The 72089-nt window shown below is 44.0% G+C and overlaps 1 protein-coding gene across 2 annotated transcripts; it reads right to left on the reverse strand.

The window, feature by feature from the left end:
- Positions 1-3913: 3913 nt before the first annotated feature.
- On the reverse strand, positions 3914-58545 carry rab11fip5a (RAB11 family interacting protein 5a (class I)). 2 transcript variants are annotated; one of them, XM_088911916.1, is made up of 6 exons: positions 57861-58544; positions 25694-26205; positions 23768-24413; positions 13649-17689; positions 8375-8531; positions 3914-6386 (listed from the first exon to the last, which is right to left on the reverse strand). In XM_088911916.1, exons 1-6 carry the CDS (start codon positions 58238-58240, stop codon positions 6168-6170), a joined length of 5955 nt encoding a protein of 1984 aa, XP_088768042.1. In that variant the 5' UTR covers positions 58241-58544; the 3' UTR covers positions 3914-6167. The 2 variants fall into 2 exon arrangements, with proteins under 2 accessions (XP_088768042.1, XP_088768050.1); XM_088911924.1 differs by lacking the exon at positions 13649-17689 and having other exon boundaries at positions 57861-58545.
- Between the last annotated feature and the right edge of the window lie 13544 nt (positions 58546-72089).

The raw sequence follows: 72089 nt of genomic DNA on the forward strand, positions 1-72089 counted from the left end.
GACTGAAATATGTAACAGCTGTAGCTTGGTGTATTTTTAGCAGGTTTATGAAGCAGGCTGTAGCTACAGAGCTTCCTTTATACAGGACTGATCACTAATTGGACTGAAATGCTTGCAAACACCTGCTGAATCCAACTGTAATAAGCAGGTATCACATATGGGCTTATTAAGCAGGTATCACATAAGAAACATTTACTTTTATACTTAATTAGTATGTTTTCAGCTGGTACATTATGGCAGCTGAAGAATGTTTTATGAAGTTTAAATTTCACTTCTAAATAAGGAAACTATTATAATAAAAATAGTAATAATAATAACAACAGCAGCAACAACAATAATAATGATTATCATCATCATCCTAGCAATGTATAGTGATATGATACAGTATATGATAATGTATGGTCATCCTAAAAGCTCTACACCTAAAGTGCTTTATAAAAGCACCACATACTGTGGGATTCACTTTCTCACTCCTTCACCTGATCCTTTGTGCTTTGGGGCTGCTGGTGCAGACTGGGGTGTGTGTGTCGCCCAGCCCTCTCTCATGACTTATATACAAATACATTTCACAGCCCTGATATTCTGTAGCCTGAGCTCAAAGACAGGTCTGGCCATGTGCTTGCAACAGGTTTGGAGAGATAGATGACAGCCCCGTGTTAGAAAGTTTACAGCTGTGTGCAGCAAACATACAGATTCCATCATCTGATCCAGACTGAGGCCTCATTTTCAACCTGATCTCTGCGAGTTTCTAATGCAGACGTTCTTATTTTTTAGAAGATAACAGAGCCCTCTAGTGGCAGTAGCATAGTACTGTACTGATTCCTTCTGGAAAATTATTGCATCTTTGCTAAATGTTCTGGGATATAAACTGGGTTTAGATGTCTTTTGATTTACCATGAAACCCCGGCTGACATAACCAGAGCAGACAAAGCTTCTCAGTAATCAATATATAGTACTTGCATGTACTGTATATTAATTTACTGTACACATACTGTACCTTACATGAGGCATTTCTTGCTTGTGATCAATATGCGTTTAAACTGCTAAGAACATTCAAAAGTTTGCAAATAGGAGTTGTCCATTCTACGCATCTTACTCATTAAGATAATGAATTAGTGTCTCCCCCCCATAAACCCAAAGAATTAATGTAGAAAGGGAGAGTTAGGTTCTTTGTCCCAAACATGTAGGTACATGAACTACATGTGTACAGATTTCCACTATTTTTAATTTGAGAAATAACCTATTATAAGGATTAATCATTAAACCTTAGATTAACTTTCTGGAAATCTATACTTAGTTTTAAAAGAAACAATCACTCTATTTATGCACAACTTAATGTTTCCTTTCATTAGCTGTTTTGGCATCATTTTGATTAATTGATCATGCATGACAATCCTTTCCTCAGTGATGTTGCTTTGTAAGCACTGAATCACCTCATTTTGCTGACCTGGGCTGACTGGTCCAGACTAGTGAAAATCAAGAAATTAACCAACATGCCTCAGTTTCCAAGAGAATGTTGTCCTCCTGCAATGGGAATGTTGGTTATCATCTCAAGTGGACTCTCCAGCAGTGGAACCGAGTCCTCTGTGGCAGTTAATCAAGGACTTGTATTAACCAACCTGATGGACATCTGTGTGTATGGTGCAGACAGGCAGATTTCCACACTAACTCTTGTACAACAGACCAATCAATGGAAAGGTCCAAGTGAGATGGTTTGGGTTATTGTTCTTGTAATTTTGTTACAGTTATAATTACAACTATATTTCCTTTAAGGCTCAGTATATACTGTAATGTAGGTGCGTCACCATGCGTAGGCTGCAAAAGAACAAGTAAAGGTTTATTTCATGCTGAAAAGAGAAGAAAAGAAACTATTTCGGCCGTTGAGCCTTCTTCAGGTGATTAGCTGTTTTGACACCCAAAGAAGGCTCCATAGCCGAAATGTTGTTTATTTCCTTTTTTCAGCATGGAATAAACCTTTACTTGTTCCTTTGCTTGCTTGAAGAAGTCTAACAAGTTATGACCTTCCATTTCTAAAACCATGTGGGCAAGCTCTTTAATAACTGACTTTATTTTGCAGGTCTTCTAATTTCTCTCTCCATTTTTTCCTGTAACTTTAGCAGTAACAGCAGACTGGTTTATTGTGTCCTGGTTTGGGTTTGTTCCCCCTTTTCCACTCAATGGTATTTACAGCTTCCAGCCTTAGTCAGGCCTGAGACGCCCCAGCTGGGAGTCAGATCTATATGCCTTGTATCCTTAGTTCATAGTCTCTGCAGAACCTCTGTCATTTAATACTGAAAGTACCCACTAAGGTTGCTTTCTGTGCAGGTGAGAGCCACTTAGCCTCAGAATCTTTAAAAGGGACATTTTCAGTTGAAGTCAGATTTCATAGCCTGAGAACAACAGCTGACTAGCACTGTTTTCACTGGCCTGTACTCTTTTGATAGACATGTATCACACCATTGTGAATGAGGCCCAATGTTGTCAGATCTCAGTTAAGCAAAGGTGGTCCCGATCAGCACTGGAATGGGTGAATTCCAAGGAAGGCAGTCTCGAAAGAGCAGTAGGTAGTGCTCTTTACTCTGAAAGGGAGTGTAAAGCCAAAGCTACAGAATGGCAGCTGGGAGGTGCCATCGTCCTGGTGAAGCGTTAAACCAGCAAATCCGAAACGGGGAGGCACCACCACCACCCCAAGGTGCTCCTAGGGGAGGCATGGGGCCATGAAAAAAATCATTTTAATGTCAAATCAAAGTGAAAACGTTTGTGGTTTGAATCATCTCTTTTATTAGCAAAATTCATCAAAACTGATGAGGATTCTTTGTAAGTACTGGTCATTGATCTCAAGTGTGACTCGGGCGCAAAGGATCAATTTGAAACCACGACGCAGGAAGAGTTTGGGGTAAAATTCCTTCCTGTTCACAGAAAAGGGTGAAGAAGAAGCACTGCGTTCCACTCCCATTTACTCTACCGCATCCGTGACAAAGCAGCCTGATTGTCTGGAGGTTGAAAGGGAATTCTGTTGTGTTCTTCCAGCCTTCAAACCCACAACTTCTGAGCATGCGAGAATAAAACAGCACCATCCGGCTCAATAAATTCAACTGATTCAAGTCACTTTTAGGTGCTTAAATTCTTCAGACGTAAATGACTGTAAAAAGTAATTCTGTTAACTGCAGTTGTTTAAGTTCAGTTTGAATTTGAAGTGGTTTTGCACTTACTACCAATTCATTATACCGTTTAATAGATAAACTCTATGCTGACATTTTTTGGCCATTTGGAATAGTCATTTTCAAAATTCATGCACATACTTCAAAACATTTGTGTGCCAGATATGAGAATAAAATAATTACAAGTTAGTTATTAACAATGATACAAATCTGTAACCAAACAAAATAAAATATTAGAAAATATGTAATAAATCAGGAAGTATGTTGTTTGCAGTTTAAATCTTAATTGCACTATGCAAGATCCTACTCAGCCAAAAAATACGTTATCTTTTTGAAATGCTTGCCTAGCTGCGGGTTTCCTTAGGCAGATAAATACAGATGACAAAAGGGATACTTTGTATAGCAAAAACACACAGTAAAGGAGGACCAGGAGAGAAAATAGAACACACAAAGAGAATGGGCACCACCCTCTTTTTCTTCCAAAATTGTGCCATCTGAGAGGACCTTGTTCTGATCAGTCCTAGAGACCAGATTTTGGCAATCTCAACATTACTATAGACAACATGCAATCTTATTTTAGGAAATTCTGATTTCTTGTATTGTGGAATCCTCAGACTAATAACGTTCTCTCCTAGTTGGCGATCCGTTTTAGGATAGGGAGCTTGATTTCCATTCACCACCCAACATCACACCCTCACACCTCATTCACAACCCAACAGCATTTGTGTCCCTAAATAAGAAAACCCAGAGAGTTTTTGTGAGTTTTTATTTGCAAAGTGCTTAACATCAATTTTTATTAACACAACAGTAAGATAACAGCAATTATACACGAACAAGAAGCAAACTTTCTATTATTAAATATATAAAAGAGTATAACAGAAACATCATTAATAGAACTGTAAACTTTTTTTTCTTATTTCAAAAGTGGCACTATGTGTATTTTACTGGAAACTCTGCTGAGTCTTCGTCTCTTGCTTGAACCCACAAAAACATACTGTGGCCCTCTGCTGGAGGAAGCGAAATTTTGCAACTTCATTTCCTCGAAGCCCAGCCATCAGCCATCCTCAATAACTACCCCTGCCAACCAGGAAATGCAGTCTTGCAGCTATGTACCATGTGTTAGCCAATCCCCTGCAGGAATGTGGGAATACAACCGATTACGCTCATCAAGAGGCTCGGTCTATTCTCACATCAGAGCAGATGTGAATCCAGGACACAGACAGCAATGTAATGAGCGACTGCTGTCAAGTAAACCGCAAGGTAGTTATTGGGGAGGGAGGGGGCATGTGAGACGATAATATAGACGCACTCTATGTCACTGGGCATGAAGAGATCGTTAGCTCCTGCATTAGCTGGAGGAAAGTCACTTTGATTAAGAGGCATAACTCCCATCACATAGTGTTTGATGACATTTAAATACATCTGTCAATAAAAGACACCATGCAGCTCAGTGTGCCCTGGGACAGTCAAGGGAGCATCCCCTCGGGGATGTGTCTCCCGAAAAGGGGAACATTAAAAGGCAGGATTAACAGTTTGACTCCCAGCTGTCTATTGCTATTTGTTTGAGCAGTGCTGGATTCGAGGACAGCGCAGTGCGTAGTATGACACAATGACTTTCACAGCATGTTTGTGAGCAAGCTACAAACCGCAGAATGGCACCTACTGTAATATGGGGGCATGTGTTTGCTCAGTTTAATTAGCAAGCTGTTGTCATTATGGGAGGAAGCTTGACTTGACATGAGAATCAGCGATCGCTCTGTACACCAAACGCTGAGAAGTCACAGGCCGGTTGGTATAACCTGAGGATGTGATCTTTCACAGGGAAGGAAGAGACCTCAATGATCCACTCTCCAGCTCCTTGGTTTTTACAGTTCCCTGAGCAGACCTCAGATTAAGTGGAATGCACATTGGAACCAGTCAAGCAATACAGGAAACAGTCCAATACAAGACTCAGTTTAAGTATACAAGCCATCTTTGAAACATCCTGGAAAGACTGATATTTTTCAGGCATTCCATATATATTTTGTACACCTTTTACATATTTACACCATGGCTTACATGTTGTTGTTCGTTTTTCTCATTCACTTTGAAAATGGAAGACTAAGCGCAACATTCTGAAAATAAAGTGTTGGAAGAAAGGAAAAAATAAAATAAGGCAGCATTTGGCATTGTCAAACGGTGTTAAAACACTTCCCTTCCATTTGAAATACTTAGCAGCAGCATAGCTATGTGAACTTTTGCCGAAGCGAGGAGGATCTGGTCAGGCAAAGAGCAACAGTAAGATTTGGATACAATACATTCCGAGAAGAATTACTGGAGAAGAAGAGAAGGTGGTTTTGGACCAAGTAAATGACTCAACACTTGACCTGCGGGGGTAGGTAAAGATGAACTGTCCCTCTGTCTTGGCTATGTTGCTAAATATTTAAGTAGTGCAACATGTCACAGTGCCAAGTGCCTGTTCTAAGACTGCGAAACCTGTTTTTTTTCCCCAATACTGTCAAAAAGCAAAGGAATTCTTGTCAGAAGTCACAGGCAATTCACCGGCTTCCCAGAACTCCAAATGCTCTAGAAGCTCAGATGAAACTGACTTAATACCTGTGTTTAGGTGTTTACACATTGGTTGATTTCATGTACCGATTTGACATGTAGCTCGTTATCGGAGGAAACCAGGTACAGCCCCATGCCAAGTATGGACACAGGCTCACAGAGGACACGGGAGGAGAGCCAGCATCCCTAACAGACACTCTTCACAACACTCTCTCAGGGCTGGGACTGGAGATTCTTACATAAGTGCTAACCTGTTTCAGTTTGGAAATGAAGTGCAAATCCAAGAGCCTGCCCACCCCCGGGAACATCGAAGGAGCAAGCATGCAAAGTCAGAGCACCAGCAGGCTTTCGGGTGTTGCTGCTGCCTTGCTTTGGAGAAGTCTGTGTTGGCATGTCGGTGTAGTGCTGAGCTGGGGAGGGAGACGCAGTGGGGAAGAATCGATCTCTGGATGCCCCCATCTATTTGCCCGCAGGTTTGACCTGCAGGAGAGTGGGCGTCTGCTCCATGATGCGCACCAGCAGGGAGTCAATGTAATCCTCCAGGTCGTGCACCTGCCCTGCCATCTTCTTGAGCTCCGCCCCCTTCTTCTCGAGCTCCGCCTCCTTCTCCAGCACCAGGGTGATGAGCTCGTCGTGGGTCAAGTGGTAATAACGGGCGGCGCCATCTGAGGGCAGCGACTGTGGAGAGCACAGGCGACAGAGGAGAAAACCATTGAAGGCTCAGGTCACTCAGTTTGGTTTTAATTGCAGTTCCTCCATATATTTGGTCTGGTTTTACAAAATACAGCTTACAACAGTGGATTCAAACCAAATAAAAGAGCAGGATAGAGAAGCAACGGTGCTGCTAAAAAAAAAAGTCAACGGTATCTTAGAAAAAGTGAGCCCAGTCACAATCCTGCAAAATATAGTCTAATTAAAACGGTGACTTATTCACCTCCATACATCCTCTCTGCCTATAAAGCTTTAATCTATATAATGCGCACCAGGAAACACAACTCTAAACCTGAGAAAAGGAAAACACTACAAAGTTACAGTGCATCCACAAGTTCTGACTTAAAAACAAGTGCCAAAACCTGGCAGGTTTTGAACTAAAAGGATCTTTATTAGGCAGCTACTGGTGGAGAAAAAAGGAAAAAAGCAGGTTTATATGATTTTCGCACGACTCAAGTGTTAAGGAATCAGCTGCAAATTGAGAAGGCTAGAACTGTTCTTTATAATCTGCTGCCCTGATGTGTGCAACTTGTCTGTGAACTGAGAGGGGAACACACTGCCACGTCCTGCACTGCTGCCCAACCCGCTAGAGTGACACAATCTGCACAATCTGATTAACACACAAGGGAGTTGTCTGCCTGAATGATAACTTTTTGCAAACTGGTCAGAGGCCTGGTGCTGCAGACAGGACTCCTGGCTTGAAAGTATCAAATGACCAACAGCAAGACATAGAACATCTCAGGACAGGGTTGCAATATTTTCATTTTGTTTCCAGTAAAGAGTCCCTAATAAAGAAAACGGTTTCCCCTCAAATTGTACTGTGTACTACTTCAAACACATACAAGAAACAAATATAATTGATTAATCCTGTTCTGTCTGCAGAAGAGCCAGTCTGAGATTGAGACTCCTTTTTCAGTCACCTGCATGAATTAGCTGCTGTAGAAGTGTCAGTAGCAGCCATCTGTGAAGTGCTGATGCAATACCTGGATATCTCAAGTGAGCAGGAAAAAAAATCCACCCGATTCCTTCTGCAGTCTTAGTACCTCTACAGCTCACGAACTGTGACGAGTTAGCGGGTATCGAGACGATGCAGAGACACTGCGGGGCGGCTGGGAATAAGCAGGTCACCAGTTTGTAATTAATGAGCTCCAGTCTGTGCTCACAGGAGAAGCTCTGCACCCCAGTTCACATGTCTACAGGCTACTTCCTCCCTACTGTCCATGATGTAATGAGATTCTCGCAGCACTCAGCTCCAAACTGAGGCCATCTGTAAAGACGTGCCATGCCCACTGAAGGGAAGCTCTTCAACCTTTAACCGCAATGTGACTAAAAATGAATTTTCCCTGGAAGATATTTGGACAACCTAAACATCAACTACCATCCCACCCACCCCCAATTCATCCTTACAACTAAGGTGGCATCCTGACATCTTTACATTAAGAAATCACTCAGCCATTACATATGTACTAACACACACTGTAATTATAAGCAACACCCACAATTTCAGTATGATTAATGGGCACTTGCTTTTGCTCATGCATGCAACTACACAATTGTCCCAGTTATTTTAAACCAAAAGCAGAGAAGCTACATATACCACTAGAAAGTTGACATGAATTGCAGTCTACATGTAGCACCACTGTGTAATTCCAAATTATTTACACTAAAAACATAGGCTGTTGTAAGCTCTGTGAGTTGCTTTAAAATGCAAATGTCAGCCCAAAGAAGCACGCACAAAAATTAAGAAAAGGCAACTGCATTTCCCCTGCACACCCTGAGAGCAGACGATGTCAATGCAGTTTATAGCAAGCAGCTCTCCAAGGCTAATTTACACAGCCAGAGGGCATCCAAACTCAAACTCAGAAGGAGAGCTGCTGTGCTCCAAGCAGGGGAGGCTCAAGACCACTGGGTTACCCTCCTGGAACCCGGCTTGTCGACAGAACTCGCCAGCCTACCTTGATCCTCTCAGCTTCAGGCTCGCTGTGGGGGGTGGTCCGCCCTGGGGCGATGGTGGACTTGAGCTTCTCCAGCCCGCTGGCCAGCACCGAGCGGCCCTCTGCCTTCTTCTCCTCGTGGTGGGCGGAGGTGCTGAGGGGCTTCACTGGGTGGGGGCTGCAGTGGAGGAGGGTGGGGGAGACAGCGCAGTTACCCCGGACATACAGACTGGCACCTGCATGGGCCGGATACCACACGCGCTCCCAAGCGTGAAGATTGGTCTTCAGCTCTAAATGCAGGTAGTAATTGGACCAGGAAACCAGGAATTAACCTGATCACATAATCGATTAACTGAATCAGCAAGGTAAAGCTTATTAAAGAGTACAATCTTCTTGAAAACATACTGATGTAGTGAAACAGAGACCTTTTGTAATGTGGTTTACTGAACTATTTCTTTGCGTCATCACGAGCATGGCTTCACTGGAAAGACCTGTAAAACATCTCGAGCACTGCACTGTGATCTCTCTGCTGTCCTTTGATACCGCTCGTGTGACTGTCAGAAAAAGTCTCGCTCACTTATTACATTAAATCTGACATCAAATGCTGAATGTATTCACTTTAGAGCTTTAGAGTATGATGCTGAAGTAGAAAATATCAGACACAATGCACAATGAGCTATTAACGATTAACAGAAAAATTAGCTAGAAAAGCTAGAAAAGAGAAAATAAAATTTTGTTAAGACTATTTAAAAAAAAATGTCTGTTTACAATTTGTGCAGCCTTGCTTAAGCTCTTTTGTCTCGAAGAGAGGACTCTCTACCTCTGGGACAGAGAGGGAGGTCTGAAGTAAAAGCACATCAACTTCGCCCACTGGTCTCTGCCTGGTCCGATTGGGCTCTCCACATGTAAAGTTATCTGGTTTGGGAGCCTGGGTCTTTTTTCTTCTCTGTCCATATATGGCAGCTCTAGTTATTGAAGGTGGGCCAGGGCTTTATGGAGAAGACACTCCACAAATGGGCAGGGGCTGTCGACACCCCCTGATAATCCCAAGTACCCTAAGGCACAGGAGCTAAAGAGGCCATTTACAGAGAAAGCACAGTATATTTGGAAAAAAGTTTTTTATAGTTCAAAAAGGAATACAGTTCTAGCCATTTGTCTGCACTGCCAATACTCCTGGACTCCCCTGAAGGTCACTGGGTACATGCCTTTCTAACCAAACCCCAGGACATGTAAGTTTGATAAAATCAAACATATCATTGTTTAATGGTGCTTATTAATGACAATGGATTTTCTGGAAATGTCCCTAGAACAGGTGACCCTGCAGAACTGACCCCCAGGCATTCAGCCCAGAAACCAACAGGCCTGTTGTGAGCCCTGCTGGAACATGTTCCCTTTGCACTGCAAACCTAAAACCAAGAAGGCGGCGATTTTTGCCACAGGCTGGCTGTTCAGGAACCACTTTAAAAAAACCAATTAAGCATCACTGTTAAATATGCCACAATACCTCAAGAGCCACTGTATTGGAAATTTGTTTCCCTGTCAGGCAACAGAAGAGTATCAAGATGTCACTTTGACTTACTGAACTGTAAGCTCAATGGAATGGCAGAGTCCTAATGACAGGGACAGATTTAAAATTATACACAGAAAAATGTTTACACCTCCTAAATGGCCTCTTCTTGTTTGTAACCTCTCGCGACAGGCCCTGATGGGGGGCTGAGCTCCAGAGGGTTTGCAACACGGCCCTGTTTTCCTCCGGCTGTTAACGGATCAGGAAATCTGGAGAGAACTGGCCGGGCAGGATCACTTCGGGATCACACACGTTCGTCAGATGTGCGGAGTGGACATGTCATGTGGAGAGCACGCAGCAGGCCACTATTACTCCAGGGTGTCTTGGGTTCTTTCAACTTGTCACCCTTCCTCTTCTCACCGATTTCAAAACGAGCTCACCGTCACTTATTTGCAAGGAACATGATGGTAAGAAGTGGAGCCATAGGCTGTCCTCACTGTCCTCAAACTTGTTTTTCCTTTATCTTCTCCAACATCCAGGATAACCTGTGCTGTCGTGGTGAATGCTTGACATCACTTCGCCATTAGTGACACAATAAGGGCATCAGAATGGTTATGAAAGAGGGGCAGCTATTCAACCCATATAGGCAGTTAGAAGCTAATTGATTCTTGAAAGATGTCAGGGTGTTGGCCACGACACTATGACAGGGTATCTTCTTCTAGACTCCCTCCAGCAATCATGTTCAGAGGTTTGTGTTCTTTTTATCTGGACCAATTTCACAGAAATCCTCAGAAGCAAGGAATACTGCACTGCTGTCCTGTGAAACAAGCACTTGCAAAAAACTCACAGCGTGAATGTGAGATCACAGGTGTGAGGCCACATGGGTCACTGCAGTACAGAAGGCCAAGGATGGATGGGCTGACCGAACCCCCAGGACTGCTGGATCGCTCAAGGATTCCTGGTCACGTGAGAATGATGCATCTAGACTCAACACAGTGATGGCTAGATTCCACACAGGTACCTCCACTGATCACACAGGATTCCTAAGAAGGCTTTTGTACTGCAAAATGTATTTTTGACGCTCACACTTCCAATGCTTGTATGTCATGTCCTCACAGAAGGTATGCTTAGAAAACCATGATGTTTGCAGTTTCCTTCTCATCCAGGCCAAACAAAGCCTGGGGTCTTATTTCAGAGCAGGCTGACTGGGGATCTCGTCCTCCCTGACTGGCCCCCTTGGGCCAGGCTGTCAGCCACCCTCTCAACGCCAACAAGGTGTTGACAGGTACAGCCTGGAGGAAAGGCCCAGCTGCACCCTGGGCCCCACAGCCCGGCAGGAACCTCTCTGGAAAAATAATTATTCTGTCAGCAAGCTCTCGCCTACTAATTGGGCTGTGCTTTGCCTCCCCCGGTCACTCAGGCACAAAGCAAGGGTACCAGTGAGGTGTCTTCTAGGAAAGCTGCTTGTTTGCACTGGAACACAGCAGAGTGCCCACTGAGAAATTAACCAGCCTCATGTCCACGGAGAAATCGAGGACAGCCAGCAGCCCAGGGGAAACAGACTCGAAGAGAGAAAGGAATGAAGCTGCAAGCAGAAGATTAAACTGCTCACAAACGAGGAGAAAAAAAAAGAGAACAAGCTTTATTTCCTAAATTGCTATTCCTTAAGGCCTGTTACGATTCCAAACTGGCCATAGGATCTCAGAGTGACAAATGTGAATGGAAAAGGACCAATCGCATGCTGTAAATGCAATTACAGGACCCGTGTGCTCTTCCACACCTCTCACACTGCACAGCATTACTCTACAATATAGGAAACAACAGTGCATGACAAAACAACCTGAGAATCTAATCCTGGGCAAGGTGAAATGTCATGTTCACAAACCTCTTTTATGCACATCACGCCTCTTTAACTGTTAACTTCATGTTCATTCCATTTTCCCAGGCAACTGTTCTTGTAAACACAAAAGTCCTGATGTTTCAATGCAGACGTGCCTTGAAAAGCACATCTCAGTTTTGCAGTTAGGGATTGGGCCTACTACTTCCCACCTGTTCAACAGAATTCCTCACCTGCTGCCCTTTACTGCTGTTCGCGTCCGAATCAGCACACATTGGGGGTCAAACCCTCAGATCTCTATACGATCTGGTCCTCATGCTGATGGTTTTATGACAATTTTGTGGATTAAAAAAAAATCACTTGAATCACTTATGTTTCACTAGATACTTTAAGAAATAAATAAATCTGACTTTCAGCACACATTAAACCAGAAGGAACAAACCCTGTGTCAGGAGGAATTCCAGAGAGACTCAATTAAAATATCTTCACCGCTTCTCTAGAATCTTAAAACCCGTACGTGTTCCACAAGACCTGCGCCTAGATGCACAAGGGAGAGACTATCTTCACCATGGTGAACTTCCTATCATATGTATTCTATATTCTATATCACATTTACAAAAGGCCTGTGCACCGATGGGAGATATGAAATCCCATTTCAATGAATTTAGCAGCTGTACACACCTTTAACTGTGCACCCCACAGCCCCATTACCCTGTGCAACTTGGCTAGCGCAGCCCAATAACAATAACGCATTACCCTGTGTAACTGGGCCAGAACTTCCCCAGTAACGCATTACCCTGTGGAACCGGGCCAGCGCCACCCAATAACCCCTTACCCTGTGTAACTGCGCCAGAGCTTCCCTGATAACCCATTACCCTATGGAAGTGGGCCAGCGCTCTCCCGTAACCCATTACCTTGTGGAACTGGGCCGGTGTTACCCATTATCCTCTAACATTTCCTGGCACAAAGCTTTGGTAGATAAATCATTTAGTATGAAAAATAAAAAAAAGCTCTTAAGTCAAAGTGAGATTATGGAATGAACTGATGGCTACAAACATTTCTCCTTTAGTCATTAAATCTGCATAAAAAGCCCCGTCTCACTTATTGAGCTTTACTTCCGTTAAGGAGCTCTTTTCCATTATGTTGTGAACACTTTGTCGCTGCAACCTTGTGTCACCACCAGAGGACGTTTCTTAAAGAGCCACAAAGCTTAACTGCACAGCCTCACTACTCACCTTCAGCCTTCTCTCTTTGTTCAGCTCATGGAGAGCAACAGGACTTCGACTAGCATACTGTCAAAAACACTGCAGAATGAGCTTTGCACATCCTTACTTACATACCTGATACTTTCGCCTGAGGGAAAAATGCCACCTTTCCATACATAACATTTAGAAACCTGGAAGTTCATAGAAGATTCAAAGACCAATGAAGAAATTTGAGTGTCTGGGGGACTGTTTAAGTTAACTCAGTATTATCATAGTTAAAAAAGGCATCTTATAAACAATATCTAAAAATGTGGACACTTAGGAGCTACAGGGGCATCTATTATGGGAAGGAGGCCTATTTAATTCTACAGCCTTGGAATCTCAAATGTTCAAAATTATACTCCTTCCTATATGTATTCGATACCCTGGCTTTTTTCTAGAAGTGGCTAGATCAGATTCACGATTAATTAACTACTAACTCTACCAAATATGTTAAATGGGCCTCCTCTCATTTGTAACCATTGTGTTCTTATGTGACCTTGCAAGGTAGTCATCCCTCTCTCCCTAGATCATCCCAGCCCACCGCCTCAACTGTAAAGAGACGCACAGACATTATACAAGTATGCTAACGGAGAAGGAATGTAACATCCAGCACTTGCCTTTCAGCACCTGAGGCACTGGGATGGAAGGACTCTAAACAGAGGAGGGATGAGCGGCCACTTCTACCCGGTTCCGTTCGGTCTCACCTGCTCCTGGGATTCGGCAGGAAGCCTTCAGCCGGCTGTGTCTCCTCTGGCAAAACCGCGAACGCTGAAGCAATCGGTGGTGGAGGGCAGAAGGAGGAGGGGGCGGCGGCCTGGGCGGTCCCTGTTGCTGGCCTCAAAGTCGAAGAGCACAGGACGGGGGAGGGGAGGTGGGTTAACTCGGAGTTAGCTGCAGCCACTAAGGAAGGGGTGGAGGAAGCCAGGGGGGTGCCATCATGCAGAAAGTGCCTGGACTGGTCTTCAGGAAAGTTAATGCTGCCCGGTACTTCCTCTTTCTTCCGACAGGGCTGTGCAGATAAGGCAAGGGGGTCTGCTGCCGCAAAGGACCGGGAAAAGGGGTTGTTTTTTCCAAACATGGTGTCCTGAAAAGGATTTTCATCAGAGAGTCTCGTCTTAAGAGGTCTGCAAATGTCCTCTGGCTTCAGATCTATCACTAGGTCCTGGGACATGCCGGAGGAAAAATCCCCGGGAGATGTCAGCTGGGTGCCGTGAGTCCTGCTTTGCTCCCCAAATGGTTGGTGCTCAGAACAATTTAATGTCGTGGAAAGACAGTCATTGTCCTTAGACTCTAGAGGCTGTTTCCCTTCATTCCTTTTTGTATTCTCAGGAGCAGTTACATGGTAAGAGCTTGACAATGCAGTAGCAGCTGTGAAGCTCTCGGATTGTGTGGGTTGGCTCTTCAATCTGCTGACATCACTAAATTTCTCAGAGAGACTGACACCTTCCTTCTCCTGGAAAGGAGAGGGCTCTTCCAAGTTTTCAGCTGACCAGATCATCAAATCAGAAGTGTTAAGTTCATCCTTCACTTTGAAACCACCTTCGTTAGTCAACCAGCTTTTATCCAGTTTACTCTGGAGGGCCACGGAAGAGTCCTCTTTGACCTGTGAACCAGGGGAGCTAGGCTGCAATTTCCATGATTCTATGGTCTGCTCTTCGTTAATGATTTCAAAAGGTGAAGATAGGTCTAGCACACCTGCACTTACCCCTTTGTCTTGAATGCTCATCATGTTGTCCAACCCCTCCGGAGGAAACTGGAATTGACTAGTTCCATAGTGGTCCGAAGCAATCTTTTCACTTGAGCTGAGAACAGTACTCATTTTCAGCAGACACTCCACAGACTGCACTTCATTTGCTCTGTTGTCCTTCATCTTCAGCGCATCTTCAACTTCCACACGCTCAGCTACTTTAATTATGGAACGGTCCTCCGATTTGTCTGGGAAATGCTTATCATGAAGCCTAGGAGGTTTACACGGGGGCACAATAGTTTCCTGCTTGACTGCCGTTAACACTGCAGGCTTTTCACTTGTACTTGCACTGTTAGAAGACTGGGAAACACGATCTGAAGTAGTTTCATCCACTACTTCTGATGGGAGGCCTCTACGGTGAGTGTCCGGGGCATCTCTCAGCACTCCGAAAGATTCCCCCAGCTTCACTGCAGTAGGAAGGTCCAGAACCTCTGGCGTGCTGGATTCTTCACGAACCAGCTCATCACGATCACAGACTGCTCTGCTTCTTTGTACACAACCACCCATCAAAGGGCCATCAGCTGCCTTGCCAGCAGATACACTCGATTCCACCTGCATAACGGGTAAGCCTTTGTTATATTTTTCGTCATCTCCTCTCATAGCATTGGCAGTATCTGAAGGTAAAGCTAAGTCTTTTTGTTTCAAAAGTGGGCTCATGCACTTTAGGTTTGTGGTAGACTGAGTTGACAGTACTAATGTTTCTTCCAAATTCTGCTCTGTAGCAGGAGAGAACACTTCAAATGACTTGGAAGAGGCACTCGACTGTCCAGCTGCAGGTCCACTGCCATGGCTGACACGTGAGCTTTCAGGAAGTCCAGCTGTGAAAGTATTTATTAGTGCAGGGGGAGCATCATTCATAATGACACTTCTAGATGATGCTACAGGCAAAACCACCTGGTTCACTTCATCCGCTTCTTCCTCAGGCAAAGCAGCCAATGATTTAACATCAACATCTACCGCTGCTGGAAGTACAGACACCGCCATCTCTGTTTCTGGGTAGGAACTGGTTGTACCATCTGACCTGATGTAATCTTCAGCAGGAGATGCCTCAAGATGCTCAATGGCAAGAGAATGCACTGCCGTTGTGACTATTTTAGCAGGGGGGTCCACATCCTTCAAGACATCCTGAAACAGTGCATCATAAACAACTTTGTTGGTTGAACTCACAGGCTCAACAGACAAGCTCTGACAGGCATCTCTATCGATGTCAGCAAACAAATCAAATGATTTTTGTTTGCTTATGTCCAGCTCATGCATAATGGTTTTAGGAGACTGAAAATCACAGGTAACCACATCTTCTATCTCGCCACTGCGGTTAGGTTCAAGATCAGTAGTGAATACTTCAAGTGTGGAGCCCACCAGCACAGTATCTGTAGACTGCAGACTCACACATGGTGCACTAGTTCCAACTGCAGGATAGTCAACTGCCTCAATTTCACAAATGTCCAGGGGTGGATCAGAAGTCTTAGTGGCAGAGGTCTTTGACACTTGCCCCAAGAATTCAGGAGATGAGTGCACTGAGCTATCAGCAATGGCCTGTGGCACAGATGGGGAAATCCCACTGAATGGACTGATTGAGTTGTTAGAACAGATTTCAGGTTTGACCATCACACTCTCTTGATTAGAATCTGGCTTACTGTCTAAGTTCCATCTGCCAAAAACAGCTGGGCTTTTAGTCCCACTATCTGTTTCGCTTCCTGCGCTATCAGTGGCTTCCTGGGTAAAGGCCAGTGAGGTACTTACATTCCTGTCTAGTTCACACTCAGACAACTCAGAACCACCTTCTTGATCAGATAAGCTTCTTGTTCCACTATCCACTTCACTTCCTGAGGTTCCGACAGTTCCTTCAGGGCTCAAGGCAAAAGACTCCTTGGCTTTGCCTAGTTCAAAGCTTACTTCATGGCTTTGTGGGTGAGACTGATGACTAATCCGGCCCAAGTGTGCATCTGGGCCTTGTGTACCTTCTAGACCTTGTGACTTTTTCATGAATGTTACTGAACACGTGCTCACAAACTTTGGTGTCAAACTCAGCCCCAGAGGCTTAGCATTGCCTTCAGGGGTTTGCACCTTCATCTCCGCTTCTTCCTCCATTTCCTTCAAAGGGGAAGCTGCAGCTTCCTTTGGTTCGAGTGCTGGTTCCTGCAGCGGAGTTGGCTCGCCTTTGCCCTGATCTCCTTGCCTGCGGAGCTGCATGGAAGGAGCGTCTGCCTGAGACAGAACTCTGGCTTCTTTCTTGACTGCAAATTCCTGTGCCCGGTCCAGCCAGCTCGCTCCGTCACCGTCTTGAACTACAGCCCGCACAGACTTACGCGGAGGCACTGGTGGCAGATCTCCACATTGGACAGAAAATGATGAGCTCTTCTCAGGCGTAGGTGACGAATACCCTTTTAGAGATGAGTGGAACGTTGATTCTTTTGGCAATGTTGGCAAGCTCATATCTTTTTGCCCAGATCTCAGTCTGCTGGCAGCAAAAATGTCAAATGACTCATCCCATTCCCCTGTACTCTCGGACATGGAGCGGGGAGGAAACAGCTTGGTTCTCCTAGTATCCCCTGACATACCCGACCCTGAAAGAGATGCAGGTACCGAGCTTTGCCTGGAAATCAAACCACTGGTTTGCTTCTCGTTGTTGGCAGACGCACTCTTCCAAGCACCATCTTGGGCAGAACCAGGATCAGCGGGCCAGGAGGAGGGAGCTGAAGAGGCCCAGAGGGGAGAACTGGAGAAATAGGGAGCAGGTGTGGCAGATTTTAGTGCCTGGTCAGCTAAGAGCTCTTCAAAGAAGGGGTTACACTGGAGACTAATGAAAAAGGGGTTGGATGGAGACATGGGCGTGGTGGCCAGTGAGGGAGTGAATGGGTTAACATGGGGTGTGCTGCCCAGCAAGGAGGGATCAACAGCGGAAGCAGGAGAAGGAGCAAAGAGGTGATCAGGGGACCAAGATGAAAGGTGAAAGGGTGCGTCTGAGCTGGTTTCTACCTTAGGAGACACTTCCAGGCTGTGGAGGGAAGGCACAAACAGTCCTCTTGGTTAGTGCTGTGCCTAGGTGAGCCCACCAGCTTAGTTAAAGAGAAGGCATTGTCCAGCAGAGAAGAATGTACCACAAGTATGAGGTATCCATGTTACACCAGTATAAAGGGGAGAGGCCAGACCTGTTTTCCCATCTGTCTGGCAGATTACTGTACATATGCACGTGGTTTAACAGGACTTCATCAGTGAGCAAGCCAAGTAAATAAGATGAATTGCCAAGATTTGGACCACTTCTGTGTATTTTAGGGGGAAGAAAACTCTAAAAATATAGGGATGTTCTCTGCTGAGCAAGGTGCCCCTCCAACAGAAGAAAAGATACCAGTTTGTTTCCGGGCAACAGGCACTGTTGTGCCAGCCTCTGTTCTCCATTTTCAGACTTGCCAGGTGAGGTCTACAATTATACTGACTGAAATATGAGGCACTGTTCTCAAGGGTCTGCCTTACAGATCGCGACAACAGCAGACACTGATGTTTTTACTGAATCTCATCTAATCTTCCTAAACAAAAAAGCATATGGATGTGTTATACCTGAAGAACGTGGAACACACTTGTGAAGACTGCAGTCACTCATCGGTCTAATTCCAACTTATTTGACACACTGAACAAAATCCCAGAATTACGCTAAGGACTGAAAACCCCGGAAACAAACTTTACCATTCTCACTTTCATTGTCATTAAGGTGCCTGGAGCTCCTTGACTGGTCTTCTGAACGAAATGGAGAAGAACAGTTCATGTCACTTATTTTACATGTTGTTGCTGTTGTAAGTAGTTCACGCAATGAGGGACTCTCTCAACACTTCACCTTGAAGTGCTACTTAAATATCCAAAAAGAGAGAGACTGATCAGGCACCTCAAACATGATTAATAGGAAGTGTCAAGGGGAAGAATATCAGTGTGACTCAGTGGCTTCTTCAGTGGACCGCACACTATAGTACAGCACTTGTGCTCCTCCTTGAACTTCCTGGGGAATACCTAGATGTAGCTAATTAGTGGAGCAAATAGAAATGTAAGTGCAGAATGCAGAAAGCAGGAATCTGGATAATAAGTAATTGTAATAACTAGCAAACAAGGGAGCAGAATGGCCTCTTCTCATGTGCAACCCTTCTTGTGTTCAATGGCACAGAGCCCCACTGTATTCAAATGAAACCCATACCCCTCCAAAATAATAAACAGGGAATTTATTAAGTGGAAAAATTCAGTCTCCTCCAAGCCCTTCCTCACCTATAGCTGAAACATCAGTCTTTAGAATGTCTGTGCTTGTGTCTGCTCCTCACTGTGCTTGGTATTATGCTGTATGCACATCAGCAGATCAAGCCTGCCCTTTTTAATGTGGCAAGATCCTGCAGGAACCAGCCCATTCCACAAACAGCAGATTTCCTGATGCCTATAGGAGAGTAGCAGTGATATTAATCACAGCAGTGTGAGAGCTTTCAAACACTGCTGCACAGAGCATCTTAGGAACTACTGCTGAACTGGAGGAGACGTTGCATTAGGAAAAGACCGAGCCTGCAAACTGAATGACGCCAACACCACAAGCCAAGGATCCACAGCAAGACACACCCTGATTTCTTCTGTACACTTTCTCAGGCAGGATGTAGCAAAGCTCTATTATTAAATATTTGTGTCAAATTTATTAATGCACAATTAAAATGATACAAAGGAGTATCAGTATTAAACTAAATTAAATTGTACAGTATTTTCTAATTTTCCCATCAAATAAAGGTATTGTAAATAGTTACGCAGAAAATTTGAGAACAGTGAGGCATTTTTTAATACGTTCAAAGAACTTTTTTTACCTGCTAGAAGTCTAGATTTGTTTTTTTCTGACAGAGAAACCATGTGAGTGCTTTCATACTGCTTCATCCCACACTGGCTCCCAGCTTCTGGGTGTCCTGGCTGCAGGAGCTACCCCCACTTTCATGTGCAAGCTAACAGAGAGAAACCTTCCTTATTTCTGAAGAGGATTAATCGTTCATTTGATTTAAAATCATTTTCACCAACATCGTTCTTAAACACCAGATCCTTTGTATGTATAATATAAAAAGCTCTTAATCTTGCGGAAGGTGCCATAAAATGTCTTAACTATTCAATCGGAATTTCAAATAAAGATGCTTCATAAACTATAATTATCAGATTTCTGCAGATTAAGTCTGTTTCCATACTTGTTTCTGCTTAATAAGCTTTTTACATTTGAGGCAAATCGTCAGTTTAGGTATTAATCAAGAAAGTGTCACAATAAAAAAAACAATAAAAGCTATTTCAGGTTTATTATTGAAATGTCTTCACTGTGCCGCTGTCAGGCCATATAAGGATTTCTACAATTGCCATCTTGCAAACACCTGCTCTGTCCAGTAGGAGCCGAAGTGGGAGTCTGTGGTCTGCTGAGATCCCCTCAGGACAATCGGCCCTGCACTGGAGATCAGTCTGCCGTGTGTTTTCACTTGGGCAGGTTTAACAGAGAATTTACATGCGCAGCAAGCTGATGTTCAGGTCACAGTGGAAGAATTTATCAATGCTTATAGGCCCTTTGTGCTTAGTAACCCTGCTTATATTACACAGGCACTGCAGGGTCTTCAGCGTTTATGATGTAAGAGTCTGCTGGCAGGTGGTCTTACAGAACCTATCCGAACTATTTCACTTGGCTCCTTAATACCACAATGGAAGGCTGTGCCTGCAGAGCCGAGTTAACCTGGCCAGTACCACACCAGATGGAACTTATGACTAGATAAACAATGCCAAGATGCAATATGACAAATGGGACTGAGGACAGGGCACTCCTTTCCTCCCGTGTTCTGCTACCTGCCTGAGAAAGCTGAGCTGTGAATCCTAGGACACCCATTTCAGACTAGAAACCATCCATCTGCTCCACCTGACTGTGTGAGTGTGTGTTATAAAGAGACTGCATCACACACTTTGGCTGAGATCTTCAATTGGTCTCATTTACTTTTTCAGACTCAACACCCCTGAAAAAAGAGCCCAGTGCATGCAAACTGAAAACAAAGAACGGTATACCACTCGTTCAGCAGGGGACTCTACATACCTGGAACAGGAAGAATACAAAGACATCTTTAGTCACACAGTAAATCAGTTTCACACTCACATGAAATCCCTTCAACCCTATAGTTCACCTCTTCCATCATTACTGTATGCTTAGATAAGGAAGGTATTACCTTTAAGTGTTTTAAAACCAATTAACATCTGATTCCATTGAGATCAATGCGAGATTTCTGTACTATATTAAGCATACCAGCTGGTCACCAGGAATCCTCATAACCTGTTGCCGTTTCCGATGCTGTTAAAGTTGTTCTCTTGTGGACGACTGTTTGTACACTGACACTACTGATCAGTCCTGCAGTTTATTTTGCACTTAGGAGATTTAATCAGAGATATACTGTAGTCTCGACATTCACAAATGGTCAGTGCAGAGAACGGTCATTAACAGCCAAATTCACATATGATGTAAGTCCACCCCTTTACCGTCTCCTAATGTACTACAGTATATAGTACCTATGGTTCAAAGACATAAGTAACCCTCCCTTATATGATCATTAAAGTACTAATGCACGGGCTTTATGTTAATTAAAATTAAATTATTAAATAACAAATTAAAATAATATTTTAATTAAGTCAAATAACAGTAATCACATACTGTATATATAGCAATCAGCTAACCAGGAGCACCAGACGGAACTGGGAATGTCAAGACCAGACAGATGGTGAAATAGAGTGTTTCTCATCATAAACTCCAGGAAATGTTTACCATGGCCTTCATAATAGTGCATACTATTAGACCAGAGCTGTTGCATCGCCTACAAGGTTTAAAAACATTAGGTCTTTGTGCAGGAGAGTATGTACTGTCTCATACTGTCAGGTTGTAGCCCAGTCACAAGCAACACACAGCTGACAACGACATCAGGAAAGGTCCACATACAGATGCACTGAAGGAGCTGGGTTTTTAAATACAGTTTGGATATGTAAACCTCCTGTGTAACACCAAGATCACTCTGAATGAGCACCTGTACCAGTTCAGTCAGCCAGGAGCTAGACAAGTCATTCTGATTTATGAGGCCTGTTGTCCAAATTAATTAAGCGATGAGAATGACGAGCACCAATATTCCAAAAACATTCAAAGTTATGCAAGCACAGGCTGCTTTCAAGAAAAAGAAAAAAGAAGAATGCAGTGCAGATCTAAGCAATCTTATTTACATGTTGACAACATCCCCTCCACCTTGCTGAGGTGAAATGTTACTGGTGGAAACAGGGAGACACGTCCAGGTTTTCACCAAGATAAAATATGATGAAGTTTCATGTTCTGCATGTAGATTTTTTTTTTCATTTAGGGGGAAAATCAGAAGTTAAATTAAGGTTGCTGTGATCAGTACTTAAAGAGACTTTAAGTGTACTTAAAGATGCAAATTCTACATTAGATATTCCTTTATAATTCATGTCACTGGCTGCATTGTTACATCACCACGTAATCAATACCCATAATGTGTGATATTGTACAGGACGACTCTACGAAGAGACTAAACACAATCTCTGCCTCTTCTTACGTTGTGTGGCCAATAATCCCATTTTGTCATTTATTTAGTCTTTGTTAAAAGTCTAAATTATATTATTTGCAATCTTTTATCAGCAGAATCTCCACACAGAAGAATTTGAAGTGGTAAAATATCTTCCCCTCCCACAGTTGCCAACCAGGGCCAGACAGTCAAACACTTCTCAAGAGAACGATACCATAATGCCAGCAGTGCTCCCTAGTGCAGATTCAGATTTTATGAGTGGACCACACTTGTCCAAGCACCAGGCATGGGCATACAGAACAAAACTAGACAAATTCGTCCAGCTCCACAAGAGGAAAGGGACAAGATCGGACAACATGGCATCTGCCACGTGGAGGATCTCATAGATGTACAGCTGAGACTATGACAATAGAGACCTCCGAATTTTGACCTCCGAATGAAATTTTAAGCAGCATGATGAATTTACCTGTCATGCCAGTATGCCTGCTATTAAAGTTTTCTTCTGACACTCAGTATAAAAATACAACACTGGCTGTTGCCTAACTGAAGTAGGCTGCCCACAGGATGAAGTGTGATCTTTTGTCCTGCATTAATTTGTCATTAAACATTGATTTCTAAACACCTTCCAGCATGAAGTATGTTTCCAAGTGTCAGCGACATCACTCTTCAGCTTTCAGACTTTCAGCTACCATAACTGCACATCTGAAAAGGACAGGTCCTTTGCTTTCTTAAATGCCCATCCATTTTAATAACAGTGTGACACCGCTACAGATGACATTTTATTAAGTGTGCTTTGGGCCCTGGTTCATTTTTTAATTGCTGGGTTACTGTTACTGGACGATCCTCATGTTGCCTGCCAGCAGCCTGCCCTATCCCTTTACACCTACATGTTCTTTCCACCCATATGAGCCAGAAGGGTCTGAAAGGCCTCCTCTCATTTGTAGACTCTCTGTTTCTACTTCTCCTGCTACTCTCACTGACACAACAACCTCTTTCCAACCTCACTGCACACGGGTACTCGGCTCCTTATTGAATAACCTGCGGAGACACACCTGACAAAGTCATATTATTAAAAGTGTGTTTACAATGCATTTGATTTCTCTCCCTGTGACCTGCGTTAAGTCACCCTGTGCAAAGCTGTCAGCCAAAAGCCAAGATGAATAATCTAACCTGCATTATACCTCCCAGCCCTGGTACTGTATGTAGCTACACCAAGAAAGACAGGTTAGGGAAAGTTTCTCGAAGAGCTATGGAAGAAAACAACACCATACAGTATTTCCTTACCTTATTTATTGCCTGGATGCAGGAATGGGGTTTATTGAACTTTAAGAGTGTGGTGGAGCAGACTGCTGGGTGGCACTATCTGAGATGCCACATCTGGGCATCCTAGCCTGCTGAGCAGGTCCAGCTCATCAGGGCTACAGCCTCAAGGTTTACATACGGAGCACTAACTGCACTATAAGCCTCCTGTGGCATACAGAATTCCCCCTGCCAGGAGCCGGAGCCCTGAAGCCAGCACTCACCTCGGTTTGTTCTGTCCATCCTTGGAGCCGAACCAGCCCTTGTGTTTTTCCTCTGCAGGCGGCTGGACAGGGCCGCTGCTCTGCTCCGCGGTCCTTGGGCCCTCGCCGCCCTTTCCTGCGGAGTCGCTCCTACCGTGAGAGAACAGGTTCAGCTTGTGCTTCTTCCCCTCGCCGGCGGGATCCGCCGCCGCTGCCACGGAGACCATCGGCGTGGCAACCTGGACCGGCCTGCCTTCCGGCCGGGCAGAGGCTGCCCCACCCCTCTCGGCGTGCTCAGGTGCAGACGGCACTCCCAACTTCTCCTCAGCCTCCTTCCCGGGCTTGTCCAGAGACCACCTGCGGGTGTCAGGGGGTGCCTTCTCTTCGCTCTTCCTGGCCAGGTTCTGCAGCGAGCGGGAGAGGGGCGCCGACTTTGGCATCAGCCCCAGTGAGGCCGGCAGGGCTGACGAGGGGGCCACGCCGGCTGTCGGCTCGTTGTACACGTGGCTGCCATTGATGCACAGCGAGGACTTGGACAGCGCCCCACTCTGGGCTTTCAGGGTCTCCACAGAGCGCGGCTGGGGCAGCGTGGCCACAATCTGGCTGGCCTCGTCGCTGAACGCCCGCTTGTGGGTCTGCAGTCTGGGCGAGGGCTGGACCGTGTGGACTGGGGAAACAAGAGGAGGAGGCGACATTAAGAGAACTGAAGAAGTCAAGCGTCCAGACACCTTAATGAATACAAAAATCAACTCGTTTGTTGTAGCTGCATTTCTTGACGGTATATAAAATCGTACACATGGGACTTCTTTCTTCAACCGCTGAAATCAAATAATACCACTGTTTTTAAGTTCCCCTAGTGTTTATTTATAGCCTTTGAACCCAGTCTTGACGTTTTTCACTCCTCTGGGCCCTGACATCCTCATTCCTCCAAACCAAAGGTGCACAAGTCCCTCCTGGGTGTCCACCTCTGCTCTTCACAAATTAACTGAGCCAGTTTAACACTTCTAAGAGGGCTTCTCCTGCTGAACAATTGGAAAACCTGCTGGATTCTGTCCCTCAAGAACTTCCTTGAGATTCTGCACAGGAGCTCCAGGTTGCACAACACAGGAATTCTTAAAATCCCATGGCTGGAATGTTGAAAGCATTCTGGATCCCAATGCAGTGAATTGCCCTTCTCTAAGTCCAGCCATGAGAACCCTGACAAAAGCCACGTACTTGTTCACCAAAACACAAAGCAGAAACATTCAGCAGCATACTGAAAGCACCATATTGGTGCCTTTAAAGAACTTTTTTCACTGATATTTAGTGGACTGATGATGTTCTCCATGATGTTCTCCTGCACACAATTTGTTGATTTTGAACGTTTCGTCAAATGTTTCTGGGTAGATTCTAATTTGTGTGTGTAGACAAAGTTTTTGTATTTGTAGTTTAAACTTTATACCGTCATGCCACTGTTATTTTGTTTAAAGCAAGGGCTATCATATTTTAACATTTTGTTACTATAATGAACCTTCTTAACTCACGCCTGCCCAGATAAGGAAGCTAAACATCCTAAGATCTGCTTAAATCTTTCACCTCTCTACCTCTTATTCTCAAATGAGGTGCCTGGAAACTCCACACGAACATAAACCCTGACCTCCTTCACAGCGTGGCTTAAGTGCCACTCAATGTTGCGGCATATCGCCGGTCTATACAAAGTTGTACTCAATCAGGTTCTTCTTTAAATCAAATTGTTTGTTACCACTAAAAAACGGTGTCAAAGTAACGCCTCTGTATCTTGATGGCTGGGGACGCTCACCTTAGGCCTCTCCTAGCTCTGCCCTCAGGAGAGAAGAAAAGCCCTTTACAGCCCCACCAGCAGTGCAGAGTGCAGCACCCTCCCTCCCCCAGAACCACAGCCGGCCCAATCGAAACCACTATCAACTAGAAGCAGAGCCCCGCACTCACCCGGGCTGTCCACCGTCAGGCTGCTGCTGTTGCTGGGCGAGTTGGACAGGTCGGACACGACCACGCTGATGCCCGCCGTGGGGCTCAGGCTGCCCCCCGGAGAAGACGACACGCTGCTCTCCGAGCCCAGGGAGGTGTTGGAGCGCGTGTCCGACGACTTGCGCAGCTTGTTCTTCTGGAAGAAGTTCTTCATGCGGTTCTTCTTCCCCTCCTTTGGTCCTCCTTCCTCGTCATCCTCTTCCTCTGCGCCCCCCTCGCTGGCCGTCCGGCTGCCCCCCCGCCCAGAGAGGGCCCCGAAGCCGCTGGGCACGATGGCGGAGGCCGACTCCACCTCCCCGCGCTTTTTCCCCTTCATCTTGTCCTTGAGTTTCCCAAAAGTGGAGCGAGACTTGTCCTTCATGGACAGGTCGTACATGCTGGCCGTCAGGTTGTTGCGAGTGAACTGCACGGTGATCTGGACCTCACCACGCTCCTTCTCCTTCTTCCCTGACTTGGAGTGCAGCTTGTACCACCTGGAGAGACGGGGAGGGGAACAGAGGCGAAGTCAGCACCTCAGCAGGAAGGACATACATCCCAGGTGCAGCCTGCAGATCCTGGGCAAGCCCGTGAACTACCAAGACTATGCAAGTTTGCAGATGTGCTGTGAAGCAGAAAAATGACAGAGAGGAGACCGACAAACATGACACAAACCCAGACCAATTGGGAAATGCTAGAAATCAAAAGTTGCCGAACCAAGCAACCTGAGTTTTGGTTCAAGAACTCTTTTCCACATCTTACTCAATGGAAAAGGGATGCTTAGGTGACAAAATGTGTATACCCAATTCTTTTAACACAAATAACGCTAACAGAAAATCTTTGGAATGCTCTTTATTAATAGACCCCACTGATAGCTGATATTACCCCTACTCTTGCAAACAGTGCCACACTAATTTACCAAGCAGTCAGGAACTTAGATCAACGTCTCATCCAAAGAACGGCACCCCCCATATTGCAGCACTGGTAAGGAAATTCTGGGTCACAGGGTAAAGAGCCACTACTCGTCAACCAACACCCTTTGCGGCAGCAGTTCGGTTTTCCTTGGAGGCCTTCAATTCCAGGACTGACCAGGTCTGGCTTTTGAGGTGCATCCAGATCAGGCTAACGGGAATGGGACAGCTGCAAAGTGGCAAATCTGCTCCTGATCCTTGATCGGCAATGATGGGATCAGAGCTCAAGCTCCTTACTAATTGGACCATTCGGCCCTTATTTATCAAAGTGGAACAGTAAACAATGCTCTTAAGGCTCCACCCTACAGAGAAAGAAGTCCCCCCTCCTAATGCTTCAGAGCAGATGGAAAACTCCCTCTAGTCAGAATAAAGTTTTCACCTGCACAGTAACAGAATCCTTTAAAAGCATAATTGATCTTACATTACGATGGTGCAAGATTAACTGAATGAGTAAAGTGCTTAGCACCATCTGCTAAGCCTTCCCACCCAGCCCACAAGAAAGTCAAAGTGATGAAGACAAGCACCCACATCAATGACATTTATTCCATGTCATCTGGGCAGGAGGCTGACAGACAGGTATGACCACATTTTTATTTCTAATTTTACCTTCAAATAGATGCTAAATACAGTTAACAAGAACCACAAAACCACAAATCAGCACCAGTTATGTGTAATGAAAAAGCTCTGCAGGCCTCATCTTACTGAACAAGAGGCTGCAGCTCAACCAAGCTAACCATACGTGTAGCACAAGAAACACTAACCCTAATTCACACAAGCAAGACCCTTGGATACTTTCCTCACAAGGATGACGTCCTTTCTAGGAGCTGAAACAATGGTGTTTCAGTCTGACCAGAGAGACAAAACGCCTGCTCACCATCCCAGTCCACATTAAAACATACCTACCTAGATATACAATTACACTCCATTACAAATTATACACTTGTAAAGCTTTTCTCAAATTCACAGCCAGGGTTGTAATCCAATACAGCAAGGCAAATACCACCTTTGTTCCACAGGAAAGTGGAAAGATACCAGATTTACAGTAATCCGTGTCACTAATTAAACCACATCCTTTTACACTTTTGACTCAGAAACAGCACATAATTTAACTAATTTAAAATATTCACATATCATCTATGCAGGCAGAGTGAAGTTCAACACCATGACCTGAATGGAGGACAGAGAAAAAAGGGGAACAAGCTCACCTGTGAATGTCGAGGTGTGAAAGTGTACTGAGAAACTGTTTTTTGGCAAACCCAGGCTCAAACACACACATTCAGCGTGCTACAGCACGCTGGAGAGTACAGCTCCAGGCACGAAAAGCTACAAAGTGATTTAATTAAAACTTCGCACCTTAAAGTCTGTCTACTTTCCAAGCATTTGTGATACATCCAGTCTTACTGCGAGGGCATGCAATGATTTATTGACCCTTCTGCAGTACAACACCTCCCATAATGCCAACCCTACTTTTGAATTTTGCTCCAGCTCATGTTTCTTTTAAAAACAACTCTCGTTTTATCTTTTTACTTACTCCCATGCCACAGTCTTACTGGTTCACATCATGGCCACTTTAAACCACATTTGAACCCGGGACTCTTCCTGGAACTCTTCTCCTCCCTGGTTACTGTGAGCAGAGAGGCCGAACCGGGTCAGGCTCAAGGCTGAGGAACCATTCAGGCTTTGAGGCCACGAGATCTCTTCACACCCATCCCGAAGTACCAATTTTCCGTTTTGTTGCCCAAGACGTGGTAGGTCTCCATGGGAAGCACCTCCTGTTTTTACAGCACCAGCTGACCTTTACTGCCAGCATGTCAGGTGTGATTCAAGGAATAAGCTACCCCATCATATGGCCAGTGCCAAAGCCATCTTCTCTCAAGAAGTTCAAGTTCACGTTTATGTGTCATTCCAGCCATATACAAGTATACAACGGAAAGAAATATCATTCCTCCTCGTCCACGGTGTAAAAACAGACAGGACACTGACATGGACATTGTAGACAGGATACACATAGTGCAAAGTGCAGATAGTGCAAATTACAAGGTAAATACATAATACAATATACTGTACACAACACACTGGGGGGATTTAAACCCTGTTTCTGGAATTGGGGCTGGTGCAAGTAGATTCCGGGGTGTTGAGGCAAATAGGGCAAATAGGTTATGGAAGGGGTGGGAGGGGTCATCTACTATAGTGGAGTCCCAGCATTTGAAAGAAAGGGCTTGTTGAGATTTTTGATCCATTAGCTACTAGCAACCAGATGGTCGTGACCTGGGGTGTGAAATGCCCTGTCTAGGGGTGCTAGAGGCAAACACGATCAAAAACACACTTGTGGGGATGAAGCACAACCTCATGAGGTCCAGCTCTTGTTCTTATAAAAGCTTCTCTCTCCTTGGAAACAAAAGAAGGAAGGGGGCAGTGGGAGTAACTGTTCCCAAAAAGGCTTGTGCTTGTACCCTATGGCCACTCTCAGGTGGAGATGCTGATGGGCACCTCTGGTCTTGTCAGAAGGATGTCCCTGCCACACCACGCTGTACACAGGGATGCGGGTTTCCTGTTACCTTCAGCAGAAATTGCAGCACTCTTATCTGTGGATGTGTGATCTTTTTTATTGTGAAGTGACTTGAGATGTTGTGAAAGATGCCAAAAGGTCATGGTTATTTTTCAAAGTGAAGAGGAATGTTGCTTTACTGCAACTTAGAGGAAGCTAGCATAAAGTCTGTTCTTGACAGTGCAGCAAGTAAACCTGTCGAACTGTTCCACATACTGGTGTTTCTAAATGAGGAAACCCAAGAGCACAGAGGTTTGGAAATTAAATAATTTAAATAATTACCTTAAATAATTAAGATTTCTACTTTATAACACAAAGAAAATGCACATACAAGTAAAGAACACCTGTTCCTTAATATATTTTAATGAAAAGCAAATGTTTCAGTTAAAAAACTATGACAGTTTGATTTAACAGTCTGGAATTAAGTCATCAAATGTAATTCCAGCACAGCCTGATAAAGTTGATGCCCACTGACTGGACAAGTAGCCGGACACGACCAGAGATTTACCAGTCTCACACTTACACATGAGCGCATGGCACTGTTAACTCAGTTGAAGTACAAATGAAAAGTTTTCATGATCAGGGGATGTGACATTGACTAAAAAATGTGATAATTAGAAACTTTAAAACAATGTATTTTCTTAAAAAAGGAGATGAGAAGCTGAGAGAAAGGGAGGATCAGTCCTGTCCTACTTTCACTTCCTGTAAACATGCCCCCCCAGAGCCCATAGCCAACCACACCCCCCCAGAGCCCATAGCCAATCACTCCCCCCAGAGCCCATAGCGAACCACGGCCCCCCAGAGCCCACAGCCAACCACTCCCCCCAGAGCCCATGGCGAACCACGCCCCCCCCAGAGCCCACAGCGAACCACGCCCCCCCAGAGCCCATAGCCAAACAAACCTCTGCACCTCCACACAGAGTGAGGCGCCACTCCACAGGCACACCACATCTTGCAGCAGGGCTGGCCTTTTTCTCCACTTTCTCTCCTTTCGTCTTTTGCTCTGCTTCCTTCAGTCATTTCCCTTGTTTCCTTTCCCCTATTTCTGTCCTCATGCGATGTGTTCCGTGTATTTTCTCCTTTGTATTTAGATTGCTGTGGCTGGCTGAGGGATTCCTACAGAACTGATGTGAGCCATCATCTGCTCCGCCATTTAATGCAGTGGAAGGCAGTGCAGTGTTGTGGAAGAGGCCCAGATCAGATACACAGGATGCCCCGAGCACAGGCAGAGTAGTAGACTTCAGATAGGCTCCAGGGTACCCTCACAGTAAGAACAGATTAAAAGCCTCAATCAATGTGTCCCAATCCCATCTCTCTGCTGCGTGTACTGCCCACAATGCACCGACACAGCCGACCTTTGGACCTTTCAGCATCAAAACCACAGCTTCGCTCACAAAGTGCACTAACAGGAAGGACCAACATCAGGCACGTGAAGTCCACATGTTCCATTCTGTTAACAAACACCATGATGTAGCTCACAAGGGAAACAGGACCAAGATCAAGCTAATGAAACTCTGGAGGATGTTTGCTACATCGCAGACTATAAGGAGAACCTTCACACATTCGCTCCAGAGTCCGTGGGTAATTAAAATGATCTCTGGACAGAAAGCACTATGTGGGCTAACGCACGATTGCTCTCAGATCAATCAGCTTCCCAATAACATGTCATACTGCAGCAATGATAGAGCACCTATAAAAGGCAGATACAGTGAGCTATAAGCCAGCAAGCATTTATACTGCACTATATACTACAGATCAGAAATTTTATTATCACAGACCTCTCAATTTCCTTCATTACTGTAAAGCTTTTTAAATGGTTATGTCATACTCCGATTCAGAGCACAGCTAAGCCAGCTAATTAGTAAATGCTAAGTTCACATGGAAATACAGCATATTGTAAGTCAATCTTGTTTTTTTATATCATGCCTGCAACTTTCTTTAAAAGCCTCACAATACAGGTTTCTTAATACAGCACGGTGTGCATTTAATTACACCATGAATGCCCTCTGAAGACCGAGAACAGAAAAGCCTTCACACAGATGCAGGGCAGAACCGGACCCCTCAGGAGGTAGGCTGGAAACAGAGGCTTCTCAGCACTCGCCCAACATCCTTCTGATATATATGTCTAGGATGAAAAGGCACCAGATTAAGCAGAGGTTTTCACTAAGGATGTCCTACTTGTGAGTCTCCTGTGCAGCTGAGAGTCTGATCAGTAAGGGCCAGGCTGTGCTGCTGGAGGCCCAGTCTGGTTCAGGCCATCCTGCTGTGACACGAGATGGTGGAGGTCTGGCCCGAACACCCCCTGCCAGCTTCTTTCCACTCACGCCAGCCTCACCGGGCACTTTAAAGAGATGTGAAAAGATGGCATTATGAACAGAGCCTTGAGTCGTGCAGGGCTGTGGCAGGGGGCCTGAGTGGGAGAGTGTCCGTGTGTTGGCAGGATGCACAGCCCTTTCACTTCCTCCTGCTGAGCTCGCCGATACAGAGAGCACCGGCACGCGGGCAGTGGCCACCAGCCTGCAGCACGCATCTGCAGGAAACAGAAAGACAAGCGCAACCTTTCAAAGGCAGCGCTGAAGCGAGCACATGGGAGCTCAGATTAGCCAGTTGAGGCTCATCAATCAAGCACAGCTGCAGTGTAACACACAGCAGCGCGCTGTACTCTTCACATCCGCCTGAGACCGACGTGAAGAGTTAATTATAGTACGTCGCAGCAGATCATGAAGACAGAATGCCGGTCCCCGCCAGCTCGTTTTCATCTCTGAACCACATGTTCACCTGTTTTCCAGGCTGCCTGTTCGTGGCTCTATTAACCTAAAGGACTGAGGCTCTCCGGACAGCTGCAGAGCCCTCCAGCACATGCATGGCTTTGGAAATTTACTGGAAACCAAGATCATTACAATTCCTGCTGCAGTAAAAGGACTCGGATCAGACCGAAGGTGGCGAGAGAAAGCAGACAGGCCAGCATTTGCCATTTTCTCCACCATTAGATACTGAACACCAGTCAGTGAAGCTGAATCATCTCCAGTGCTCGCATATTAGATGAGCACTGTAAAAAATGTTAAAGCCATCTGAGGACGCTGGGAGAATAAAGGTGCTGAGCTGTTAACTGAGCCCAAGTTTCATTTGTAGATAAAGAATTTTCAATACAACGGTCAGAAGTCACATCCTTGGGACTCAAGCACTAAAGCTCACATCCTCTCCTAGATTCAACGTTTTTATAAAGCTCAGTACTTGGGAAAACTCAGCCTGAAGTCCAAAACCTCTTCTAAAACTTTAAAAAGGAGCTCTGGGAAACAGAAATTTCGGCCACCAGCACCACATCCTTTTTTGAAGTAAAAGGACATGTCTCTGAGGTAAACAGGCCCAGCTTTTCTGGGCACATCCCTGATCAGTGAGAAATGGTTACTCAATCATTTAGCATAACCGTTTTTTAGAGGAGTTAAAATGGTGCCGAGTCAGGTGATCTAGAGCTTCAAAATGGAGAGCACCGGCAGAAATCTGTCTACTAGCACACGCAGGAAAGAATGCAAGCAGCTCATCTGGCTGTAAAAAAATGGAAAGAGATTTCACATTAGGATCCGTTCTTCCTTCATTCTTAATTCAATTTAAAAAAAATTGCTTTGTGCAGCTTTCATAAATTGTCAAATGATCATACAGTTGGACCACCCAGAAGACATAGGGAAACAATAAGAGCTCTTTCACTAAAGTGATAAGTTTCACCAATTAAATTGTGCTGGGTTATAGAAATGTCAGCCAACTCAAATGAACTCTCAGACCATATCGTACAGTGGCAAAGCCACCTTGCAGACTGCACTTGACTTCCATAGTCCCCCAACACAAACAGGTCAGTTGAAGGGGGTGGGTGGTACAGTATACACACTATTGTGCTCCGTTTAGAGTTCAATTTCCCTGCTTCTCGCAACGGCCTTCTCAAGCATTAACAAGCAAGGTCTCCCAAAAGTGCACATGCCGACTCAGATACAAGAATGTAATGGCTAAATATGAGGCTGCTGGGAAACAGATTCATGATGCATGATGGGATTTAGTCAGAGTTTGGAGATGAGTGTACAGGACAGTAGAGAACCGCACTCAAAGTCAGGGAAAGTGCACAGAGCAGGTGACCCCAGACAGGACACATGCTACTTCACGGTCACGTTTAACATTAAATAAATGTCTTTTTTTACCACACCTCTAGATTTTTCACGGCTATTGTCACTCACAGTACTGTAGAGAGCAGAGCGCAGATCAGAGGTGCTGCTGGAAGGCCGCAGTTTGTGGCTGCCCTGACGTGGGGGAGAAGAAGAACTCCTCTCTGCCGATGAGGTAATGCAGTCAGCTCCTGATACGGAAGACAGCTATGTAATACTACACGAACAACTGCCACTGATGCAACACTGGGTACAGAACTCTGCTGTCGATCTTACTTTGTCACCATTGCCCTCTCAGGCCCGCCTGTACTGCCGGCCGCCTACGTCCTGCTAATCGAGGTCACAGAAGCACTGTGAAGATTTCCCCCTTACTGTAGGTGATGAGATGTGGGCACATTTTCCACTAGTCACAATGCAGTACTTTGAAGGTTTTATTACAAAGGATTATATGACTGTCTTACAAATCCAAACAATAAAAAAAACACACTGAATGTGGAGTCCTAAGGCTGTTTAAAGAGATTGAAAACAACTGAAAATTGAAAACAACTGACTTCCATTCATCCCATAATTTGCTAATTTCAATCTAATGATAAAAAAATAAACAGTGTTATTGCAAGCACTCACTCATTCAGTCGACAAGAGGACAAGTGCAATTCTGAGTTTAATTGAGACAATGCTTTCTTATCATCCTGAACTGGTTACCTTTGCTATATGCAAAAATAACTATTTGCTGCACCTTTGGCCTATTTTTAACAGTGCAACAATTCTCAGCCCTTTTCATGAAGTGCTTGCAATTTCTCCTAAGTAAATCTAAGCACTTTTAATTAGTTGTGAGTAATTAGTTTTTGTCACTGAATGGGTCATATTACATGTAGGATAATAAGCAGCTTTACTGTGAATATACAGTAATTCAGATCCTTGTCTTTGATTTTAAGTTGTAATTAACCACAGCAGTGTTACCTCCTGATCTTGTCAGGTCTCTAAAGCTCAGCAATGTTGCGTCTGATCAGTACTGCCATGGAAGAACTGAGGAAAATAAACTTACTGCTGGTAGTGGTGTTGGTGGACCAGTAGGAACCAGTGCTCCAGTACTGTGATCAGGGAAACAGCCATCTTTCAGGTGTGACATTACACTAAGGCCACACACTTGAGTCAATATTAATTTCATGCCACTGTCTGGAAGTGCAGGAATGTGATCCTGATGAAATTCCATTTTCGGATGGCCCAGTCTGGCTTGCCTCAAGTTCGCCCCTAATTCAATAGGTGAAGCAATATTCACTCCTACTGCTCTGAAATGCAGGGGAACCTCCTGTTGCAGAATAGCTGATGTGTGGTACCCTCAAGTGATCGCTTCTGTTACCGCTATGTACTGTAAATGCACGGAAATAAAGTGTGAGCTTGTACCAGGAAGTACTTAAATGTATTGATTTTGCATCTTCTGAGTCTACTATTTGCTCCTGTATGACTGTAGAACTTAAAATTATATATTTATTCATCCCACATTTGAGGGGAAATCCGAAATGATTGCTTACATTTCATGTAAAGATAGATACTTTGTTGATGGTCCCTTACCATGAGCTGTCATATCTGCAGTTTTACTGAGTCACTCTGTAGCTTGCTACACAATCCTGTGATAACTAATTTTTAAGTAAACATTAAAGCAGAAACATGAAGAAGTCATAATTATAGAAATGGTGTAATGAACGTAACTGCTAAAGCAAAAGAGATTTACTTCATTGGGTATTAAGTAAATGTCATCACAAATCACTTATGTATTCCCCAAAACATGAAAGCATTCACTTTTGTCTTTTAGTTAAACTAAAGACATAAAAAACTTTGGGAACTCAGCAATTAATCTTTATTGAAAAGATCAAACACCTAACGGTTGTTTTAAACACAAAAAGCTGAGCTGGCCATCAAAAACGGCTCGCAAGGATATACCCTGAGCTTCAGAAGAGGTTTTAACTAACAACTAAGATTAGCGCTATGTTGGTCCCACATTAATGAGACGGCAAGTTCAGGGTTTTACTGCTTCACCCTGGTTAAAAGACGAACTTGTGTCCTGGAGGCTCTGGAGATGGGTTTCTTGGAGTTGTGGTGCTGGATAAGTGTTAGAGACACAGCACTTAATGGACACTAAATGAAACATTATAACTTAACAAAAAAATGAATGGCAACTTTGTCAAACTTGATAACCTGAAAATAAATCTGCCAATATAATCAAGATGCATTTATCGTTATGTCGATACTCAAATACCAAGTAATCCGGTTATCATTGCACTGCTGCAAATTATATAAGCACAGCCAGCAATCTCACAACACCTTGCTGATACAAAGAAAATAATTGAATTCTAAGATTTGGAGAAGGAATTGAATAAAAGGAGCAACTCCTAGGCAGCTCAAACACTAAAGGCACTTATTCTGAAAGCAGACTGTGTCCTGTGGTCTGCGCCATGGTCACCTGCCATGTGTGCCCGGGACCGCCCAGTGGGCTGGGTGGGTCCGAGTGGGCCTCTCCTCACCCACTCAAGGAGGGTGAGACGCTGATCACTCCTCCCAGGCTGGTACGAGCTCTGTAGCAGCAGGCCAAGCTGGTTGACAAGGGCCGATTCCAAAATCTGGAGGAGGTGGCGTAGAAAGAAAATATTTGCTGGTGCTAAAAAATGTGTAGGAACGATGGAAATAAAACAAAAAATTCCTAAATTCCTAGGCTGTACTTGTTTTCCACAGCTTTCTGGAACGGCTCCAAACCCTGCAGCAGAGCCTGTGGCCAAACTGTAGGCGAGCCCCAGTACAGTATTCCACAGCTCTGCAGCGCAATCTCCTGAGGCCACCAGAGTGGGGCCGTGCCTTCCCATTGTCCGGCTGCACAAACCGGAAACATTCCCACAAACAACAGGGAACATCTGTTCAGATGCCAAGATAAACTCCTGGTGCTCAATCTGTTCCGAACTAGTTCCGAGGCGCAGGAGAGCTATTAAAGCCATATGTCTCCTGTTCTAATTCGATCACTCCTCCGGCTCATTCAGTGTTTCAGTGCTGCAAGCAGGACATGGTGTGCGACTCCCCTCGGCGCTGTGCCTCATCCCACACAGCTGCCCAGCACGGTTTCTGGAAAAGCGCAAACCTCGTGCTCTCTGTTTGCATTTTCATGAGAAAATACCTATGAGATTTCCAGGAAACCGAGCTCTACTGGTGCCTCACTGGGGTCAAAAGGTCAAAAGTGACATTACAGTGGATTTCCTGTATTCGGGTCTCAGCCTCCAACTGAAGCAGAGAGGCAATGTGGAGCAAGAACTGCTGGTGCTCCAGGCTGGCACTGAGGTAGTCCCCTCCCCTCTGGTGTCTCTGTCCACCTTCAGTGCCTAATTGAAGCCAATGGCTGTCATGGGACAAACGACTGTTTGAGCTTTTCATTTTTATGCAGGGTCTACAGGCCTCTTTTGTAAATATCTCAAGGAACCATTCTGCAGATTTTTAATTAAATTCCTTAAACCAGTGTCTCGTTCATAAAAATTGGCATTTTCAATCGCACACCTCATTTCTTCAAGGGTACTGCAGCTGCTCAAGGGAAAAACAGCTTCTACCCTGCACAGGCACGCTCTTCACAAGAAGTCCCCCTGACAACATGTACAGGCAAGCCAACAGGAATCTCAGCACACACTGCAGGAGCACGCAGCATTCCTCTGCTCTGTCGGAGCCCTCACCCCAACAGGAAACAGACGGGATTCCACCCAGACCTTGCACATGCACATTCGCAGGAGTCAGTTCGTCTCGAGGCTGAACATCTTGAAAACCTCGACCAAGGTCACACCAAATCACACGGCGAACTTCCCCCGCGCTGGCGTCCTGTGCCGGAACAGAGCGTGCGGGTCACCCTGGTGTCGCACCGCAGCCCTGGGGCCTGGAGCAAAGCCTGCATGTTGCTCTGTCACTGCCTCTTACTTTCACCAGGCAACAGGAGCAAAGCCTTTCATTCCTAGTGAATTTCATCCCAGTGGTGGGATGCTGCAAACCAATGTGTCAGCTGTGTTGATTCCACAGGAGAGCTTCTCTAGGCTGGCACACAGTCATGCCAGATACCTGGCACCCAGTAAGCACACATTTGGAAACTACAGGGAAGTGCGTTTAAAATTTTCATCAGGAAGCACTTCTTTATGCAAAGAGTTGTGGGAGTAGGCAACAAGCTACTCAGCCACGACAGGCCACGTCGGGGGCAGGAGCTGCCCGCTCTCTCTCCCTCCCCCACCTCTGTCAGATAGTACTGCGAAATGACAGAGCCAACCGAGCCAAAAAGTCCCAAATTCCACAACTGGATGCGACTATTTCTTGGGTGCAAGAGGCTGCCATGTCTGGTCACGGCTCCGCCCTCAGATATGGTCAGAAACGCTCAGCAGCCAGTCAGGCAGAACATCAAAGGCACTAACATGGCCCCATCCTGATAAAGAACTTTTTATCGCTCCCAGTGTGGGACAGTGTTTGAGGAGGCATGTCGAGGGTGCACGCTGTGCAGATCCATCTCCTAAACAAACAGAGACAGTGTCTGAACGGGAAGTGCGCAGAGACTTCAACGCTGACACAAGAGAGTAACGTGGGCTTTTCAACAACAGCATGTGTGTGGGACGGGGGAGACCAACATCTAAGAAGCAGTCCAGTACCACAGATTGCAAAATATTACAGTAGACCAAGAATAATTACGTTCAGACTAAAAATGACTGCAGCAAGAGAATCAACTCTAAAATGAGCGAACTGAGAGAAAATCCCTATCAGCTAGCAATAGCAATGAGTCAACGGCCAAGATACAGGGATCATCTATATCAGGGACAGAGCCTGCTGGGTAATTCTGCCTCACTGTTGAACTACTAAAAGAGGTGCGAGTTCTACTGCAGAAATGATCATGATAGTACAGTCTTTTCAATTTCTGTTTTCACTTAGATTATTACCTACGCCAGTCAAGACACTTAATACAGAGCAGGTTGCACAGGGGCTGGGATAAAACTGAACACAATAAAAGAAACCGCTACATCTTAATCATATGCCTATCTACCTGGGGGAGGCTTCACACTAAACTCTGTCCAGACAGCACTGCACAGAGCCTACAGAAAAACATTACCCACCAAGTGTGCGTTTGTGGTTTTCTGCAATGCCAGAAAACAGATTTTGTCTGTGTCTGACGGAGGAAAACACAAGAGATCTTACAAGTTCATTGTTCTGGAGTTAGGACCATTTTACATCTTAAACTACGCTGCTGTCAAACCAGCATCTAAATTAAGGGATCGCTTTAACTCGGTCATGACCCCCAAACGCTGACAGTGAAACAATGCCCCAGACGATTCCGCATGATTAAAAATGACTCCACTGTAAAGTGGCAGGTTTGATTACGTAGTGGCAATAGGATTCCTGTATGCAGACAGAGAGAAAATGCCAAAGCAAATAAAAAGCCAGCCTACTAAAGAACAGAACAGCATACAATATTGGGAGAGGTTTGAGCACTGAGCTGCTTCAGTGTGAGCTACAAAGAAAGAAGAGCTTAATTCCATGCAGAAAATTAGAACATCTCAACCGTTGAGCCTTTTGATGAAGGCCCAACAGTCAAAACGTTGATTTTTTCCTTCTTTCTACTTTTGAAAGTGGAATTAACCTCTACCTGTTAACATTAACATTAATTGGGGAAAGCTGTCACATACTGTAGACTGTACCACTCAACTACTGTAAAGGCAGGAGATCCGCACTAACAGATGGAGTCTTGGCTGCCATACAGCCATTTCTACAGTCAAAACAAACGGCATTGGCAGAGAAGTGATCTGGCACAGCACCAGGCATAAAAGGGAGCAGCGTGTGGTGCACTGTCCTTGTGCAGGACACAAGGTCTGACATACACAGGAAAAAACATTAACACTAACTGTCCAGAAGCAAATCATTCAGTGCTTGTGCTTGCTATCTGAATATATCGGAGAACTGTGTGCAGGACGAAACTTGTCAGTGTTATCTTTTATAAACTGCTGCAGTTGTCCTTCAGAAGAAAGGAAAATATGTATCATGGAGTGGTGACTCTGTATTTGTTTTGAAATGACTTATCCCTGCAAGAAATCAGCGCAGAATTCAGACAGCTATTTTTTAAATGAGGTGTGAAATTGCTGCACTCAACAGTGTTATCCTTCTGAGAACATTCATTCTGAGCCTGTGTGCAGTCTGGGATGTGGAGGATGCCAAATCAGGATTCGGCCTTCTCTGGCACGATTTCCAACACGGTGCTGGAGGAGCAGGACGTTCATCTGTGCCCCAGTGCCCTCCTGTCTTCTCTCCTATGACTCAGCTGCCCACATCGGTTCTGCCAGCCCTGCCAGGAGGCACCTGCTGCCCTGAAGGGCAGAGAGAGATCTGGCTCACAAGAATGTTTTCCATGTGTCAGACAGTGGGACACCAAACCGCACACTGAGTAGGCAGAAGGATTAAAACAGAGGCAGAAAACGGGAGGGAGTAATGTGTTGTCATTTCTTCCAAAAACAGTTACATTTTACCACAACACCTGCATGGCCCAATGCCGCCTGACTGAATATCAGACGTCTGCATGAGCATCTGTGGCAGACCCTGCATGACATACGAGGTCAAGTCACACAAAACACTGCTACAGTTGTGGCTGTTCCATTTAGTGCTCGGTGTCATGCACACCACGTTGCAAAGTCTGATAGTTTTAATACTGCACAGCTCTGTGCACAAGACTTAATTTACACTGAGGGCAACAGGAAGGTGTGAATTCTCCCCCCCGCCCCGATCTTGCATACGTAGCTGAAGTAACTAAAGGACAACTGTCTGGAGAGGATCCAGCTACTGCTCCCAGTAAGCTCTACCAAGGCAAAAGGCATCAGTATGTTGGGGAAAACCTCTGCCCCCCAGAGCTCCATTTATTTCTCCAAGGATCACTTGGAGAAAGAGGATTTTACCACAGGCTCTCACTGCATGCCCTTGAGCAGCGATCTGAAACACGAGCAGGCTGGCCTGCATGGGGAAGAAAAGACAGGAGGCAGAGTCACTGATGCTGCAAATAATTCCAAAAAAACTGGGTCAATCCATAATGATGCGTTGCCAATTTCCGTGCCCACCCACATACAACAGCCAAGAGAGACATTTCACTGGAATCTCTCCTGGAGGTGCAGCACTCGAGAAATAGACTTCACAGCAAAACAACACCCAGCCAGCCTTGAGTTTCGCAATCACACCCATTTTTACAACAGGAAACTTTAGCAATGAGGCCTTGATACTGACCGAACGTACTGAAACCAGTTCACTCCTCCATGTGCCTCTGACATCTCCCTCACATACCTCACTAGGTCAGCACACAGTCACTGTATCTCCAGAAGCACACAAGGTTAGTGCTAGTGAGTGATATCGCAGGTGCTGCAACTGAAACACCTGCAGAGCTCACAGGATGGGGGCTAGAAGCCAGCAGAGGCAGCCGACATGTTCAGCATTGAGATCAATTGTGCTGCCTAATTCAACTTCAGGCGGGACAGTACAGCATGATGTTGTTCTAATCAATACACGGCCTACAGGTGGTGCCGTTTCGTGTTCTACTGGACACTCTCACCCCTTGCTCACTGCTGGCTACACCTCCCACAGACAGACCTGGAGCTGGGGTTCACATTCCTATTCTGGAGGGAGAACCAAGTAGCTTCCAGATGTATTTAAAACTCTTCTATTCACTGGTGCCTATTAATAGCATAACTAGACCAAAAGTCCCATAACTCTGGTATTTGCAAAATAAGGCCACTATAATGTCAGTCTCTTTGAAAACACCAATCTCAAGTTCTAAGACTCAGAGGGCTCAGTGTGTCTCCGCAGCACACTCCCCTGGCCATCCTCACCACACACTGATTGGCACTCATGAATTATTCAGAGTGCTGGGTCAATGGTACCGGCATGCTATTCTCAGAAAACAGGCTCGCCTGCAGGCTGACTAAGGGTCAGGGAGATAAACTTGGCATCAAGCTAAAAGAACAAAACAGCATCACCAACAGAAATGATGCTTTATTAATGGCTGATCCCAAAGTCTTTATGTTAATCAGTATGCTTATCGTACCTGCATTCCAGCAATCAATGTAACTCTCTCCAAAAGAAAGAGAGCTCAAGTAACAAAGCCAAAGCACATGGAAACAGAACGTGCAACCAACATTTTCACCTTTTCTCAGGAATATGGCAATTAACAACTAAGAGCATCTTTGACTCAAATGCCCTGCAAAATCATGAACACAAGTAAATAGTTCCACTCTTGCTGAGGCAGAACCTGTTTTAAGGTTTGTCTCAACCTTTCAAAAGGATCTGCAAGAGCAGCACAGACTCAGGCCGGAGCTCCTGGAGGCCAGAGAATCAAAGGCAGAGCTCAGCACAGCACGGCGGCTGTGGCTCTCACACCACCTCAACACCAGGCACAGCGTTTGACTCAACACTCGTCTCCTCCGACTCTTATACACATGAGGACTGGAACACAGGACAGGGGGATTGGTACGCCTTCTACGACGTTTACTCATTTATTATTAAAACTGCATTGCTTGCAGGAAAAAGGTTTTTAATGCATCTAAAAATGCAGATGCTTGGTGATCTTGAGTGACTGCCCTCTCCTCAGATGCCCCTGAAAACCGCTCCCACAGCAGGGCCGCTGTGTCACACACTGCCCCAGCAGCGAGCTGCCCCTGCCCTGGGCTGCTTCTGCACAAAATGCAATTGAAACCGGCTGTCCAGGGGAAGTTTAAATAAAGAATTTGTGCAGGGAGTCTTACAAGGCAAAAACACCTTTAAACACAGATCCCTGGCTGCTGTGAGCAGCAGCATTTGGTGATCCAAAATCCACTCCAGCTTTCTTATTATCCCAAGTCATGGCTCTGCCTGTTTGATGCTGCACTCAGGATGCCTTCAAGAGGGCCGGCTTCACTGCCGTGCCCTCAACCGTACACACAGAGTCAAGGTTTGAGCACTCTCATCATTCTTCTAGCTCACTGCTCATTTTCAGAGCTAAAGACAGTGCACAAGCCCCCAGGACGTTCTGAAGCATTACTGTGGTTCCCCAACACTTTCTAATCTGAGGCACTACTATCTGAACAGAGGTTTTGCAAGCCACACCGAAACAGAGGCAGACAGATCTAGAAATTGGGCTATCAACGCTGACAGAACCATTCTGAGCTGTCTCTCTCCAGTGATCTCAGATTCTGTTCTTAACCTAAATGATATCTGTGCTGCTCTTTGCCTTTCAGCAACGTATTTGGTTTCTGAGCCTGATTTAGGTCATGAAGTAAAGCAAAATATCGAATGCAGAAGTGTGTGACTTGTCGAAACATCAGAGCCACTTGCGTGTCATTGAACACAGTCTGGGAAGGATCTATGTTGCCTCACACCTGAAAAGCTTAATGGCCATTCAGGTAACCAGCACTTCTCAGATACAACCCTGTGACTCCTAAAAATTATCATGTGGAAATCAGCCCAGGATACTCCTAGTAAAAATAAAACCAAAATAATCACAATGCAAAACAGAATAAAACCACTGAAGTACAGTAAAATCAGAAAACTCAAAAAGCTACTGGCACAGCTTTGAGTTACGGGTTCATTCCAGAGAACATGTTAAAAACAAAGACATTTATGCACTGATGAAATGTGAACAGAAAATGAGAATCTGCTGCAAAACCACTTTTTAAGACAGTTTAGAAAGTACTTCGATCAAACTTGACTTCGCATGGGAAGTACGGTCTAAACATATTTCACCACTTGGAATGGCAGACACTGACAGTGAACAAGACCAGCTATTGTCTGGAAGCTCTTTACTTATACCTCATGAAGAAAAACTGCCCAGGTCAACAACCACTTCAGCAACCAGGTGGCACAGACAGGCACCATTCTGATTCATTTCAAAGAGAGCTTGTTAATTCAAAATGACCACTGCTGGTCAAGGACAAGTCCTGGTATATGTTCTGGCTGTGGTTAAGACTTACCAACCCCAAACAGTGGCTGAGGCTTCCTTACAGATACAGCCCTAACAGCAGCCCCTGTTCACTCGTCACAAACCAAGACCACAGCTGCCTCAGCGTTTCTGAGAACATTTCGACAGGCAGACTCTCAGAAGAGGACTGCAAGGTGATATCATGCGCAGACAAACAAACAGGCTGAAAGAAAACTAGATATGGCCGAGTCCCTTCTTTCTCCCGCCCAGACGTCGTCGTGGTCGCTTGTTAAATGCAGATCCAGCAGGGGAAAACACAGAGCATCCGTCTACCATTGTGCTGTACTGCCCTTGAGCTGCCTTGACACAGCAGGGAACCCAACAGATCCACCCAAATCATTCCAGAGCCATATAAACAAGGCAGTGATCACCAGTTTTCAGTAGGTTATAATATTATGCTTGGAATAAGTACAGATTAGGTATCTAAATCTAATTCACTGGCCAAAATCTGTATGGATACACCACCAAGCACTAAAAAAAGGTATTAATCTTTTTTGTGTGAAAAGAGTCAATACAGGGTATAGATAAGAGAGAAGATAGAAGGATTAAAATCCAAGGACTCGATAAAAACAGTGGTAAGACTGCAATTTCTTAAAAGAATAAGGAAAAACCACTCAAATTAAAGAGACTCTTAAGACCGGCCCTTCAGGACTCGAGTCACGTTTCCTGTCACTGATAGGGCCTGGCGCCCTCACTGCCAAGAGGAGCTTTTCGAAGGCCCACACTGCTGACCACAGCAGCAAGCCAGCTGCAGGTGCTGGTTATCGCCATGGGAACAGAAGGCCTCCCGTGGATTAGCACAGGTACTCCTGGCCGATGTCCCTCCATCTCTCTACTCACGGTGTGGACCAGTCTGCACTCAGGGAAAAAAACAGCTTTCACAACTCAGCAATACAGACTGTCTGACAGTCCCATTACTTAAGTGATAAATTCACTTATCAGCTGAAAGCTTACAGGATGCTGCCCATACAATATCCACACAATACTCCATATATCCCACACAGGTCTGTCCCACAACAGAAATCTATTCACAAAACTATCCACACACAAAGGCACAGAATCAAAGGAGAATAATGTTAGCTTGAACAGAATCTGAAAAGCACTCTGAATTGAGATTGAGGCCTTATGTCCAAAATACTAACAAAGTGCCCTGCAAAATATATTCAAGATGATGCGGCTTAAAAAACTGCAGAGTAGTACAGAACCAATTAGGTAATTTCATAACAGCCTGCTGTGGATAGCAGCTGAGGTCTTCTGGGAAGAACCGCTGGTGCTCACCATCTGTCTGGAGAACACAGGCCTCTCTGTCAGACACTCTCATCTGCAACTCTCCAACCACATGACCTAGACCAGAACTCGGGGGATCATCCTGCAGAGGCAGACGACTTCCCACGATTCAATAATTAGACTTTATTCTCATACCAAGTACCAGCCTCTGGGGAGAACACACAAAGCTGGGCACAGGAACAGCAGAGAGAAGAGCTGTGAGCTTCAGACTCCTCTCTCTCGAGACAGACTCAAGGACAAAAACTGTCTGGTGGGGAGAAAAAAAGACACCAGAAAGAACACTCCATTCTGAAAATAGAGGGTTCCTTTTTCATCGCACAGTGGGGAAGCTCTCGATTCCTGGATATGATTCAGGACTAAGGCTTGTTCTGTGTGGAGCCTGCACGTTCTAACCATGTCCTTACGGATTGCCTTTGGGTTCTCGTTTCCTCTCATATCCCCAGACAGCTGGCTGGGTTAACTGGTATCTGTAAACAATGTCCATGTGCGTCACAGGATGGCCTAGTGCCCTGCCTAGGGTCCAGTCCCTCCTCATGTGCTTCTGGGACAGGCTGTGGGATGCCATGAGCCTTATCAGGAATAAGCAGCTTTTTGATGAGGATGTGTGATGGATGGATTACTTGCAGAGCAGGTATCCTTGTGCGGACTTCTAAAGAATACAGACATTCCCTGGAGGTTCTCTCCCAGTGACCACACTGACCTTGAGCTCCCGGCACTTCGGACAAAGTTCACAAAGACTTTGTCTAAATCCATCACAAAAAACAATCATGCATTATCATTGTCAATCTAGGGGGTGAAAAAATCTAAAATGGATCTATTTTACCTTTAAAAATAAAGTCACCAGCAGTTGCTGGTCCCTCTGCAGTGTAAAAAGAGAAAGTCTGGCAAAGTCCTCCCACACATCTGCCAGAACAGAATGGACACTACAGGAAAGGGTGCTCACTCCCCTCTCAAGGCAATGTGATGGACAACAACTCCACACCTTGATCCGGGGTGCCCAACCTTGGCATTACAGGGTATAAAATATCCCAGTATGGTCAGCGCTGAATTGCTCCTTAGTTAACTCAAGTGCAGCCTGATTATTCCACTAAAAATTATAATCCCTTTGATAGTTAAGGTTTAGTTGGATCCAATCATACAATGGCATGAAATTCAGATTTTTAAGTTAAACAGGCCTGGGTCCAGGAAGCTCTTAAACCGCATAGCCACTGACTTTGCAACTGCGGGACTTCACCTGGTTTGCGAAGTTAAAAGAACTGGTTTCAAACTAAGAAAAATGTGGGTTCTCATAAGAAATTATTTTTGCCCTCTCCTTATGTCCTGTGAGCTGAATAAACACAGACATGCATTAAGACAGCTTGTGTGCAGAACCAGAATAAGTGTCTTATTTGAAGCTATCTAAGCCATACATCACTAAGAGTCTTGTGAAATGTAATTACAGAAAGAAACTACACTAAGTCTAGCTGAATAGATTAGCAGAAAACTTCCTCAATCAGTAAGTTACTATACACAGTACAGCACATTTTGCAGATTAGTGTATTTATCAAGGCAACATGCTTCCTTCAAAGTTATCAGGCAAAGAACATTCCTTACTTGTCTTGATCTTGCACTCTAAATTTGTCGTCTATATCAATGTGTTTCTTCTAGCTCTGTCTTCTGGGTATTCTCTTACTCTGGGTGGTATTTGTTGTTACACATTTTTAGAGCTGCAATGTTCAAACTGTCAAGCGTACTCCTTGGATCAGTCAAAAGCAAAATTTATTCTCAAAAGCTTTCGACTGCTTAACTACTTACAGGAAACACTGTCTTATTCACTGACATTTACAGGGGCAGCCCATTGGCAGATATTCAGGCTCTGTCACAATCCCAGCTGTTAATATTTACTTTCTTAACGTATTGAAAACAAATACAAAAAAAACTTTCAGAAATGAAAGCTAATGAACTACAATCACTTGTAAATGAGGTATAAATTCCCCTGAAAATCAACACTGAACATTTTTTTTCATTTTCAATATTTAAATGAATCTGAATTAACTAGGTTAGTTTAATAATGTAATAAATTAACTTTTAATCTAATGCAACAGCAGTGTTCCACCCAACTGGGATCAAACCCACAAGCCTCGAGTCCTGACCTCTCCACCCGGCTGTCACCATATCTGCGAATCAGAGATGTGTAATCAGACTACAGAGCCACAATCTTTTCTGAAGACAACAAAAATCGAAAAACACCATACTTCAATTTTCACTTACATTGATTTCAAAACTGTCTTCATACTGCCACTACATTATGATTCCTACAGTACCTAACACTTGTGCATGACAAGCAAAATATAAAACACACAAGCCCCTGGCCACTACAGCATGGACACAGGACACTGCGTGGACACCTGCTCTCAGGCATGGAGAGGCCCTGTTTCACTGAGAGACACACACGCACTTCAAAGGCAAACCTAAAGGACAGCAGGGCCGCCCTGCGAATCTTTCCAATGCCAGAGGGCGAAAACTGGCAGCATTACAGTGAAGAGAGTACAGTACGCTGGTTACACAACACAACTGCCCGATAACCAAGAACTGTATGCCAAGGAAACCTACACCAAGTGACTAATTTAATGTTTTAATGTTTCTTTATTAGCCCTATACAATTTCTTGCATTAGGAATTCGTCTTTTCACATACCCCAGCTTTTCTCCATGGAGACACAGACACACAGACAGGGAGAGAAGGGTCTGCCATTGTACGGCGCCCCTGGAGCAGTTGGGGTTAAGGGCCTTGCTCAGGGGCCCAACGGAGTAGGATTCCTCTGCCGGCCGCGGGATTTGAACCGGCAACCCTCCAGTCACAGGCGCAAATCCTTAGCCACAGAGCCACCGCTCCGCCCTAACTACACAATCTGTGTAGACTACGCAATCTGGCGACATGAGAGCAATGCTCAACCGAGTCAAACATGCCAGATCAATATCAAGAGCAATGGTAACTGCTACTGAGGCCTGACTGGTCCAGTTCCACCCTGTCCTTGTGATGATCTGAATCTTAAACAGCTCCCTCCTTCCCCTTACACTCTGCTGCCCTGCACGGTGTCCAGTCTTTAGCACACGGCACAACAGATGTGCCCTCAGGATCTATCAGTATGCATGGCTCACAGCTCCCATTGCTAAAGCATCAAGGGCATCAATAAGGCGTCTGCCACTCACACACTATCAGTCACACGCAGCATGGACTGCGCACTGCATCAGGCACTGCAATTACTTGTCACTTCTCTGAAACTTAATGACATGACAGCCTAGAGGTTTATACCCACAACATCAAACTGCGGAAGCTTGTTGTTCACACACCCTTCTACTGCAGCTTGCTTTTGAAATCATTGTGTTGATTTTTTTTACCGTGGAGTAACTCAGTGCACCCTGATTGGCAACCACACTCCAGACTGATCAATATGCACTAGGCTGTGTCAATGGTTCTCACAATAAGCTGGGTTTCAGCAACACGGAGATGCAGGCTTGCCGTGTGACCAGACCCCTGATCTGTCGTCTGCTCATTCCATTTCACAGAGGCATAGTTCATGACAGACCAGGAAATTGTCTTTGAGCACAATCACAGTATGTCATTAGGCCAGATCCAGTAATAACTAAGAACTGTAAGCCAAGAGTGTTGCAGAGCCAGCACATTTTGTTACCCATGGATATACAGCTAAAAGCAAATTAAAGAAATTTAAGATCTAAGTAAACCCACACTCTGAAGACTTTCAGACTTGGGAGCCAAATTTTCCCAGGTGATCCAGACACTGAAACCGACCATTAGCTTAACAGTTTATTCTCCTTACTTGAATGCCGAAGCTGAGCTGAAACAGTGATCTGTAATCACTGTCTGTCACTGCCGTTTTAAAACTTAAAATAAAGACATGATAGAATCCCACTGCCCCTGAGGTACCAGGTGCTGCTTTACGCAAAGAATCCCCTCAACCTTTCAACCTTCTGAAAAAGCATCTGTGTCAGGAAGAATAGATACACAACACCACATACAATCTGTATGGATGTGTTTGTCTGCTTCTAATGTGAGCTTGGCGTTTCCCTCATGTCTCTACTACAAGGGTCAACACACTACGTGGGGAATGAACAAAGAACTAGCAGCATTTGTATTAAAGCAGTCAAGAACACTTAGTGGCTCAAAAGCAAAATGATTCCTTTCACTAGAATCAAGGGAAACTAACAAAGAGATCGACAATAGCCAAGTTGTGCTCCTCGACAGTACAAAACAAGGCTCTCCTAGGAATGATTCTAATGCTTGCCCAGACACTGACAAAAGAGCAGCATAAAAAATGCATAGTCAAAGCTTGAGTGAAGAGCTGTGTCAGCGCACGCTGGCTGCAAAGAAACACGTCAAGGTTAATTCCATACCGAAACCTTTCAGTGTTTTAAATGGCCTGTCTCTGCTCTAATTTACCCCCTCCAGGCTCAAGCACCGTACTTCTCCAGTCCAGAATTGGGGATGCCCCTCGGTACAGCCTAAGCAACTCTGTAGTCCACAGAGTCCCACAGGCCTGTCAGCCAGCCCAGTCCATCACTGGTAAGAACACCCCCTGAAGCGCTCACTCTCTCCCCTTTCACTCCGCGGAAAAGAGGCTGACTGAAACCCTTTCCTCACAGCCGGTCTTATAAACCATTAGCCCAGAGCAGTGGTTAATTCCACGCAGAGTCTATTCCCTCACATGGAATTCCACAGTCTCCTGATGTTAAAGACTCCTCAGACCTGCTGTGCCTCATTCTGTGGCTTTCCTCAATTTACAGGCAGCCATCTTGGCTCAAGGCCTTTTTCAGCCACTCTTGGGCTCAGCTTTTTTAAGATTAAAAGAGAACTGCAGTTATTTTTAAATCTCAGTAAAAAAAATGAATTGACAGTATAGAAACTTAAATTTGAAATAATCACAAAATTGTGAGCTTTGTGAAAGTACTTAAAGTTCCCCCATTGTTGTAAACAATTGGTCTTGCCATGGACGAGACAGAGAGATCACACAAATTGTGACACGAAGTGGCCCTTCCTGCTCACTAATCACTGTAATGTCTAATGTAATGTGATGTACAAGTACAGATTGTGCAGCAGACATTTCACAGCATAAATGTTCCAATGTGATCTGCATGTAGTGTTAACAAGTAGTATCTGTCGGTAAAACTGTCTCAAAATCCAAAGCAATATTTCTACTGAATTAAAAGAGATGTGTTTACAAGATTGCTTCTTTACAATGTAATAAAATCACAACACATCACCAGAAGTTTTGTTTCCTTGTTTTGAATCGCAGAATATGGAACTGCGCATACCTGGAAATGGCTATTGTGTGATGTAAACAGGAGGTTTACAAGTTACTGTGCACATTTTACTTTCATTGTGGTTTGAAATGCACTCATCGATGCCAATTCTTTCTAACTCTGAAATATAAAAATAGTTTTGCAGTTCCCCTTTAAGATGGGGTCTTTGTCACAGGGCCTCTGCAGGAAGACAAATCTTTAGATCAGCACAATCAGGTCTCCTAAAGAGCATACTAGGAAGACTCCCATTTGAGTCTGGTCCAGCTTTAGGTAGTAACATTAAAAACAAACTGCCATTCTAAGCACTGTAGCTTTACACTATCTGAAAATCAAAAATAAAGATTTTTTTAACATGATTTACTTCAGCATGAGCAGTGGGCTTTCCTGGTATGTCCCTGTTGTGTTATTTTACAGAACGTTTTTACCTTAAATAGTCATGAAGGCTTCTGACAGGCTGCGCCTTGCATCATTTAATTATCCTCTTCCTGGAATTTTTAAAAGCCTCTACAGAAAACCTGTTTTGCTCCAGTTGCTCCAGTAACATATTTGCAGAAATATTTGAGTTTTTAATTGCATCATTTTGTGGCATCGCCATGTCCTTATAATCTTCACTCATCTTCATGCCCAGCAGCTCCTGATCGGTTTAACCTTGACTGCTCTATCTAGGCTCTTTAACTCCAGAGCATTTACTGAAAACCACAACACAGACGAACGCCAAACAGGAAAACAAAAACACTTTGCTACAACACAAAAGAAAAATGAAATTCAACCCAATTTTTGGCACTGTGATGATCAATCTCCCCTCTCACCAGCTGTGAAAAGCCATGTTGTGTGGCTATCTTCACAGTACAGTTACAGGTATAGAGCTAACCACCTTAACTCCCATAAGAATATCATCCCTTTCTCCATCACTGACTCATCCTATGTGACTTGAGAACCTCCTGTCTCTCCCTGGGACACAAGGACTGGCTCAGCATTGGCTCTAAGAGGGAACTGAGAACTCTTTCGGACATCATTAGCTTTATAAACGCAGCCTTGTAAAGTCGGGATATTTACAAGAACAAACAAAAATCAAAATTGAAAACGCGAGAACAAGCCCTGTGCTGCCATGTGGTAGAGCAAGTCTAACATCTGCAGGAGGCAGACAGGTCTCGTCTGGTCGACCGAGTCGCTTCACCACTGAGAGAAGCTGCCAGACCAGGCTGCATTGGAACTGAAGGATACTTCTCAGAGACAAGTCTCCTTGAGCTATTGCTCCTCAATTTATATTGCTTCAGCTAATGGAATAACTCAAGGACTGAACAAAAAAACGCAGAGGGCAGCAAAAGGCTTCTCTTCAGAGCACTGAAAGCACTTAGCGGAAAGCCTGTGACATTTTGCCTAGCACCACGATAAATATCGCTCCCAAGACACTTTCCCTTTCTCCGCCTCTGCAGGCCAGTCGGATGAGCTCTGGGACTTTCTACAACCTGTTCCAGCAGTCAGTCTGCAACCTCACGCTACCCCAAGACTTCATGAGGAGTTCTGATCTCTAACTCAGCAACTCCTATGATGAATGGAGCTCCTTTACATCACTTTATTAACGCTTTACAATTTCTTGCATTAGGAATTATCTTTTTGCTTACCCCAGCTTGCTCTCCATGAGACACGCAGACACACAGATAGGGAGAGAGCCTAGGGTCAGAGCGCACGGTCTGCCATTTATACGGCGCCCCTGGAGCAGTTGGGGTTAAGGGCCTTGCTCAGGAGCCCAATGGAGTAGGATTCCTCTGCCGGCTGCGGGATTTGAACCGGCAACCTTCCAGTCACAGGCGCAGGTCCTTAGCCACAGAGCCACCGCTCCGCCCCAACACAGGTTCTGGAGCAGGAAAAGCCCCATTTCCCACCAGTGATCGGCTCAAGGGTTTGAGCACACCTCCTGCCCACCAGTTCCCAGCGTTGGCTACGCTAACTCTCCTCCACCACTGCCCAGCTCCACTGCCAGTGCCATGCTGAAGGACAGTCCCACCATACGAAATGAGCACACTCACACAACTCAGGTGTATCTTCTGAGTTCAATCTGAGCAATACTGCTGCTCAAGCTGAAGACTGTTGTTTTAAACAAAGTACCGATATCTCAATACACACAGCTCTATACATTGAAGGAGTCTAGAACAACCTGCCTGCCCATATTGCTGAAGCTGATACCCCACCTTCTGGCAAGAAACAGCTAAATGAGTTCACTGGATCAATTATCTACTAAATAACACCCGGGGGTGATTCACAATTGCCTTTGTCTTTTATTCTATCTTTCTATGTGCTTATCTGACTATCCAACTGAAAGGCTTTCTCAACAAAGATGCAGAAACTGAGTTACATAATATGTAGCAGTACAAGGAAGAGGACAGCAGTTTCACTATTCACAGACAATAACCATTTAACTCAAGAGCTGGCATCATAAACTGAAAACTGTTCCCATTACTGACAAATCTTGCTTATGACACAGTTTCTTCAGCCCAGTGTTCTGGATATATTCTACACTGGGCTTGTAAAGTCTGACCTCCTTGACATTCCTGCTTTATTTAAGTAGTATTATTTTAAACCTGGCAAAGTAATTTCAACCTGATCTGCTATGTAGTGGGGCTGCTGGTGCAGAATGTCTCTCACCCAGGTAAGTACTATACTTCTATTATGGATGAAGTGGATCCGTTCCTGTATGTAAAGAGCTCTGCAATCCTTTGGGCTAAAACAAACACTGCAAAAATGCAAGGAATTAGCTCATTAGGTCAAGCATGGTAAGTGTGTCTACATTAACACAAGAAAGGCATGCACACACTAACAAGGTGATATCCAAATAGCATCAAAATAGCCTCTGAAAACACAGCTACTTGCAGGGTACAGTACAAGGACAAGTTTGCAACAGAAAAGATAAGAAAAAAGAGGAAGGTTGTTTGCATAAACTTATGACGCATCATATGAGTGTCTTTCAGGCATTTTTCCCTAGGGGGTAAAGGGGCAGAGGCTGGACTGTTTTTTTCTCTCTTTGAACATGCGTCACTGGTCTATACATGACAGGACAACAGCTATTAAGGCATCATTAACTGGGCAAAACATGACACACCCCTACCAATTCCTGTGGTAGATATCTGCAGGGCACATCACACACTAATACAAATTCCTCGCATTTACATACACCTTGTCATCCCACAGAATACCAAAGCACTTCATATTTACAAAGGCAACGATGCATCTCCCACAGCAATTATACAAAATCATTTTAAACACCATTGCTTTTTTAAATTTTATAAAGAGGCGCACGCTGTTTTTAACATTGATTTAGAAAGATATTCCACGTGGATTTTGAAAACATGTTTGGCATAACGAACATGCAAAAGTTCTTGGAACAAGAAACAGTAGTAATGGACACACACTGAGCATATGATGTGGTATATTTACATTTTCTGAAGGATTTTGAGTTGAGTTTGAAGTTCCTCATAAAAGATTAATAGATTAGATACAACATTGCAGTCAATAGGCACTCAAGATAAATAATGTGTCTGGACTGAGAACTAGTTAATGGACAGAAAACAGGAAATATAGAGAAGATGCTCTGATTATGAGCACTGTTAATAGTGGAGTACCACAGGGATCTGTGCTGGGACTACTGCTCTTACTCATCTACATCAATGATCTAGATTCTGGTATCATCAGCAAAATAGTCAAGTTTGCAGATGATACCAAAATAACAGGATCAATAAACATGAAACACAACAAAGGAAATTTACAGACAAAATTCAAGACTGTGTAAGACACTTGGCAGATGATGTGGACATTTTGAGAAGGGCAACGTTACTTACAGGAAACAAAAAACTCAAAATAAAAGATGGTAATACCAAAACTCAATTAATTACACATGAAAAAGTTGTTCATTTTGATACTACATTTTCATCTTGACACTGTGAAGAAGCAATTAAAAGGTATCCACAATGTTTGGTTTTCTAATTAAAAATCTTTGTTTTTAAATCAAGGGATGCTATGCTAAAATTACAGAACCATTTATTAAGACCTCACTTAGAATATGCAGCAAAAAACTAAATTGAATACAACTTTACAGTGGTTTTACTGCTCTGTAATCAATCCAGAGCAAAGCAACCAGATACTTTCAGGGCCTTAATGGATTGTCCTATCCTGACAAACTGAAGGAACAGAGTGTCTTTAGCCTTCGACGGAGAAGACTATGAGGTGATCTGATACAAGTATTCAAAATCCTCAAAGACACTGACAAAGGCAATACAATAAAATGGCTTCATAATAAACAGGAAAACAAAAACCTAAGGACACAAGTGCAAACTAAGGAGAAATGTACAGGATGTATAACACAGAAAAAGGAGGTACTGCTCAACACAATGGGTTGTGGGAGTCTGGAATAACCTACCTACCCACCCATGATGCTGAACCAGTAGACTGATCTCTTTCATGTACTGGTTGGAAGACATCCTCAAATAGCTACTGGCAATCAAATCAGCTAGATGGGCTGAAGGGCCTCTTATTGTTTGTAATGCGTGTTCTTATGTTAGTGATAAAGCAGTAGTTTTCAAATTTCTTTGTGCAGATTTAATGAAGAGCCATGTCTGTCACAAACACCCTCTTAGCGGTGTAAGCTTGATGCCAAATCTTAGCCCTAATTCAAGCTTTGAATTAATGTCATCCCTTCTCCTTACACAATTGCACTTATCCAGCCGATGAATCATGGCTTACTGGACGTAGTAAAAGATCTTTACAGGAAAAGAGTGATCTGCCTGCTTTTATCACAAGAACGGGATGCTATCACTTAGAAAGCCTGCCCAAGGACTGCATCCTACATCTCAGCAGGGCCGTACAAAATTGCAAAGGAGCAACAGCCTCAGCCTCTGCACACAGCTCGAACTGACAACTGGCTAGAAACACAAGAACCATTACAAACAAGCCTGTTCAGCCCATCTATCCTGTTTGGTAGTTAGTAGCTAATAGATCCAAGGATCTCATCCAGCCTTATCTTGAAAGGAAGCATATCTGTATTCCCTATGGGGACTTTAGAGTATAGGGTATCAGCTTCAACAACATGGCAGGGTAGCTTGTTCCACCCTCCCATAAACCTTTGTGTGAAGAACCAGTTTTGACCCAGGACACTGACAAAGACTTTCCAGTCAGTCTGTGACAGAGATGGTGAGGAAAAAAACCCACAGGTATGAGAGAGCACACGCCAAGCCTGGAGCTGTTCCTTTCCTCGTACTACCTATAGCAGCAGGACACCAACCCTGAAAAGTAGGACTACTATAGTAGCTCCAAAGTGAAACTGCAGCAAACCAATTTTACCCCTTTAACCCCCTAAAACGGAAGATTCTGACGGACAGAGATCTTGTAACAAACTAAAGTAATGTGTTGGACTCAGTTCTAGTGAGACAGAGGACTGGCTTCCGTCTTTGGACCGTTCAGTGAATTCTTGTCCCTTAGGCACTTCACTTCCCAAGCACGTCTGTTATTCTGCTGCTAGATCTCCCCTTTGCCTGGGCTTCCAACACAAGTCATCTTACTGCTGAACTGGGTACAATGCATCATACTTGGCACCCGAGTGCAGAGCCCAGCTTTCTGACACTTTCAAAATGAACTGCCAATGAGCTACAGATGTACAAGCTCTTAATAAAATTAAATTAAATCCTCCACAGCTATGCGATTTAATAAATAGGCTTATTTCTCCCACTCGCCAGTCAGCCCCACTAGGGACCAGCAGTCCACAGCCTTGGGAAGACAGTCCTGAGATTTCTTATAGTCGGCCTTCAATGAACAAGGAGCAGAGAGCTGGGAAGCACGTTAACTCTAATTAAGCAACCGATCGATCAAATTAGAGGCACTCTGAGCTCAGCTGGAATGAGAATGAGAAGGCGGGGCAGCCCCTGACACTAGACTCTCCCCCAGGACGCGGTAGACTGCTCCTTCCTCTTTTCCCTGACTCATCCCTTTGCAGCCGCAAGGTCACCGGCTCAGCCTCTGTCCTGCTCCCGGCCTGAGGCTGAGCCAGCAGCTCTCCTCTCGGCTCAGGCTCCCGATGGCGACACCCTCTGGCTGATGGGCCGTGCCAACGTCAACGCAGTCTGCGTACGTGACACATGGGCATCGGCACCAGGTGATCCATACGCTACGAAGCTGGTGTTCCTAAACCATTAAAAAACGAGCTCCCCTGTGAGAAAAGGGTGGAAACGAATTTGCGAGCACATCAATGATATCAACATGGTTTAACTGGGTGGCACCAAAGGCTTTAAAATACACGAGGAAGAGCCACTGTACAGACAATTTCCAGAGTCAGGCACTGTTTGAGTTTATTCCAACAGGTCCATACAGGTTTCTTTCTCTAGCCACAAACAATGGAGCTTCTCCTTGCTGTCAGTCTGGGGGGGTGCCAGTAACCTCAAAGTTGCCCTCATGTTAGAGGGGCCCAGCACCCTACTGCTCGATGGACGACACCAGCGGTCCTGCAAGCTGTGCCACTGTACAGTCACCACCAGGAGGGCGGATGTTTATGACACGAGACCACTGGCAATCCCTGAACCCTAACTGACTGGCAGCTCAGGACTGGGCTGCAGAGATCTGAGCTCTGTGACACCAACTACAGCAACTGTTTTTGCAATTTCAGTCCCAAAATAAAGTAGGGGGATTTGATATCCCCTTTCATGATAGTTTGTGGATATCTCCAGAGTTTAAAAGCTCTAAAATAGCCAGAACCTTCAGACTGTTCAGTGCTGGGCTGAGCAGAGTGTGCCAGAGCTCTGTCTGAGGAAAGACATTGAGCTGCTGGCAATCAACGAAGTATTGCTGGGATGCAGCTCTCCTAAGGAGACCTGAAGGACCCTTTCTGTAGCCTGCTCCACAGTTTCGTCAACCAACTAGACTATTAATGAGGATGAAAATACCTAAAAAAAATACTGCAGTAAGGGCCCCATTAAGTGTTTGTTGTTTCCTTGATTCAAAATAAGCCAGAAGAGTAGCTGCCTACGTAACAGGGTTGCTGTGCATCTTACACAGTACTCGCTCATTACGGGGTCCACAGCAGTGAGCTTTACACCCGGATTGTAGTCTTGCAGCAGAGTAATAATTGCAGGCCTCTTTTCCTTCAGATGAAACACAGATTGGTAACAGTGGCTGGGTGCCCGAACGCACCGACACCCTTGCAGCCCCATTGACCCTCATACAGAGGCCCGACCTCTGTTTGGAGAAGTCATCAGGTTCTGCGCAGACACCGGCATCGCTCATCTTTGGGGGGAAATTCGTTATTTACAACGACAAAAAAAGGACATGACCCAATACGAAACTTTTTTTTTTAATATCGGAGTTCACGTTTTGAAGTCATAACGTAACTTTATTTTAAAAATAAGAGAGCACACAGTGCAAACCGTTAGGCCAGCCTGAAAGTGAACTCACATTCGCATTATTGGTTGGTGTTAACGTGTAGTAAAGACTGTATTAAATTAAAACTGAACCACCTCAGAGGGTGACATCAATTCTGCAACACTGAAGAGAGGTTCCATTATGAGTTTGTGCTTTTTCAACAGAAAACAATGACGAAATTTGCCGAAAAAAGATACATCTCGGTTTCAACTTCAAAACTCACAACTGCCTGTTGTATCAGCTAATTGTCCAGTCAAGGAGCGAAAACATTGCTGGAAACACATAGTACTGTGCGGTATTTGCGAAAGAAGATTAATTTTAACGCCAATTTCTTTGAACACCGGATTGCCCGGGCGGCCAGCCTCGCGGGGATAAACTACACTAAAAACATGCGAAATTTTACACGTCTAGAGAGACATGTGAGAGGATTTAACAGTTCAAATATGCCCTGTAGCCACTCAAGTAAAAAAAACAGCTAACGAGAACAAAAGTGAAAAGCAAACCTACTCGTTTCTCAGACTCGTCCCGTCTTGAAACACTTTGTCGAGGGGAATGGTGGCTTGTCCCAGGAACACATCCAGCCCGATCAAAGCTCGGTGCATCACAGTGAGGACCAGGTCACCGCTCCCCGGGGGGTAGGCGCTCAGTCCCCCCACCTCCAGCACCCCGGGCAGCAGTTCGAAGGAGCATTCCTCTTTCCACTCCGGAGCAGTCGTCTTCTCGACCACCGAGGTGGAAAACTTCTCCTTCCCCACCTGAATAATAGTGTACACGTCGCTGGTGCCGTGCTTGCCTTTCGCCCTCAAGCCCCTGGCCCGCAGGACAGTCACCTGGACGTGTGTGGGCACCCATCTCTGCTCATCCGGCACGATATGCAACGAAGACATCACGGACTCATGCGCTGCACAGGCAGATGCGACTACAAGGAAAGGCGTGCGGGGTCAAAAACAAAACAACACCCCAAAAAACGGTAGCCGCCTCGTCCTCCCTTCGAGCTTTGGAATCTAGCCTGCAGAATAGCTGCGCATTCTGGGTCTGCCTCCTCCCAAAGTTTGCTTTCTCTGCGGTGGTGGCGGCGTGCGTCCCAGCCCCGCAGTGCCTGAACGCTTGCCGCGGCTTGTCCTCGCTGGTGCCGACGCGCTGCCTGCCCGGACTCAGCTCTCTGCACCGCCGCTCCGCAAACCGCTGACTGGCTGGGCAGCCCAGAGCAATCGCGACGTCACTGCTCGGCTGTTCACTCTCGCTGCAGGACTAGGAAGTCCTCCCCACCCCAAACAGCACTCCTGCTCTCACTAGCTGGCTTGGAAACTTGGTGCAGGTTTCTCATAAGATTTTTTTTTATTCTTCTTCGCTTCTCTTTACAGGCTTTGGGCGCGCTGTAATAAGAGCATTCGCCCGGGCCTTTCGGAACTGCAGCGTCTTCTCGACCTACCCAGCAAGGAAGAAGGAACTGCACTTACCGCACCGGTATTAGGAAAGGCTGTTCCGAGCTGACAACATTGCAGATGCAGAAATTTGATTTCAACCGTTGCGGAATGAAGCCGTGTTGCAATTAACGCCAAAACTTCTTCAAGTAAACATTTCAGTGGTCCTGATAAGTGAGACGTGTGTTGCAATCATGATTTTGAAAAATAAAACGATTTTTTTCTGCCTTTTACCGTATTTATCATTGAGTGCACACAGCCCTGAAAACAAACCGGGTGTGCAGAAATGAGTGTCAATTGTACCATGTCACAAACGTTCATCAGCGTGTTCTTGACAAAAATATTAATTGAAAGGCGGGGTGGGGCTCTGATTTACTGGCCACAATCCAGAAAATATTCTGGAATATTCTTTTGCTGGGTTTGTACAAGAAACCGTCCCTGGCTGTACCTTCAATAATAGTCTTGCGCAGCTACATAGGGCGAGTTTCCCCCCAACAAATACAGCATCACACTGACCTCGTGCTTAGCAGTACCCGCCTAACTGGGAATTGTGGTCTAATCAAAAGCCGAAAACAAATGAGCAAACTCTTCACTTAAACCAGAGTACAATTGTTACTATACACTGCGCATTCATCACAATTCATAGGTTGTTTAAACTGTCTGTGAAGGGTGTGCGCGCTCGTGTTTGGGATTATGCAGTGTAGCTTCTCTTTAGTCCAAAATGAACAGAAGTGTCTGTTGTCTTGATTTAACTTCTGCGCAGAGCTTTTTTTTTTGCCTTTGCTTCAAAACGAAAAAAAGCTTGTATTGGATTTCTTATCTGGAAAATTAAGACCACAACAAGATCCCAATGAGCATTTACTAGAATCTGTGATCTTCTGTGGAATGTGGAGGCATCAGACCCGTGAGACTTTGGTAAAACGCTTCAGTCTCTATTAAACACCTGTGAAAAAGTGTGGCTTCATATAGCCATGAGATAAATTCTACTAGTATTTTTTATTAAAAAGACAGATGTGTAAACAGGATATATAGTATGAAAAATGTTACAGTGAGGAAAGTACCTTTTTAATTTTTGTAATGGCTGATTTTTAAAGCATTGATCCTACATGAGGCATCTCTTTTCATTTTCCTCATTTCCAACAAGCCCTTCACTTCCCATAAATCACCCTGTAAAATGTATCTAAAGGTTACAGGAATCTCAATCTCACCCCCCCAAAAAAAACAACAAAAGCCACTTAGTGATACAATTGCACAGTTCAGTAAAACAGCCCCTGAAGAACACAGATTAGCTCCCTCAAAAGTTAAAGCATTCTACCATGATCATGAAACTCTTATCTTACTCAACACACATACACAAAACTAATAACATCACAGCCTGTTACTTTATGCCATTCTCAGGAGGGGAATTTTATAGATCAGCCCACACCATGATGCATAAATACAGAGACACGCAGGAAGAAAAGTATTCAAGTACAAAACATGAGATGGCTCTCAAATATAGAATTTATTTTTAAATGCGCAGTGTTTTTTTCATTTTGATACACGTTTCTGACAACAATACCAACAGAATGTTTGCGTGGTCATTATCTCTTCATCTGTACCAGATTTGGTGCTTTAAAAATGACTTCCACAAAAGCAGGAGCAACGTACTTCAGAAATAATCCTGATAATAGTTGCCCTGCGAAAATCTCTTAAAATAAAACACGTCTATGGCTAGAGGCAAAGAGTTATGAATGTAGGACAATAAGAGCCTGATGACTTGCAAAATGCAGCAAATCAAGTTAAAACTAGAGCAGACGTTTGTTTTTAACAGTGGCTGGCCTGATTCCAAAATTCATTTCATCATCATTTTAAAATAAAAATTTGCACAGCCCAGGAAAATTGCATAATAACTAGAAAACAACACCCATATTGAGAAAAGTGTAGTTTCTGTGTCCTTTGTGATTGCTTGCTTTAATATGTACCTATTATTCACACACACTCTTTGCATGTTTCTTTTGCAGGCCTAAAGAAAACAACACCTTTTTCCCAACGTGTGAAATTCCTGAATCAAACCTACTCGTCTCCTGTGACCTCCATGGCATTTTCTCTCTCCCTCTGGGGGTGTGGCCAAAGGCTCCCGCACTTTTAAATAGTCTCTTAGTATCACGCTTTCTCACTGTTCCTTTCCAAGCAGAGAAAGAAAGGGATATTATGTTAACTTTTAAGGTTTAATTATTGCACAAAAGCAAGCAATATCAACCCATTAAGATAACATGTACAAACCTAATCCAACACAAAAATGTTTGTCTTAGAAATCACGTGACACCTTTCTTAGATCATAATGCACTGCTGCAAAGCAGTTGCTCTGTGTTTTGATTTGATTAAAATTTGATCAATGTTTAATCTTTTAATCAATGTTTAATCTTTTAAAATGTTATGTAAATAACATTTTCAGAGTTTTTTTCTCCTTACTTTTTGATATGGAGACCAACATTTGTTATTAAACACTCAGTATTTATTATTTCTTTCTCAGATACTCTCACCCAATGCAGTGCATAATTGTACTTGTATTTGAATGGTACAGGAATACTTCCTCAATCGTTTGTAATACAGAATTGTGTCACAGAATCCTTACTCTGTTAATTAGACTGCGAAATTAGGAAGTTAAACTCTTACAACAATGTCAATTAGCAGAGATCATTATGTTATGCTGCCCTGGATTTAAAAATACAGTCTCCCATTTCCGTATGCACACCTTTTGGCATCAGGCTTGATTAAGTAATCGAGAAGTCGGAATGAGACATTTTAAAAGATGTAAAATGGGACAAGATATACAAGAAATCAGTGGAAAATTTATCAAGGGTTTAAACACATTCTTCTTGAAGCACAGGGGAAATGAATCCCAAAAAGTGAATAAATCGAAAGCTAAAAACAGTATGACAGATGAATTTTTGATCTTGGCTTTAGAATGTGTGTTTTTCTCACTACAGCCATTGCTAGATCTCAGATATGACCTCTGGCTGATGTTTAGGCACCCAATAAGCTTTGCATAGTGGAACAATGCTTTCCTTCAATACAGGCTATTGAGAAACATGTCAGACGTGTGGTTTTGGAGTGAAGATGAGAAGGAGTCAGGAGAGTCATCAACCTGAATGATCTTCATTCCAAGATTGTTTTGGAGCATTCTGGTCATGCTGTCTCAGCACTCGCTGCAAGTTAAACACCATGATTTATGCAGTGATACATTTTATAGTGAAATTCTTAAAAATGAATATGATGTAGGAATCAATAAAGGTATTGTTGAAATATTGACAGTAACATTAACCACGTCTTCAGTGTTACTCTACTGTAAGACCAGAACACCTAAATATTATTATTATTATTATTATTATTATTATTATTGCAGTGGAAAATATCCCCTGTTCTCCAGTTCAGTTCAGTCTGATTTTGCACAGTAAAGTCTTTCTGATCATATCTATTCATGGGATACAATAGGCTCTCTCTTTTCTGTTCTTCACGTGCAGATGACAAACACTTGCTGTGTGTTGTGGTAAAGAGGGACCCAAAAGATCAATAAAGTTCCTTACAAAACTGTATCAGCAGAGAATAGAGTCAGAGGTCATGACAGGAGCCTGAAGTTTTTATCTGTGGTTCTTAAGAGAAGCAGAGTCTCCACCAATCTGAAATTGTGTCAAAATATAGTTTTATTGACAGATGTTGTCCAGTGATATAAACAAAGGACAGAGAATGGCAGTTCTGTCATGGTTTTCGATCGACCAGTATGAAGCCAGCAGTGCTGGGAATAAGTCTGTGAACCCCAAAGACCAATATGGAAATGTTGTAGATTTAGTGTGATCTGAACAGAAGAACCTCATCCAAAACGTCTAGCATGGTGGCAGGGGAGTGAAGATTTGGGGATGGATGATTTCCTGCCTCAGGACCTGGATGGGATGGCTTGCCTGCATTGAAACAACCATGAATCCAGAGTTGGATCAACACATTCTGGAGGAGAATGTCAGGGCATCCATCTGAACCGAATCTGACGATGTGTCAAAAATGGATATTGCAGCAAGACAATGATCCTAAACATATCAGCAGATCTACAATAGAGTGGCTGCAGAAGAAGACATTCAGCATTTTACCAGGGCTTGGACAAAGCAGCATTTCCTTTCTAAACTGTGGTAATTGAAGATATCGGTCTCACTCACTCATCATTGTTGATTGACTCTTACTGAGTCAACCACTAATTCAAACAGCAGGTTCATCTCTGACTGGTTCTGGACTGAAAAAAGCAGAGAGTTGTGGTGGGAGTGGTTAGAGGCTGAATGTGCAGTTTTTCATTATGTCTGACACACCTATATTTTAAGCTTGTAACTTTCTCAGCCTCCTTATATCTTTCATTTTTAAGTTTCTGACTTTAATACCAGAGTTTTTTTGCTAAAATTGCTAATATCATAAATACTTAGGGGCTGCATAAAGTCTATAAAAGACAAGCACAGCCGTAAGGTAAACACTAGAGCTCTTTGTTTTACAGTGCAAGAGAAATAGAACAATAATCACAATGAAACAATGGCCTAAGCTCCACTTTGCATTCTAACTAATCTTCTTCCTCTTCCTTTTCTATAACAGCCAGGCAGCTGAGCTGCTTACAGGCTCCGGAATTTTTTCTTCCAAAATCCCTCGAAAAAAGTCTCTCTTCCAAATGCTAGTTCTCTCCAAAGCTCCTTCACAGTCTCTTTCCTAGACTGTGCCAAAAAAACAAAAACTCACCTATCCCAAGCTCACCAGTTAGTCAGACACATCCTTCTCCCCCTGATGTAGCATAGCCCAGAGGCTCTAAAGTTTTCCCCCAGACATTAGATGTTCACCAACAAACTCTAAAATGCCACCTCCTGGTTTTAACCGACCAATTGTCTTCCTCACTCTGTTTAGGTGACTGAGGATGGCAGGTCATTCCTCAATGCCTTCTGGGAAACATGGGTTAGGATTATAACCTATATTTTGTCTAAACCAGCTGTCCTCCAGCAATATTTACACTTTGAATGTTGGATTAAGTACCCAGTCTGGAGCTATGGTTAAGGAGGTGAATTCATCACCACTGTCAGTGATGAGTTGCTGTTCACCTTTGTGAATACTGTTGTTGATATGCCAAGGTGTTTAGCCTAATTTCTGCAGTATAAATGGTCCCACCCCATGACCCCAAGTCTGAAACACATTACCAGTGGAAGGAGTGTGACTATCGTGTGCAACTGAAAGAGACTGCCATTGCAGACAGACACTCTTGCACATTTCAGAACCATAATATGTCAGCAGTGATGTCTCTTTAATTTTCCTTTTGTGCATGTCATGTCCTTTTAAAAAAAAATAATCCTTCTGATTTTTGGGTGAGACTGAAAGACTCATATCGAGAGATAAATTCTGCTTGCTTAAACATGCATAGTGTTTACACCCTTTTAATTAAAGATTCGCCCACCCTTAACAGAGAAGAGAAAAGGCAGATCACCATCTGCAAAGGGCTCACCAGGGATTAAAAAAAGGAAGACAATACATATGTCATCTTAAAATAATTAATTCAGAGACTTCATCTGAACTGTTACATTTTTAAATTTGTGTTGGGGATGTACAACAGATGATGAAAAGCTCATGTGCTCCTTCCAACACTCCGCAAGCAAAAACAAATATACAACTAAAAGGACTTTTGCAATCATGTACATGAAGAGGCACTTTCTCTTGCAGTAACAGTTCTTCTTAGTTAAATGAACAGTTATACATGAGAGAAAGCCATTCAGCCAATCTAGCCCATCTGGTAGCAGCTAAATGATAGACCCAGTGGTTTCTTGAAATAAGCCAGAGTATGGCCTTCAGAATAGCTGGGTAGCTTGTTCCACACTCCCACAACCCTTTGGATAAAGAAATGCCTCCTGTTTTCAGTTTTAAAACAACTTCCACAGAGTTTCCACCTGTGTCCCCTGGTTTGTGTTTCACTGTTCTTTTTGAAGACGTCCGCTAGGTTGACTCTATCAATGTGATTGAGGATTTTAAATTTGGTCTTCTACTGTATGTTCCAAACTAAAAAGCTTCAGTTTCTTCAGCTTGTGAGTATAGGATATTCCCTTATGGGGTATGTGCTGTGTTTATTCAAAAAAGAAAGACCTTAATTCTGTAAAGATGCCATGATACTTACACACATTAACTTGTTATTTGGTTACAGCTCATACTAGTCAAAATTACAATTTCTTCAATTCCTAAGGGTTTCTAAACAACCAGTATTGCATCAATGTTGTTTTAAATGTTCTATCCTTCTTTCTCTTGTTGTATTCTGAAATTTCATTCATAGTTTTAAAAAGAGAAACTGAATGGAACCCCAAAACCTTGAACTGAATACTCACAGTAATCACCTTCTTCTTCTAACCTGGCAGTGAGACCGCACTTTCACCTGCTTTTTCCAACAATCCATTCATTTCTTGAATTTTTCACAGAAGAAACAGAGAGCCACGTGAACAGGATCTCAGAATGGCAGTCCCTCTCTTCAGAGTGTACTAGGGCTGTCAGGATGCAGATGTACCTTCAGATCTAAACATTTAGACCTCTGGGGTGTGAGACTGGGATAACCTGCAAAGACCCACCAAGACCAGCTGTGGACCAGGAAAATCAGGGATGATGTCTGGAGAGCTGAGCACTGAGAATGTAAAGGAGGGAATGGCAGGACATCCAACAGAACAGGAGAGGCTCAACAAGACCAGATGGGAAATCTTTGAGGAAGACAGGAAACTACAGATCATCATTCCTCCTAAACCAAAGAAATGAATAACAAAAACATTAACAAGTCCCATTCTCTCTCAAATTGACACTGCCTTTCTGCATGGAGAAAGCTGACAGACAGTACATCTACTTGCAAACTTCAAACCGGCTGCATGAAAAGACTTTGCCACGTGTGGGTTTTAGGGAGAATGAACTCTTTTGATAGACCCTCAGAGACCAGCATGACCATGGCAGGCTCATGTCATAGTGCAGGCTCTGTTACCTGAGCATCAGACTTTACTTCAGTTCCTGAAAATACTGCACTCTAGAGGCACTGCAGTTAACTCTCTAGTTCTTTACAATCTCAACCAAACCCCCCAAGAAAGAAACCACAAACAAGTCACGAGAACTCACACCTGAAGAAGGCTTTACAGACGAAACATTGTTTCTTCTTTCTACTATCAAGAGTGGAATTAACCTCTACTCTTCTTGTGCAGTGAATGCACCCTGACACAGCTCCCCACTCTGTCCACCACAAATCATAGTTAGAGGTGTAGCCATATTGATGGCAAATAAGCATTAGGCAGAGGGAACCACTCTACTTGAGGCTTAAAAATTATAGACCTACCTGACTATGAAATTACCAAATGAGCCAGATGGGCTCCAAATGAATCCAAGACAGATCCCTCTTACTTGCAAGCTTTTCCTATATTCTCAGGAACTGAGTCGTTTACATCTTCATCTTCACTGACGAATGAGAGCAGCAGAGAAAAAGGCTGAAGATACTCTACTCTTGTGTGCAAACTATCTGAAGCCTATGAAAGGCACTGAATCAAGAAGAAATGAGGCAGTAAATGCATTCAATGCAGGAGAATTAAAGAAATCCCAGTACATGTCTGAACTGCATGATACAACAGCACATTCATTTTTGAGTAAATTTTAATGCTACTTAAAATAGCGTTCTTCCAGCATGTTGCATCCACTTGTGTTATACTCACAAAAACAGCGTAGAGGTTGTGGTGCTGGCTCCCTAATCTGATCTCTGAAGAGAGGAAAGTGGGAAAGAAAAGTGGAACTCTGCCCTTCCCTTCCCTGTTGCATCTCCGCGGCGCCAGTGAGAGAAAGAGAGCACAGATGTGCCATGTCCTGCTGATCAAAGACCTGAAAGACCAGAAGGGAGAGACGGGATGAGCAGGGCCCGAGGGACATCATCAGCAGATAATGGTTATTAATCACAAGTCGCAGGCGAGAGGCCAGTTTGGTGCCTAACACTCAAAAGAACACACTGAAGCCGCCAGGTCTGTCTTTGCTCTGGTGTGTCCAAGATGCCTCAACTGAGCTGCAGATATGATGCCACAGGTTTGTGTCTTGAAGCACCAGCAGCAGCAATGCCTTCAGCCTGTGTCATGTCCAACTGGGCAGTCGGAGGATCTCAGAATATCAGATTCCTGGTTGGTCTGCCCACCCCTGGGGCAGGCTGCCCCTGACGGAGGAGAAGCAGACACACTGGCTCTGCTGGTGGATTTGTGTGACTTTGGATCAGTATATGGTCTTCAGTTCTACACAGCAAAGGCAGCTAAATTCTCTGCGGGAAAGCAGAGGAAGAGTCTTTTGCAACATCAGATTTCATTCTTTCAAACAACATGTTCCAGGGGAGCCTCAAGTTACATCAGTGAGATTCTGTGGTCTAGAGGTTTAACTTTTTATTATCCAGGCATAATGTGGGTGAGGGTATGAAACAGCAGAATAAGGAGAATAAAAACTTTGTCAAACTTTAAAAAAAGAACAGGTTAAAGGAAAGGCATATACTGAACTGAAAAGACAAGTGAAAAAGGATATTCGAAAGGCCAAGAGAGAGATAGAAAGGAAAACTACATTTAAGACTGAAATAAATAATAAACGTTTTCTTCGGTATCACAATAACAAAGCAACAATGAAGTATGATGATAGCTATCCCAGAGATAACCCGAGAAACTGGATAATGTAAATAACAATAATGATACATAATCCATCCATACATTTTTTAATTGTTTTTTCCTATACAGGGTCATGGGGAGTCAGTGATCCCCTATCCAAGCAAGTGATGAGCGCAAGGCAGGTACTTCCTGGATGGCACACCAGTCCAGAGCAGGGCACACACAAACACACACACTCATACTAGGCCCAGTTTTCCCAGAAGCCAATGAACCTACCAGTATGTCTTTAGACTGTGGAAGGAAACCCATGTGAGCAGGGAGAGAACATATAAACTCCATGCAGATAGTACCCCAGCAATTAAACCCAGGGACTCGGAGCTATATGGCAACAATACTAACTACTGTGCCATTATGTCGCACTAATGATACATAATATTTAATAAAAGAATAACTATTTCACATGTGTTTAGAAAGTGATGACTGATCACCTGCCTCAGGCTAAGAAAAGTCAAAGTTCTGCATTAAAGATTAATATTATGGAAGAGACAGAAGTGTTACACTCCTAGAAGACACTCCTAGAAGCTAACAGTACTAGCTTCTTCTAGAAGCACTTAAAATAAATCTCTAGAGCCTGATGGTATTCTTCCAATTGTAAGTCATGAAACAAGAGATGTTATTCATAAGATATCAAAATGCTTCCTGCAGACTCTCAAGACTGGGTGACCAGGGACTGGGAAAAAGAGACTATTCATACAAAGAATGGCAAACGCCGAGCAAGCAATTACAGATCAATATGTTTTATTTCTGTTACAAGAAAGTTTATGAAATAATGAGAATAAATTATTGCTGTAGGAGAAGCAGATGAAATTCAAAGTGCAAGCTCCTGGCGGACTAGGTCTAATGTCGATTTACTGTAAGTCTTAAGTGCAGAGTATTATAGGCAGAGAGTAGAAACATAAACTATAAATACAAATGGGGAAACACTAAACATGAAGAGGCAGTTTATAAGAAAGCTCATTTATATCTTCCAGAAAAGGAGGGGAAACAAGACACCAGAATGTTAGGGTATATTGTTGAAAGCATAGAATTGAAATCAAGGGACGCTACATTAAAATTGTACAATGCACAGGTAAGACCTAATTTTATTAACAAATATTCTGTACCATTTGGTAAAGCTGGTAAACACTTTACAAAAACGATATTTCTGATTTTACTTTCGGAACCAGTCAAGAAAAGATCAATCAGATACATTCGGGGGCTTAAAGAAATCTCCTACACTGACAGGCTGAAGGACGTTTTTTAATCTTGAACAATGAAAAGTGAGAGAGGACCTCATTCAAATATATACAATTTTGAATTATTTAAAATGATATCCTTGGATCAATAAGCTGTGATAAGCCCTATGACCGACCTAGATGGGCTAAAAAGCCATCCTTTGTAACCACTCTTATGCTGTTGTTTTCTTATGCAGGACTTTCCATTCCTGAGCCTCCAGGCTCTGGTGTCTTCTCTCTCATTCCCTCTGAGCTCTCCAGCAGCTCTCCAGCAGCTCTCAAATACACTAATACTCTAGCACACTGTTACTTATACTCCTAAATGAACCCAGCTAGAATGACAACTGGAAGACACAGGGTATCCAACAGGATCCCACTTGCTTTTATGGCACCAGTCTGTACTTTGGGTGTACATAAACCATCAAATGCTTAAGATACTGAAAGACAATCATTTTAGGGCATATCTGCCTGAGATCTCCCAAACGAAATACTCTAATAACAAGATGCTAGCCCTGGATCTTCACAAATCAGTTCATCAGTTCATATTAAGACTATTCAGCTCAAACAGATGACAGCCTCACCTGTATGATGTAAGACTGAAAGACTTGTGAAAACAAGTTGGAGTTTGGGCTGGGAGATACCCTGAGTGGCATGCTGGGATGAACAACATGGCGTGGCACAAGAGCATCACAGCAGACACATACTGTACATAGCCTGTGCAAATGCAGTCTTCAGAATGTGTTCTCCTGTCACAGCTGAATTCATTGCTATCCTGGCTCCTAGGGGCTGATGTCAGCTTCTGTGACCAGCTCAGTGAACACAAGCCATGATGCATCAACACAGTTTAAAACATGTCTCAAGGAATGTACAGCAATGCATTTTCTGTGATCTTGCACTATTTTTTTACCAATACCTATAGATCATTTTTGTATTTATATTGTGTAATATCTCCTATAATTAGAATATTTGTATCTATGTAAGTTTTGTTCTGTTTTAATTTAGAAAAACTCACTTTTTCATTGCAGACACTTATGGCAATGCTAGTAAGTGTCTGCAACCTCAGGCAGCTGCTCTGGAAAGATGGGAGAGACAGGGCAGGTGTGTCAGCTGATTGTCTATTTATCTATCTGAGTAGAGGTTGTATGAACTTCCAATTGAGCTGTCATCATTAGGATAAAAACTTAGTGTACACTCTATAGCATTTTTCATTGCAGAAGATTCCTATATATTTACTCTAGTAATACATATACATATATTATGTATGTATACATTATATATATAATTATGTTTACATATATACATAATACTATAGCAATACTATAGAATTGAGTATAGTTATACTATAAGATTTACTATAGGAAGCCCTACCTGGATGACACATGACACCTATTCTGTGTCAGGAGCCCCACTGCACTGCACACCAGGGGGAGAAAGGAGAATTTGTGTCAGTGATTGGATGGAGAGGAGAAAGTAGGGAGGCCAGATTGTGCGAATATCATGATGAATTTAGCAAGCACTCATGGGTAAACATTCTCATTCTTGTGAAACTGCCAGAGCCCCTTTAATGACCATAGAGTCAGAACGTAAAACAATGAAGATGTCTAACAACACTATATATCAGGGCATTGGTTGGGAAATTGTGGCCCAGAGGGAAGAGTGCCACCTACTGGTCCAAGAACACCAAGGAGCCAAGTGACTGGACATGGGCTCATGACCTGGGGATGCAGCCCCTCTTAGAAGAGCATCAAGATGTAAAGCAAACCTGTCCATTTAACAGCAGCTGTAAACAGCAGTTGATACCTGTCTGGTCATATCAAAAACATTTCAGCACATTCAATAAGACTGTCCTCAGACTCCTGGACTATGTGCTGGGTTGGAATATGCTGAAATCCGACACCTTTGACTTTGTGAAGAATTACTTTTACAAAATGACTTTTTATAGCTTGCAGCTCCATCTGCTGTAGATGTGAAGAATGACACTCATGTCTCCAGAAGTGTTTACTATTCACATGACCCATTGGAAACAGGCCATCAGGAGTGCTGTCAGCAGAAACTAACCTCTTGAATAACAGAACAGGAAATTTCTACACGATCTGAAGGTTTAAAGTTTGTTATTTATTTGTCATATATACTATTTCCCTGTAGTTTTCTTATAAGCATTGTATGAAGTAAATATCTGGACTTTCCTTAATGTGTACTCAAACTTAATGATACATAAAAACTATCATTTCTACATGATAAATATAGCAGTGCAACAGCAAAGCTCACAATGAAAATGCAGATGAATTGTACACTGTGTCTCCTGAGGGCCGACGGGCAGTTATTTTTTTCCAGTCCTGCCCCTTCCAGCCAATCAGGGAGAAGAAAAAGAGGAGATGTAGAAGGCGAGTCTGCTGACCCCATTCCTGGAGAGCAACTTTCTAAAGGCTTTATTGGCATCTAAATCATCATCTTCTAAAAACCTGGAGCATCTAAATAATATGGTCAATCAAATCCATAAACTGAGTCAATTAATTTACGACGAGCTGGGATAAATCGAAACTCTAAGACCTTGCAGCTCCCCAGGACTAGATACCCATGTAAGATGAATTACAAGTGGAGCAGACGTGCCTGATCTTGGGGGGGGGGCACTCTGTGTACTCTGGAGACTAGAATAGCCTGCTTCTAAGATTTCCATTTCCTGGCTCACAAGGCCATGGCCAACAGAAACAGAGAGGCCTGTGCATGAGCCAGCTCAAGTGCAAATTGCGTACTTAGGAGACTAAACTGCCTAATGAGATACGTAATCCAGGTTCACATCTCCACTGCTTTTAATGAAATTCCCGGCTCCTGTCGATGTCCTGCACTCTCTCTCTGGAGAATGCTCATGGGTTTGTTTACACAGTCTGACACAGCTGTGCACAGGGCCGCCATGCCACTCAGACCAGCACCCCCCCCCCACCCCCCCAGAGCTGGTGCATGCACACACAGAGACACTCAGAGTTTGACTGCTGCCTACATGAGCACAGAGGCCACTGTAACATGACCCAGGCACCCCAGCACATATGAGGCCAGTGCAACACATCAAGCTAGCAGAGGGAGGTTACAAAGAAGCTGATCTTCTCACAGTGCTCCACTGGCTGCTGCCCTTACAGACCCAGGGATCCTTGCATATCTGCATTCCCTATACAGATGGTCCCTGCTGTCAGTTTTAAATACTCTCGCCTGTAGTTTCATGAGTCCAAGTATGATAAAAAGTCAATGCTGGAGGGCTGTGTGAGGCCAGAGTGGAGGTGTTCAAGGTAATAGAGATACAAGGCGAAAGTCAGTGTCAAAGGCTGAATGAGTTCAGTGCGGATGAATGCACATGGATTATGAATATGAGAGAAAGCCTTGTCTGTGGGTGCTGCAGTTGTAAAG

Source organism: Atractosteus spatula, chromosome 1, assembly GCF_055471065.1.
Source record: "Atractosteus spatula isolate fAtrSpa1 chromosome 1, fAtrSpa1.hap1, whole genome shotgun sequence".
Classification (NCBI taxonomy): Eukaryota; Metazoa; Chordata; class Actinopteri; order Semionotiformes; family Lepisosteidae; genus Atractosteus; species Atractosteus spatula.

Coding starts and splice junctions, on each gene's coding strand:
- rab11fip5a (XM_088911916.1), bottom strand. CDS start 58,240: ATGTCTTCGTTGCATATCGTGCCGGATGAGCAGAGATGGGTGCCCACA. Junction 26,206..57,860: donor GGGACGAGTCTGAGAAACGA/GTAGGTTTGCTT, acceptor CCGTCTCTCCAG/GTGGTACAAGCTGCACTCCA. Junction 24,414..25,693: donor CCTGACGGTGGACAGCCCGG/GTGAGTGCGGGG, acceptor TTGTTTCCCCAG/TCCACACGGTCCAGCCCTCG.